Source organism: Aethalodelphis obliquidens, unplaced genomic scaffold, assembly GCF_003676395.1.
Source record: "Aethalodelphis obliquidens isolate GAN/ISIS:26980383/991018 unplaced genomic scaffold, ASM367639v1 scaffold82, whole genome shotgun sequence".
In the NCBI taxonomy this organism is placed as follows: Eukaryota; Metazoa; Chordata; class Mammalia; order Artiodactyla; family Delphinidae; genus Aethalodelphis; species Aethalodelphis obliquidens.
This window is the reverse complement of record NW_020838026.1, coordinates 592150-662196: the sequence shown is the minus strand read 5'-3', so window position 1 is coordinate 662196 and position 70047 is coordinate 592150. Positions and strand designations below refer to the sequence as shown.

The following is a 70047-nucleotide window of genomic DNA, read 5'->3' as shown; positions in this document are numbered from 1 at the left end:
ACTTGGTCTCCTTAGTGCCACGAAATTACAGGATAGTTTATTCTGTCTTTTCCCAGTCCGTGGCCTAGCTCTCCAGCTATGCACAGCCCCAGTCTCAGGAAAACATCTATTGGGAAGAATTTACCATACATTAGGAGTCCCTTGAGTTTCCAATCTGTCACACCAGCTCTGTGTGATCCCTAAAGCTTCCTGATTTCTGTTCTCCCAGTAAAGTTCCTCTGAGGGGGCCAAGACTAAATGTAAGGCTGGACCTGGAATCAATAAATGCCTCCAGAGAAGAAAATCACTGGCAATGGTCAGCTTTCCTCAGAAGGGCTCCATTCTCTCCGGAATTTCAATTCTCTCCTTCATTTTTGCTTACATGATCTCCAAAGTCTTTTAAAATACACTTTTGTAATATATCTGGCTTTTTAAAGTTGGGCTGCTGTCATCCAACCCGGAAGAAAACCTACTCTTATTTTCTCTGCCTTCTTGCTAAGAAAAGCGCACGCACACACACCAACCTTGAAAATACGCCCCCCCCAATCATTGTCTCCTGGTATTCATGCCCTCGTCCAGTCGCCTCCCACTTTGAACATGGCTGGACTCTGTGTACATAAGGTGAGTTTAAAAGACATTGCAGCCTCTGCTTTGGTCTTTCCAACTGCTTGATTTGGGGGACGTTGGAGGACTTCACGTGGAGAGTCACTGGCCTCCACCAGCAGCCAGAATCAACTTACCAGTCACGTTGAAAGCAGATATTCCAGCCCCAGGAAAGGCTTCATGCCTGTAGCCCCAGGCTACAGGGGAGCTTGGCAGCCACTCCATGAGAGACCCTAACCCAGAACCACCCAGGGAAGCTGCTCCCAGATTCCTGATCCACATAGGCGCAGAGAACAGAACGGTGGTCACCAGGGCGGGGGAAGGGAAGTCGTTGTTCGGTTGGTGTGGAATTTCAGTTCTGCAAGATGAGATCTGCTGGATGGCAGAGTTGCAGTGCTGTGTTGTGTGCCCAACAGTGTGTTATAGGGTAGATTTCATGTTAAGTGTTCTTACCACCCAAAAAAGGGACACAAGGAAACTTTTGGAGGTGATGGAGTCACAGGTGTATACGTATGTCCAGACTCTCAAATTGTATACATTAAGTATATTACTGAACACAAGTCCATGTGCCTGACACACAGTGAGGCCAAACAATACCAAACCGTCAGAGTTTGGAGTAGAAAAATGTTTATTACAGGGCCATGCAAGGAGATGGATGGCTCATGCCTTAAAAACCCTGAACTCCCAGAAAGCTTTCAGCAAAGCCCTTTTATACGTAAGATGAGGGACGGGCGTGGTTTGTTGTTGCAAGCTTCTTGGTGTGAGATCCTTTGTTCCTGAGGTCAGGTCATGGTCAGGTAATGATGTTCCCTTAAATCTCCACCAAAACAAATGTTATTCTCGGTTCTGACAAGCAAGGGCAAGGTCCCAAGTCACAGCTTTCACCCTCCAAGGTACAGGTCCTGGCTAAGAGACGGGTGTCCCTGCTCGAGCCAGTTACCCTGTCCGGGAGCATTCGTCCAGCACTCAGTCTGGGTCCTCCCACCAGTGCCCAGGCCCGGCTGAAGAGGCAGATCCTAGCTGATGGTGCACTCAGGACCAGGTCCCCAGACCCTGCCCAGACGTCATCACTGAGGGAGCCAGGCACCCAGGACCCAACTGGCCCTCAGGTTCTGCAGGCCGTCCAAACGGGGGTTGGGGGTGGGGGGCAGGTCCTGCAGACTGCAACCCATGCAGACTTCCACTGCCACTAGGTCGCGGAGGCGGGGATGGGGGAGAGGTTTGCCGCTGCCTCAAGGCCTGGGCCCAGCCTGTGGGCGGCCATGGCAAGGGCTCCGGAGCTCTGCGGGGCACAGGCCCCAGCCTTCTCCCCGGGCTCCAGCTCACACGCCGGCCCCAGGGAGAAGGCCACAACTCGCCTCTTACCGCACTCTCGCAGCCAGGACCACAACCCCGCCAGCCACTGGCCCAGGGGGCCTCTAAACCCAGCACTGTGGTCCCTCGTCATGGTTGCCTGGTAACGGCTGTGCGCTGCCCCGCTGCTATTACAAGTATGTGCACTTTTTTGTACATCAATTATACCTCAGTAAGGTTATTAAAAAAAAGAACTGAGATAATAAATATTTACTGTTGCTTAAAACCATTAAGTTTAGGAGTAATTTGTTATGAAGCAACAGATAAATAATACTAAATGTATATATATGCATTTTTTGCACCTTTTTTCAATTTAATAGTATAGCCTAGAAGTTATTCCATGTGATTTCATAAAGATCTTTCTCATTCCTTTTGTAGTTTATAATACTACATTGTGTGCCTGATTGAATCTGCCTCTTGTGAACGTGCCTTCCAATATTTTGCTAGTGAGATAACACATTAATAACCCTGTGCACGTTTGTTGTCGTCATTGTTGTTGGAGGTGGGGCTTCGGGGTAAATCTGTAGAGGTAGGCTTGCTGCTTCCATGTGTGATGTACGTGTAGTTTTGTCAAATGTTGCTAGATTTCCCTCCATGGGGTTGTACCGTTTTTACTCCCACTGGCAGGATGTGAGCATACCTACTTCACCAGGGCCTCACCAACAGAGTGCTTTACCAAGTTTTTGAACTTTTGCCAACCTGACAGATGAGAAATGGCATCTCTGTGCAGTCTGATTTGCCTTTCTGTAATTATAAGGAAAATTGAGCGTGTATTCATTTGTTCAAGAGCCATTTACATTCTTTGTGAAGTCTTCACGTGTTTTACCCATTTATCTATTGAACACTTAGTTTTTACTTTTATTCTTAAAAGTTCTTTATACATTAGGTATATTAGTCCTCTGTTTATGCTATATGTTGCGAATATTTCCTCCCAGTTTATCATTTTCATTTTGGCCATGCTTTGCATGGCCTTTTTGCCATGTAAAAATTTTCCTAGCTTTCACATCGTCAAATTTATTAATTTTTTAATTGCATCTGGATTTTGAGTCATAGTGAATTATATAGGAATTCATCCATGTTTTCATCTAGTGCTTGTGAGAGTACATGTTTTTACATTTATGTCTCCAATTTGGGGGGAGTTTATTAAGAATATCAGTTTTCCCTGTGCATCAGTTATTGATTGCTCAATAATGCTACATTAAAAAATCAACTATAAAATGTTGTGGCATATAACAGTAAGTGTTTATTCCCTATCCTTCTGGAATCAGTTAGATGTCAGCTAGGTATCTCTCCTGACCTTGGCTAGGCTCACCCACACATCTGGGGATCAGCTGGTCTACCCTGGCTTCCTATATCGGCTGCCTCACACTGGAGCAGTAAGAGCAACGTGGCCCTGCTCCGTGTCCCAGTAGTCTTCCAGCAGCTACCACGGACGTGTTCTCGAAGAAATGGCAGAAGCACAGTAGAGCAAGCCTTAAAGCACAGGCTCACTCAGACTTTTGCCTGTGTAACAGCTGCTGAAATCCCAGTGGCCAAAGTAAGAAACCTGGGCTTCCCTGGTGGCGCAGTGGTTGAGAGTCTGCCTGCCGATGCAGGGGACACGGGTTCGTGCCCTGGTCTGGGAAGATCCCACATGCCGCGGAGCGGCTGGGCCTGTGAGCCGTGGCCGCTGAACCTGCGTGTCCGGAGCCTGTGCTCCACAACGGGAGAGGCCACAACAGTGAGAGGCCTGCGTACCGCAAAAAAAAACAAAGTAAGATACCTGATCAGGTCCAAAGTCAAAGAGGGAAGGCTAAAAAGCTACACAGCAAAGGATTTGAATACAAGAAGGGGTAAAGAATTGAGGGCATCCACTACATCCTGCGGTCTCCTAGATCTAGTTCATCCTAGATCTCTCCTTATCATCTCAGGCTTCTTGAAAGTCTTCATTGCTCACCGTCTCTATTTCCTCATCTCCCCTTCTGCTGTATTTTGGCTTCATCTCTTCACCTTTCCGCTAGAACTCTTTTCAACACGGTTGCCAATGGGCTCTAAATTGACAAATCCAACATGCATTTTTGGTCCCATTTTATGGGACAGAACATGTTAGTTGAGCATTAATCTAAGTCCTGATTCTGCAGGCAGATGTCTGTGCCAGACTCTTCCAACTGCCCCTCAGGAGCATTCTCCACTCTGTTCTCCCTGCTCTCTTCCACTGTGGGTTACATCAGTGTACTCCTGTACTAGTTGGCTTCAGTCTGTGGAATCCTTGTCAGGAGATTGGAGGGAGAAAGGAGAATAAGGTCAATGTATTTGTTCCCTTGGTCCCATACCTGTGGTTATCTGGGGCTGGCTATGTCCTTTGTTACTGCTCCTCTCAAGGTGGCCTGCTCTGTGACTCCTTCTCCTTCCCAGTTATGGTGACCTCTCCTTCTCCTCTTGCCTCCAGGCCTAGGATGGTGTCAGTCAGCCACTAATTGCCCTCGGCGCCTGCACTGCCCCACGTCTCTTCCTACGCCCTCCCACACCTGTGAGATAGTGCCTGTATCAATAAGCCCTCCTCTCATCACCTGTTTCCTGGTGGAACTCTGACTGCCGCAGCGTGGCATCATGCATCACCCCCCTCTCCGTCTCGCCATATCCGTTTACATTTGGGCTTGGGTGGTGCGCCTCCTCACCTAATCACACCCAGTATTTATACTGAGGTAGAGAGGGAGGAAATGGAGGCAGTTCCTGATCCCTTTGAGATTCTAGGAACTGAGGTGTCCTCACAGGAAACAAAGACAAGCACATAAAATAGAAGGAGCTGGCACTTCCCGAATGCAGTGTGTGGCTCTCTCCAGGCTGTGGAGCTCAGCACTAACGTGCATCCTTCCGGCCTACTTGGCAAATAAGATATGGAGTCATTGAAATGTACGCTTTCAGTGAAGAGCTAACATGACTTTCACCCCAGCTCATGAAGACGTGCAGGTGATATTTACATGACCTTTCTGTTATCCTTGACCATACTGACCACTTCCTCCTTATTGAGACTCTCCACCCCCTGGTTCTCCTTCCCTTTCTGACCTATCCTGCTAGGTCTGCTTCTTAGGCCCCCTTTTCTCTGCCTGCCCCTTAAACATTGATGTTTCCCAGGATTCTGTCTTTGGCCCCCTGCTCACCCCTCTCGCCATGTTTGCATAAGGAATCTCAGCCACTTCCATGATCTAACATGAGGCTCCATTTGTTCTTCTTCTGCAACACATTGACTTAGGGGCGTGTTGGAAAAGCCAGGGTCGGGCGAGGAACCTGGTGGATCCCAGGGAGAGCTTGGTATGCAGAGATTCTGAGCCCCAGGGGGTGGGTAATTACAGCCATGGGACTATGCCTAGTCTCTCTGTCCTCCAAGGAGCAGAGGGAGAGCTGAACACGTGAGCTGCGTCTTCTCTTGTCCCAAGCCTAGAAAGATAAGAGATGATCAGGAAGCTGAGAGGTTCATCTTGGTGCCTTGAAAGAGGGTTGGAAACTCCCTGCTCCAATATTGCTTTCACAAGGAGCCAAAAAATGATATTTGCAGATAGGCATGGTCCAGAGACTGTATCACCTATGAATCTATCTGAGAAGAGAACTTGAGGAAAGACTTTACTCTCAAAAAATGTTTTCAAGTCAAAGACTTTAAGATAGAAGATAATGGAAAAGAAACAGTGGTAGGTACTAAACACATACAAATTCTTATATATGTACATAGATACATTCATAGATATCATTTTATATACATATGTAGTCAAATATATTGAAAATGAACATTGAGAATGTGTAATTTAAGAAATAAAAATTCTTAAAATTTATCTATTGCAAGATAAGTTCTAATAATTGCTTAGAATAAATATACTAAGCTATCTCAGCAAAACCTAGATATTAGGTGGGGAGGTAGAAATGTTCAAAGATGTCATTTCAGATCAGGAAAGAGGAAAGTAGGGATGTGAAAATGTTCTCAAGCCTTATCATGTGCGGGGTGTGGGAAGCAGTCAGATAACAGGTGGGGAAGGACATATAGACTTAATAATTAGGAAAAGGAATATAATCATTAATGGAATGGGAAACAATAGTTAATTTAATAAAGGGGTAAAATAGCAATAAATAGCAACTGAAAAATAAATAGCAAACCTGCAAAAATAAGGAAAAGGAAAATCAGGAAACCACAAAGTAAAAAGAATAAAAAATATTAAATAAATTAGAATGCTATATAGTGTAACAGTGGTTACTCAATGTGAATGAACTGAATGTTCCTTGGAAAAACAGACCCTGTTAGACTGAGTTAAGAAACATATTTATAGGGCTTCCCTGCTGGCGCAGTGGTTAAGAATCCACCTGCCAATGCAGAGGACAGGGGTTCGAGCCCTGGTCCGGGAAGATCCCACATCCTGCGGAGCAGCTAAGCCTGTGTACCACAACTACTGAACCTGCGCTCTAGAGCCCACGAGCCACAACTACTGAGCCCGTGCGCCTAGAGCCCATGCTCTACAAGAGAAGCGACTGCAATGAGAAGCCTGCACACCACAACGAAGAGTAGCCCCTGCTCACTGCAACTAGAGAAAGCCACGCACAGCAACGAAGAACCAAAAGCAGCCAAAAATAAATAAATAAATTTATTTTTAAAAAAAGAAACATATTTATAAATATGCTGTTTAGGGAAAAAAAAGCATACTTTAAACAAAGATAAAGGTAAAAGATAAAGGTTGGAGACTTCCAGTGTTGGTAAGAAGGCCAACCAGATAACCTAAAAGCTTCCTGCCTCAAGGTCCTAGAATGCTGGATAAAATAAAACAAGCATACTCTTGAATGCATAGCCGAGTTTATAAGAAAGCATGGGTTATTGTCAGTAACCAAAAAGGGAATTGGAAACCAGAGTCCTAAGCTTGGGCTGATGCCATAGTTGACCTAAATGGGGGTGCCTGTGGAGGGAGGGGGTTGGGGGGAGGGTCCAGACCTGTAAGTAAAGAGCTGAGGTTTTAACACTGAGTGGCAAGCTATGAGTTGTATGCCTGCATAAGGCAGAGTGTTGCCCTGACATGTATGTAAATCCAGGACCCCTGAAAGACCACATCCTCTTGGCAAGGAGGCTCATGTCAATCAATAGCACTTCTCCGGCGATGGGGAACCTGTGAGCCATTAGCTACCAACACTCTAAGAAGCTGGGGATGGATGCACTTGTCCAGTGTAGGGGATCTGGGTGGGACACTAAAGCACCACCTACTGTGCTCCCAAACCTTTAATTGGTGTCCTGGGAGACTTCCACTCAGCAGTCATCAAATTCTGCCATGCTGTCAGAAATTTCCTGCCTCCTAGGCCAGGATTCATCAGTGGTCACTGTCCAACTTTCTCAGCCACTCTGTCCCCACCATTCCACTGAGGCTACCCTCGTCAGCATCATCAGCCACCTACCTCTATGCTGCCCAAACCTAAAGTCACTTCTCTGTACTTATCTGAATTTTCTTCACTCAGTGGCTTTTAGTACCTCTCTTGCGCACCCCTTCTCTTCTCTTTCGACCCTCTTCCTAGGATTCACATGCCACCTCTCTGAGGATGATCCCCCAATCTGTATCTCCAGCCCCAGTCTCCCTCTGGAATTCCAGACTCATATATCCAGTTACCTACTTGGCATCTCAAAAACGTTGTCTAATATCATTTCAGATGTTACAAACTTGACTTGCATCCCCTTTCATATCTCCTCTTCCTTCAGTCTTCTCATTCTCAGTCACCCAGGTAAAAATGTAGGAGTCATTCTTGATTCCTCTACCTCCCTCACCACTCACATCGCCTCTTTCAGCAAGCCTGTCAACTCTTCTTACAAACACGTCCCAAACTTACTTCTCTCCATCTGGACCAGGACCACCCAGGTCTAACATGCCGTCTTCTCCGTGTTGACTACATTAGTGGTCTCTCACCAGCTTCCTGCTTCTGCTGTTACTCTCCTGCTCTTACCACTGGCAGTTAGAGGGATCATGCCTTTTCCCAGTCTAAAAGTCTCCAATGACTTTGCATCACACTAAAATAAAGTCTGACTCCTTGTGCTGCTTTACAAAGCCCTGGCTTACCACTCCAGCCTTATCTTCTTCTCTTTCCCTACACACCCAGCATCCCACTGCTTTTTCTGTTCTTCAGACGTACCGAACTCAGTCCTGCTCTAGGGTCTCTGCATTAACTGCACCCTCTACCTGGATGATCTTCTCTGTAGAACTTTACCTGGCTGGTCTATTGGTATCACCAATGAGACAAGGCTTAAATGTTACTTTGGAGAAGTCTTCCCTAACCACCCAGTTTAAAGCAGCCAACCAGTTGCTCCCTCTGTGTAATGCCCATTACAATGTAATATGGATGGGTTGATTGACTGATTGGTTGGCTGGCTCCCTACACCAGAAAGTAGGCTGTGGGAAAGCAGAGACTCTATCTGCTGGTTCCAGTTCATTCTCCTCCCCTTCAGCCTGTTCCTCCGAGGTGTGAGCCTTTCAAATCTACCGCCTTTCCCCTCTCCTCATTGCTGACATCTCCCATCCTCAAGACTCCCTTTCATTCATTGATGGCTTCAGCCCCTGCCTCAGTCTTCCTCTCCTTCCAGCTCTGCCATCCCTCTCAGTGATGCTTACCTAGGTGATCCAGCCACCAGCCTGGCCTCCTAGCTCTTGGAGCTCCTCATCTTCAGTGAACTTTTCTCTCACCCTGCCTGAGCCATCCACTCCCACAGTCACACTATGGACCTGGTCATTACCAGAAATTCTTCTTCCTTTAAATTATGAACATGTCTTACCAAGACCTCACCACAGGCTCCTATTCTTCAAGTACAGTGGCTCAGCACTGCCCCTCCCCCAAAAAACAGGTGTTAATCAAGACTCCAAACCACTGGACCCATCATCTTATATTTGTGCATATGAGTCTTGTTCTCTTATTTACTTATCAACTTTAGATTCCATGGTTTATTATGGTTACTATTTTATAATCTCCCTAAACTACCGTGTCCCTCTACCTCCATCATACGTTCTGAGAAAATCCACTAGTCTGGTTAAACCCCAATGTATTATCACAAACCTCAGATTGACACAGAAAACAGCCCAGCAATTCTCAAGTAAGCTCATTTACTCTTCATAGTTTTTCCACCACCATGACCCCTCAGACTTTTCCTCTGATAACCTCGTCTCTCACTTCATAGGAAAACAAGTCATCAAAGGAGAATCCCCCCACCAATTCCCATGACATCTGGCATCTTCCTCCTTCCTGTCCCAAACAATAAAATAGCTCAGCTTTGCTCAATGGCTGGTTCATCCGTGTGTGGTCTGGATCCCCTTTACTGTCGTTGTAGCAAGGACCTTGTTACTTTTGTTATCACCTCTCTCTCTTGTCATTAGTTTCTTCCTCTGTTGGTTCATTCCAGCAACATAAAAACGTACTTTATTTTGTTGTTGTTGAAACGTAAAAACATACTTTAATATCTCCCGACATAAAAGTGAGTAAAGCTCACCCTGTGACATCATGTCCTCATTGGTAACCATCCCATTTCTCTGTTCCCCTATGCTACAAGGTGTATTAGCTCTGTCTTTTTTCTGTATTCTGATGCTTTTTTTATTCTGGAGCCTTGACAACCCTGGAGGGACTGCCTCTCCCGAGATTAGCCACTTTCCAGAGAGAGCAGATAACTTGCCCATAAGTGCACTTTTCAAATACAAGCCAACCAATCCAGTGCCTACACCGCAGCCACCTCCTTTATCAAACTCTCACACTCCAGGCCGTCATTCCCCACCCTAACCACCCCAGGGCCAGGTACCAAACAACCAGTGGCAGCCCCTATGCCCTGTTGAAATTACTCAAATCAGCCCATCCTAAGCCTGCCACCCTGCCTCGCCCATTCCTCCCCCTGGAGACCACAATAAAGGCTCCTACCCACAGTCTCCCCCAAGCCCCAGCTCCTGACCACCCTGGTGCTTCCCCATGTGGCCCGTTATGGCATGGGATGTCTCCCTTCCTGGCACTGTAACAAACTGTTTTTTTAATGGCAGTTGTCTCTTGATCTGCTGGCCTGTCCTATATTTTAAAACACCAGGCTTCCAAAAGTGTTGTCTGCAGTGTCTCTAACTGCTCACTTCCCATGCCTCACCTTACTCCAGCCTGGTGTCTATTCCATCATCCCACCGACGCTGCTCTTACCGAGGTTACCAATAACCTCCTCGTCCAGTGATGCCAAATAGGTGTTTTCTGACTAATCATTCATTCTTTCAGTAAGTTTTTAATAAGTCCCTCTTTTGTGATAGGCACTCGGGCCCCAACAGTGAACAGGACAGACAGGGCCTAACCCCCAAGGAGCTTACACACTACTGAGGCAGACACACGATGAGCAAGTGTATCAGAGTGTTAAGGGCACTTAACAGGCGACACTCCTGCTGCCTTCAGATTGGCAACCCAGACAGGACGAACAGGAGCTGTGTGCCTCTCCTTCTCAAGAGGGCCGGTTCCAAGTACACCCTCCCAAGGAGCAGCCTGGTCGGCCCTAGCACCATGCACCAGGCCTCTGCAGCCTGGGGAGGCTCCAGTGCAGAGTGGCTGCCTTGCAAGGAGAGACTGTAAAGGCTCTGGCACATCCTCTCCTCGCTGTGCGGGCTCAGAAAGGGTGTGCTTCCCCTCAGAGCCAAATGAAACAAGGGCTCCAGGACAACCCGTCCCAGCAGGAAAGCGCGTCATCTCGTCATCTCTCTCGTTGGAATGGCCAGTGGCTGAGCCGCAGAGCCTGTGACTCAACCTAGGGCCTAAGGGGGGCCCTGAGGGACTGCCCAGCGCCCCTGACCCCTGACTTTTGAGCCTGTATGCCACCCCGCACCCCGCCGTGTTTCTAAAGGAGGGAACCTGGCAAGACCAACTTCCTCAGAAAGGTTAAATGGTTTGCCCGCGTTCATCAGTTACTAAATGGGGAGCCGACATTGTAAATGCAGATGGTTTAGGGGCTGGGGCTGAGGCATAAGGAGAAGGGCACGGTTTCTCAAGAGCAGAGTGATCCGGAGCTGAGATCTCAGGGTCCACTGTCCCCGGCTGGTGAAGAAACCAAAGCATCTTGAAATCCTTCCTTGACAACATGTTTGTAGACAAAGGGTCTGAGGCCCCTGACCATAGAGGGAAAGGATTCAGTGGAAATAAGGGAAAGGGCCCCAAAAGGGGAGGCTGGGGACACAAAAGGAGCTTTGGCTGGTTTACAGATCTGACCCGGCCACACCCTGTACCATGCCATCCACAAGGTGACAAAGGGTCCCTTCCTGCACCAGGACCAGCCCGGTCTGTCCCGCAACCTAAAAGCAAAGGGTCTGGATCCCTGAAATCAGCGTTCTTGAGGTTTATAAAGTCCATGAAGCTTCCTTGGCACATGGTCTCTCTCACCTTTTTTTGTCACCGTAATTTACCTGAATTCCCATTAATAGGTGTATTGACATTGCTCAGTAGGGCTCCAGAGTCTCATTCCCCTACATGATCTCACTGGGGGACACAGATATCCTGGGACTGGTTTGTGTTAACTGAAAGTTAGCCTAAAGGAAAAAGTACTGGACCAGGACTCAAGACTGAGGCCTCTTCTTGCTTTCTAGGCAACTTCTTGCTGCCTTAAAGCCTTTGTGGAACAAAGAGGAGTATGGAGGGAGGGAGGGAAGGAGGGAGGGAAGAACGGAGGGATGGTATAGGCAGTGGGGGGGGGGGAGGAAAGAAGGGACATTGGTTGGTTGGCTCTAATGGGTCTCACTGCCCACTCCTGTCTCTAAAAAAGAGAGACCACCACCTGTTTTACTTAATCCATAAGGTCACCATGGGCACCAAATGAAATACATGTAAAAGAATGTTCTAAAGTGTGGAGCACTGGGTTAGCATGAAGTTAGGGACAATTTAAAAATAGATTAAAGGCCCTTAAGTAACACAGTTTAACAGAGGAGGGCCTCCTGACCTAAACTATTTATTTCTCCTCACTACTTAATTTTTTTAAAACTTAGCTTTGCCACAGAGCTGACAGATCTAAACAAAAAGGTTCATTTCTGTCCATATTCTCAGCCATCCAGGGGTCTGCCCCGGCTCACAGCCTGGTGCAGAGGAGTTTGAAGCGTTGGCACTTCTGTGTGAAAATGGGAGACCACAAAACACTTTAAGTATCTGCTTTCAAAAATTAAGACCAGAGTATATGAAATACCAAAAAGATTTTCATTAAGGCTCAAAAAGAAAAAGGACCAAGGAAACAGACACTAGGAGAATTGTGACAGTTCATTGAGGCAGAGAAAGCCAGATAGACACTAGGAGGCGCTCTCCCGGCACAGCAGCCCTGGGGCACACAGCTTTTAGGGCATTTATATGGAGACTTTTTACCACGGCAGGTGTTTTTAAATTTGTAGATGGACCTGTTTTTTTTTTTTTCGCTGGTGGGTTGGCTGTTTTTTTCTTCACTTGGAACCATGAGCATAAATAGAAGTATCATATTTTGGTATTTGCCCTCCACCTAAAGACCAGATGAAACTAAAAATAAGCATAGTAGGAGCTGATAGATTACCAGAGTATTGCCGAGACAGAACATAGGAAGAGAGGCTGTTAAGGAAGAGGAGGGGTGCCGGTGCGGTAGGGGAAGGTGAGCTGATCTCGCAGTTGGTCCCACAGATCCACCCCAGGGCCGACAGCCTCTCCGAGTCGGAGGAGGCGCTGCACCGCTGACTTGTACGTGAATGTTGCCGCAGGCCCGTTAGAGCTGGGACCCGCTCAGACAGGTGGAGTCAGGCCCCAAGACTGTCTTCATCACACAACTGAAGTGTCAGCTGTCTTCTCCCTGTTCTTAAAGATGTCAGGCATTGTGAAGTCTGCAAGTTAAAAACTCTATGAGTGGTCCGTTCAGCTTTTGCTCAGGGGCTGACTTCTGTCCTTGAGGGCCCCCCACCAGCACTGATTCAAACTGCGCCCACACCTCCTCCTCACTCCACCTGCCCTTCATCCTGCCCTAGTTTCTTCCCAAAGCTAGGATCACCTTATTCTACAACATGTGATTTTCTTACTGCGATAATTGCTTGCTGTCTGTCTCCCTACCACTAGAATGTAGGCCTAGAAAGGTAGGAGCCTTGCCTACTTGTTCATGATGGATCCCGAGTGACTTGTACAGTGACCCACACATGATCTACCCTCAGTGCACGTCTGCTCAGTGAATGAAGAGTATTTCCTTCACCTCCAGCCTCAAATCCTTTCACAATCACGTTGAGCCATGAGTTTAAAATCTGGGGTCGATTAAGGAGACCAAAAGCCAGAGAGGTGAGATTAGATGTCATCAGAAAGTACCTCCTAGGTATAAATAAAAGTTAGAAAACGAACTTTTTTAGCAAATGTTTATTTATATCAAAATACAAAACATTTCTGAAGCAGAGTAATGTTACATGAGAAGCAGTTAAATCCTAAACTTCTTTAATTTTAACTTGCAACACTCCCGGCATTCCTTCACTGGCTACACATCTTGTCTCCCATTGTGCCCTTTCTTTTCCCTTTGCTTGTTTGCCCATGTCTGTGTTTGCTTGTTTTGCTCTTTAACTCACTATATGAACATGCAGTGTTACTGGCGATGCATTGGTTAGTATCCAGCAAGCCTGGAAATGCCAGCGAGGGGAGCCTGGCACAGTGACCTGAGCCGAGGCTAGCCACAGGTCCTCTCCTGAGTCTGGGGTGTCACTCAGCTTTCAACTGGCAAGAGCCTAAGGCCAAAGGTCACTGTCTGTGGTAGGCAGGGCAGGCTTTATTGCTTAGGCCACAGAGCAGGCGTGGCCAAGGGGCACCTCTGGCCGGGTCTTCTTTGTGGATTGGGAAGAAGGGGTTGGGCAGCCTGAAGGGGTGGCAGCTGGAACAGGCCCAGGACCAGGACGGGAGGCCAGGGGACCCTGCAGGAGGAACCCCTTCTCCAAGAAAGCAAGCTGGAGCTGGGAAGGAGAAAGGTTCCTGCCTGTCCTGTGATTTGGTGGTTGGAGGTGCCTGCCTCTTGGACGGGCCCGTTATAAATGCTTAAACTTTGGAGATTTTGAAGAAAAAGCACCTGGTTGAGAGTGTAGCTATTTCCATAAACCTCCATTCCCCGACAGAGAGGAAAGGGAAGGAGACAGGAAACGGGGGAGGACACCCTACCCCTCTCATTACAACCAGCCCACTCCCAGAGCCAGCCTGGGTCTCCCCTTCAGGCCCCCGGTTGGTGCATTCACTTTGGCATTGTGCACCTGTAGCACACCTACACACATATGCACACACACACCCCAGCCCCCCCACATGCACACACATACACACACACAAATGCCTGGTGTCTTTCCAGAGTCTACTCAGGAAGCAGAATGGTGTCCCATCTTCACCATCATCCTCCGCTCCAAGGGGTCTCCTTGGCCCCCAGGTCCCCAAGACCTGGCCCCAGGCTTGGCACACACTGGCATTCCCAGGCTTTGAGAAGAGGGTGACAGAACAGGGCACTCACCAGAGACAGGTTGTACAGAGTGTAGAATATGTTCATATAAGGCTTTGGTACAGCACCGATTAAATGTTCTTATCGTTTGATTTCTAAGTTGTCTCTTAGAAGAAAAAAAAAGCTTACTGAAAAAATAGTGTTTTTATTTACTTTTGAGTTACATACCTGAAGTTCAAAAAGTAAGCCTCTAGTTGCCATTCAGATTCACACTCAAAGGTGTTCTGTGTGCATCTGTACAATTTGTTGGTTTGTCTTTAATGGTTAACCAAAGTCAGCCAACCAATACCATGAAGTCAGCTGCCCATGATAACTGACTTTTTCCACTGCATACATACAGAAAAGAGAGAGAGAGTGAGAACACAAAAGCCACCCCTACGTCTCCCACCCCAAACCCCTAGGGGAAAAATCAAATAGAGGACAAAATACAGCAAGATTTAAGGAACCAGTTGGACGAAGGAGGTTCAGCCCAGCTGGCCTCTTCAAGAACAGCACCATAAAGCACCCTAGCGCAGTTACGTTGTAGTACTCAACATTCAAGAAATGGAAATGAGGTTTGAAGGATCTTCACGAGAAGACCTGGCATGGATGGGGGCAACCCCCAAAGAAAGCTGAAGAAGGAAAAAGCGTTTGCTATGAGAGCAGGAACTCCCATGACCAAACCGAGAGTCATACCCAGATTCCTCAGAAAAGAACTAATGCAAGAGGTCCCGGGCAGACAGAGGCGCAGGGCTGTTGGGGTGTGGTGAGGTGGCCGCGGGACCCCTCCCCGCCCCCCTCCGTGTCTACAAGCCACTGGGTGAAATGAGGAAAAGAAATCCACACGTTTCCAGGTGCGCAATGGAAGTATCATACCCAGGGTGATAGAGTCTCTCCTGGTGAAAGAGAAAAAGCTGGAGACGAGAGGAACCGGGCATCACTGACATGAAGCCGATAGAGTCCCTTCGGATCAGCGGCTGTGAAAAGGAGGAGCAACTGGTGAGCGCACACCCACCTGCGCCCCTACCTCTGGCCCCGCAGATGACGGTTCGGAAATGAAATCTGAACGAGGCATTAAGACCTCTGGAGACTGATGTATACGACTTGGCAAGGGGGGCTTTAAACTGCTATTCTTCCCTAAACCAGCCATTCCGTCTAAAGTCCCAGCAATCAAGACCCCTGCACACAGCGACCCCTCCCAGGCCCTGGGCATGGCGGCACAGAAGAGACCCCTACGTGCCAACACCGGGGCCAGACCCTCAGGGACAGGGAATGTGCCATGTGGGTTCTCCTGTTCTCCCACCTTCTGCCTTGACGTTGCCCAAAGTGGGTCAGCATGAATACCTACAGCAAAGAGGAGCGGAAGGGCCAGAGGGCAATGGGCAAACCCCGCTTCCCCAAGCTACTACTCGATGACCGAGGAGAAAGGATACGGCCCACGCTGATCCCTGGGTGAGCAACGCCCAGTGCATCTGTCTACTCCAAACCCTGTTCCATAGAGCGGACAGAGGTAGCAAAACTAAAACAACTCTGTAGATGCCCCCACCACCTACCAACAGGGAGAAGCACCAACATTCAGTATCCCTTCCACCACATGGGGACCGAGGAGTACGGCACGAGCACGTGGGCCGGCGCGCGGCTCCAGCCCCCAAAGACCTAACCAGAGCACCCATCCCACCCGCCTGTCTTAGCAACTGAGAGGTTCAAAGACAGAAAACTTTGCTTACTCCACATATAATCAAATCTCAATCCGTTTTGCCCCACCTGCCTTTGTGAAAGGCTGGTTCTTCAGAGAAACTGGAGATCTCGGCTGGGCTATCTATCCTTTCCCCGCCAATGTCTACCGTTTCGCCATCTTTCTGAGACTCAGGGCCAGGATCACAGACCAGGTAGAGATAAACATCACATCCCTTCCAAGCTCTGAAATCTCAAGGTAGGGCTATGTCCCTTGTCTTCACTTTTCTTCCCATAAATGAAGACTCCAATTGGAGGTAGAGGGATGGGATGGGAATGCACAGGTCAGTGACTCCTTGATGCTAAGGACCACATCTAGGCTTTCATATGGAAAGAAGCAAGAGTTTGAGAGTAACCCCAGACCCAGTGGGGTACTAACCCTCTGAGGGGCCTGTGATGCCGAGGTGATTTGTTTCGCTGGTTGCATGGTACCGGAAGTGGGACAGGGTCTGTGGAGAGAGAGGATCGCTCTAAGAGCTAAAAAAAAAAAAAACAGTAATGGAAAGCCCTCTTGGTGTGGAGTTTTTGGCAGGTTGGAAAAGGGTGCAAGCCGGGAAGGGACATAGAATGTGCTGCTTTTCCTCTTGTTCAACCTCCCTGAAAAATCTTACAAGAAACATCTGGCCATATCCTCCTTTGGCCTCCTGAGAAGACTGCAGGAAAGATTAGTTACCTGCCAAGGATGGACACACAGCCAGTGGGACCCAGTATTGGAGCTCCCCTGGTATTGCATGGACAGAGCCCATTTTCCTTCAGTATCCTTGGGAAATGAGAATGTCTTGAGCAGGAATGCAAGGGACTAAGGACAGTGCCTGAGTGAATGCCAGGGCCCCTTAAGTCTACAGTATGGTGGGAGAAGGGTCAGGAGTCAAACTCAAGCTCCACCCCTACCTACTCTTCCCATTAATATCCCAAATGTAAAAAAATGCCCTTCCCATGGCTGAGGTATCTGAATTCCTCTAATGACCAGATTCCACAAGACAAAAGCCCTTGGCTAGCATGACACTCTAGTTGGGGAGGAGGGTTTGGTATTGCATTTTTTTAGTTGACCAGCAGGGTGTGGGCAGAGAGACTGCCTCCACAGGTCTCTCCTGGCTGTCTGCACCATTTGGCCCTGCACCAGCTTCAAACACATCACTCTGAGCTCTTGGCAAGTCGACAAAAAAGCTAGCACCCAGAGACGACTGCTGAGGCTGCAGGGTACGTGGTCCTTGCAGCATATTTGAGGTCTTGAGTTCTCAGCGAGGTATTCTTCAGGGCACACAAAGTTTCTTGCTCAAGTGCCACTGAGTGCCTACTCCCCAGAATCTCCAGTTCTGGGTCAGACTCTACTGATACACTGTTCAGTTCCGGAAGTCCCAGGCCAGGTGCCAGAAGGAGGGTCCAGCGGCCCCATCCTCCCCATTATGCCCCAGGTTCTCCTCCCACTTCTCCTCCTCCACTCAGTGTCCCAGGATTGGACCATTCTGTTTCCAATGCCACCTATTTTCCAATTAAAATAATAACTGGAAAAAGCGTCTATGATGTATTTATACCAGACACTACACCCACACTGGTTCCAAGAACCTGCAGCAAGAATGACCAGGGTGTTCTTCTCCAAGACCAAGCCCATGCCAAAGGCCTCACAGAACTCTCCTGAGATGCCTGCAGGGGTGCTTGCATCAAAGTGCTGCAAACCAGGATAGGTACTGCTGTCAGCCCCCAGGTAACCTCGATGAGGGTACCACCCCCAGCAATATGGGGACGGACTCAGAGTCTTCCCCTCTCCACACTCACTATATTATGCACCTGTGCCAAAGCTTTCAAGCCGCAGTGTCTCCTCCCAGTAACAAGAGACGCTGTGGATCCTGGCTCTCCAGGACTATCAGATCCAGTAGCTTCCCACAACCCTCGGCTCACTTGTCCTCTCTGCGGGAGCACTGTTTGTTTTTTTATTTTTTTAACTTTTACATACACATTTCCATCAGAAAGACCCAAGCAACTCTGAACAGAGAGTGTCTCAAAAGACGAGGCATGGAGGATGGACGGTGAAGGGGGGGCACCAAGGCATGAGCTAGAATCCCAGGTCACCCCAGGTGGTCTTGCCCACACAACTCTAAGCACAAGTACAAAAATAAAGCCAACTATGACTGCATATAGATATATAGACAAGCTAGATAGACAGACTTTATATAGGCTTTCTGTCCATTTATATATGTGTGCCGAGGGCATGAATCCCCGATCCTCTCGCCCGGCTTTAGTCTCTTGCCCTCCCATTTCCCACTCCCCAGATGTCCCACTACCTGAAGCCTCCCAATCATGACTGTTGCATTCTATCCCTGCACCCGCCCCCCCTTAGATAAGCTCCCCTCTCTCCTTGAAATAGAACAAATTATATATATTTATATAATTTTATATACAATCTCCATAAAAAATACACTAGAGGTGGTATATTACTCATTTCACCCTCCTACCAAAGTAGGAGCTGCCTCGCAAAGAAAGAGTCAACCAAAAAGAGGATCTCCTAGGCCTGAGGCTACTCAGGCCAATTAGTGTGTCCCTACAAATCTCTTCTACATATATACACACTCAAATACATACCACAAACACACCACACATACACACCACACCACAAACATACCATACACACCACACACCACACCACATACTACATGCATAGGTACACACACATACACCCCACCCCACACACACCCCCCACCCCCCCCCCCCACACACACACACACACACACCATGCAAACGTCACATACCACATGCATGCGTGCGGGGACTCTCTCTCTCTCTCTCTCTCTCTCTCTCTCTCTCTCTCTCTCTCTCTCACTTCCTGAGCCCAGGAAAGGAACATGGACAAGACAGCTGGCTGGGGCTAGAGACCAGGGAGATAGCCTGGTGACTGCAGAGAGACAGGTGAGACAATCCCACCTCTCTGCCCCAGCCTGGACACTGTCTGTTCACAACAGACCCCTCTTGGTTCGCAGTAGGCAATAGAAATATTCGTTGAGACTGACTGACAATTTCCCTTCCAAAGACTGCAAGATGGCCGTCAGGAGGTCTACTCCCCACACCAGAAACAAGGTCTCTTAGATGCCATAAGCCAAAAAGGACCAAAAAGCCCCTAAGCCCTCATCAACCAATAGGAGGAAAGTCGGCATTTGCCCCTTCCTTCATGCTGGCAGTGTTTGTAAGGCTGAAAATGCAAATCCCCCCTCCCCAGCCCAAACCTTCTCCCCTCTCAGATTCCCTTCCCCACCCAACCACTTCCCCATCATAAACCATGCACAAGGTCAGGATCCCTGGAGCCGTGAAGTGGGATAGGAAGGAAAAGGAAGTAACTGGTGTGTATATGGGGCGGAAGGGAGAGGGTGGCCTGGGTCCTACAATAAAGACGGGGAATCCAGTGCCAGGGAGGGGAGGGATTGGTAGAGCATATTTCTTCAAGCTCCAGAAGAAGAGGCCCAGCAGCCATTCATGTCACCATCAAGTGGGATGGGAAGGACAGATGGCAAAGGACCAGGGACAGGAACTGAGGACTTGTACCACTTCTCCCTAACCCCCCAGTCCAGCTCTCCCAGCCAGTGATCTGAAGCTAATGACTGTTTCATCAGCCTTCTTCGGAAACCCTAACTACCACTGCTGACCCACCACGGAGAAGACTGTCCAAGTGATTTTATTAATGGCTGCTGTTCTACCAGAGTATTTAGCAGTCAAGATGCACCAGCTCTTCTAGAACGTATGGGCAGCCAGCAGTGATGTTTGCACTTATGCCTCACTTTTCCTCATCCTACACAGAAACCCTTGGGGTGTGGGAATGTCTTTGGATAAGAGTCAACCTATTGATTTATTCTTCTAGCTTAAAATGGGTCATAGAAACACTTCTACCCGCTCAGTAACCCAACAAACAAAATATTATACTTGCTCATGAAAAACTTATTTGAAAGCACAGACAGGGGGCCCAGAAATAAAGCACTGGACCAGTGTGGATTCACTGCCAGTCAGAGGGGGTGGTAATGGACACCCCTAACCAAACATCGAGTTGCTAAAGCGCTGACGTCCAATCTGGGCATTGATCCTTGGTTTATCAACTTTTTAAATTCTGCCTCTTGATGTGAAAGGAGGCAGGTTTGGAGACATCAAAGAGGACAGAGGAATGGCTGGTCTGATTTCAGGGTGAACCCTTTCACCCTCCTACGTCCACCAGACTGGTAGCTTTCATCTCACAAAAGAAGAGAGGTGAGGACGAAAGCGGTAGGAACACAGCCACTGTGTAGCTCTGTGATCTGCAGCAGTCTTGCCCCCTCAGGAGGAAAGGTGTAACCCAGCCTCAGTCCCTCCTCTCCACCCCCAGCGACACTGTCTCAGGACGAGTTTCAGATCATGGAAGAGGCCAGCTGCCCTTCTCCTTATGAGAACAGAGGCAAATCCCTAAGAACAGTTCTTCCTTCTCCACTAACACAGAGCTGCTGGTAGCACAGGGACCTCAAGACAAGTCTCCCAGCTTTGGGCCTGAGGAGTCCCCACAAACTGACATCACAGAGAATACATCCATGCTTTTGGGCACTCAGCGTCGTAGGCTGACTCTAGAGGGAGCAAGGACGTCCAGCCAAGAAGCAAGACACCTTCGGGATCCAAAACTCACCCCCAGGCTTCTTTCAATGACTGCATCGCCCCCTGCAAAGGTCTTCACTGCCTCCACCCCACCCCAGGGCAGCCTCTCCTCTTTCTCTTCCTGGGGCCACGCCCAACCTGTACACGGCACCCTGAATAGTAACTAAGTTACCACGTGCCCAGAGAGAAAGGTAAGCTTGATGTCCCTGGCTTTGGTCTTACTGTCACATCCATCCCCGCCTCCCACTCCGGGGCCGACCTGGCTGTCTACTCCCCTTCCGGCCTTACAGACACGCGGCAGAAAGCCGACCTCCTCTCCACACTCCAGCTTTCTAACGCCCTTCCCAAAACACTCCTGGGTCCTCTCCTCAAGGCAACAATGCAGACCCACGGGACTCCAAGCCTCCAGCCTCCCTTTATTTTGAAGATAGAAAGGTAGAACTGAGCCATGGATGCCCGCTTCCCAGAGGGGCTGGGGGACGAACTCAGGGGAGCCCCCAGGAACTCCACCTTCCTGCTGTTCCCCAACAATCCCTGTGATGCCCCCGCCGAAAGCTCTGTCACACGCAAGCAAAGCAAGCCTCGGACTAACCATGAGCTTTTCTTTCCCTGTGTTTCTCTACATAGTAATAAAATGTACTTTATGTACAGTTCCTTCCCCCAGCCCACCCCAATCCACCAAAAGGCTTTTTCTAACAAAATTGGAAGAAACAGCTCCAGCTATGCACACCTTGGCCCCGAATTCTAATCCTGGCGAGTGACAAAGTTGCCCTGATGCTCTGTGAAGTCTGTTTCCTCCCTGAAGCTATCTTGTCAACCTTTAAAAAAAAAAACAAACCCTAGTCAGGAAATTTCACCTGTTAATCCTACCAGGTTTCCTCTGCATGAAAAGGGCAAAGGAAAACAGGTGAAATCAGTTTAACCCCAAATATTTTAGATCTCAAATCAAAAATAAAGACAGTATTGAAAAATATTAATAATGACTCCAGTCCACCCCTGCCTGAGACACGCCCCTGCACACGACCATGGGACATGGGCTCCTCCTCAAAGGGGGCGCAGACCCTGCCCGCCCTGTGGGATGAAGCATCCTTCCCCTGGAGAAAGCGGAGTCTCAGAAGGCCTCTCAGACCCGTGTCTCTGAGGAAAGCTGAGGGAGACAGGCTGGGAGCTCACAGACGAAGTTGACCACCGCGTGCTGGGCGGGGCCCACACTCAACCCCAGCTGGTCAGCCAGCGAATCAAGAGACAGGAAACCCACTTTCCTTATTAAACAGCTTATGGCATCACTTTCCCCTTTCCCCGGGCTCCGAGTCACCTAACCTGAAATAGCTGCAGTCTCCAGGCAAGATGCAGGGCGAAGGGGCAGGTTACTTCTATGCAAGGCTACCAGATCATCCAAGGGGCAGTTTGGAAGACACCTGATCTCCCATGGACTGGAGCGTGAAAGTCAGAGGAAGCTTCAGAGTCGTCACTGCAGTTGTTCAAGGGCAGAGCGCAAAGGACATCTGGTCCTTAGAAATGGCTGCACCCACCATGCAGACATTCACGAGCACACCCTCTCGCACATGCTCACACTCAGCACTTCAGTGTGTGCCTGTGACATCCCTGTCTCCACCTCGTGGACAGAGGGAACTGTATTCTGCCAGTTTCCATCGCAATCCTTACAGGAAGTACTGAACCAGCTCCCCAAGGTGCAGGAAGGCTGCCAGTCTCCATGCACACTGTCACAAGAAGGAAGCCCTCTTGGGAGGAGAAATGAGTCCGAAGCTGTTGAGAGATAGGTCGGCCTTATGTCCTTCCCCAGCTTTGGGGACACCCAGCCCAGCTGCCACCCAGTGGCCAGCAAAAAGCACAGCTCCAACCATTTGGTCTTATCTGCTGAGGTACAGGGCACAGCCAGAGGAAGGAAGGAAGGAAGGAAGAAGTCAGCACCTTTGTCACCACTGGGGATGGCTCACGGGCGGGGCCCTGTATGCCACCGTAAAGCAGCAGAGCCTTCCCCCATCTCCTCTTCTGTTGTAACCTCGGGGCCTACAGTCCCAGCACAGGGCTCAGAAAGGGTGGCCTAGTTCACCCTGAAGACACACAGCCCTGACGTCCCACGTACAGTCCAGCAGGATCTGCTCTGCTCGAGAAACAGCCACCATGAGAGTGCGCACAAAGGCCACAACCGACCCCAGGGCCCAGAGGAGGTGCCCATGTGTCCCCTGTCGGGCACGGTGGCAGAGGTAGTGCTGCCTCAGGAAGGAAGCAGAGTCGCTACTTCGCTGGAGCTGCCGCCCGGAGGGTGGCTTGGACTTGGACTTGGTGCCCAGCGAAGTGCACTGGCCAGATGGCACAGGTTCCACCCGGGGGCTGGGCAGTGGACACGGCAAGGCTACAAGTGCTGCCCCTCCCACTCCTTTCTCCACGATGTGTCGCGTTTGGAAAGAAACTGTGGTTTTTGTGACTTCTGAGGCAGAGCCTCAAGGGTGGAATTGGTCCCCACTCGCTGGGCAAGAGAAGGAAGCACGGGGCGGGTCTGCGTGGCAGCAGATTCACCCCTAGGATGGAAGCTCCCCGGGATGTGCAGCTGCCTGCTCTCGGGCCGCCTCGCCTGGGTCACCGGGCTGAGAGCCACAGAAGTCTCCAGTGCTTTGACTAGGCCAACATCCAAGCAGGCATCTGGGGACAAGGGATGTCCCCAAACCCACCAAGACAGCAGCACCAAGAAGGAAGTACTTGGCGGAACCTGATAGCCCCCTCGATTCTCGGGTGGCCGGAAGAGCAGGCTCCTGCACGAGAGGAGGAGAAGGACGCCAGACGCACCCCAGCCACACTGAGGCCTTCTGCCCTGTCGAGGGCAGCGCCGTTACCTTACTGGAAGAGAGAGATACATCTGTAGTCGCTGTAAGATGACCTCGCAGAAGCTTCTGGGTGCTAAGAGTCTGAGTTAGGACAAGAATTCGGCAGGGAAAGGATGGAGCTTGGCTCCTGCCTCCCACCCCTTCCAGCTTCACTCCCAGGCCTCAGCCAGTTCTATATAAACAGACCTGGGGGAATAGGGGCCTGAGCACCCCCAGAACCCAGAATCTGAGGCCCCCCAGCTTTATCTGATCCCATCCCGTGGGAGCTCAGGTCTGCGGCGGGCTGCACGTGCGAAGCATGGAGAGGAGCGCGGGCGGGCTCCCCACACGTGGCAATTAATCAATCTGGGGAATTAGCTCCCACAAAAGGAAAGGAGGAATCCAATCAGGGCTTTGGAACAGCGCTCCAGAGGGTGCGGAGCCAGGTTGGGATATAAATAGAGCCACGGCGCCTGGTGCTCGGCACAGATGGCTCCAGAGTGGGAGGCCCTCGGCCACAGGGCTCCAAGCCTGGCTGGACCAACGGGCTGACGATGAGCTTGAGTCTGAGCACAGGGCCACCTCCCGGCCCCGCTGCTAAGCAGCTTCTACTTCTGAGCCAAACCATGAAACGAAGAGAGATGCCTGTCTGGCCGTTCACCAGCCACCCTTCTTCACCCAGAACCAAGAAATAAAGGCTATGTTTAGTTCTGTGGTAACTCACTGCTGAACCCCCCAAAGCAGGCAGCAGGAACCATGGCAAGCCCCTACTTCCACTCGGAATGGGAGAAGGTCAAGACAAACGGGGAATTCAGCTGAGAAGGCATGAATCCCACTTCAGAAGGACTCATTCCCGAGATAGAGACACCAGGGCCCCCGCGAGCCCCTCACAAAGCCCACATGCCAGCTGCCCTCTCCCTCCTCCTTCCATTGACCACAGAAGTAAACAGCATTTGCTTCCACGTACATATATATACATAAAGAAACCCACAAACTACACACATACGCATTTGCATCTATATCTATATATATGTAGAGTCTGGAAGATGGCAGGAAGTCCAGCCCTCTTTCAGGACTTGAGAAACTGAACAGAAGCAGACAGCAGTGAGAGCCATTGCTTCCTCTTTTGCACTCCAGAGATATTTGAGGAGGTGGGAAAAATCCATCCAGTGAAGAGGGGAAGGCGGGGGAGGAGGCATAGCTCTCCCTGTCCCCAGTTCACTTCCCGAGCTCTACACACAGCCACGGCGGCCAGTCTGCCCTCAGCCCTCTCTGCTGGACACAAGGCCAGCAGGCCAGGATGCAGAGGAGACACCCGCTCAGGCCAAAGGGAGAACAAGCAGAACCAGGGTCTGAGCAGCCCTGGAAACTAACGACCAGGCCACCCCTCCACTGGCAGGAGAGGACGAAGCCCCGCACACCCATCGCCCGTGCCCACCCTTGCCCCTCGGCCAGCATCCTCGCCCAGGGGACACTTAAGTTGTGGCATCACAGCAAAGTGGCGTGGCCAGGATCATCGTGCTCCACGCTGCTGAGAATCGCCGTCTGGTCTTCCGGAAGCTGGCGGTGGCACAAGTCTGAGAGTCGGGCAAAGGGGTCGGGCCGGGAATGTCTCTTCTTCCTCCGGAGGCAGACAGCTTCGTCGGGCCACAGGACCTGAGAGTTTGGAAGGTTCTGAGCCTGGGAGGCAGAACCATCTGAGGAGGAGCAGGTGCACACACACAAGAAAAGAGAAGACAGTGGTGAAAGGGAGAAGGCAGCCTCACACACCCAGCCGTCCTCTGCAGGGCACGGTGCCCGGCCTCTAGGGTTACACGCCGGAATCACCCAAGTGCAGAGTGTGCAGCAGAGGAACCATGAAGGGCCAGTGCCCGGGGCCACCCCAAGTGCTGTCCTAGTGAGAGCCAGGAAGCAGGACGGCTGTGGCTGTACTTCCTGCAGATTCACAGATCTAGTCAAGCAACATCTCTTTTTCATCTTGTATTTAATATTGAATATATTCAATACCTTTTATCTAATATTTCTTCTATTTATCGATATTAAAGAAATATTCATACGTCTCTTTTAGTGCCTCCTGGATACCAGGCATCATTCTAGGTACTGGGGTTGGGACTCAGCACACTTTCCCCCCCCACCGCCTCCCCCAGGCAGTGATGGACGTCACACAGATTTTATCCATACGCATTAGAGTCAGGTCTGGCTCACCCTGGACTGCCAGGGCCATACGTCTGCCTTATGGTCCTTCTGGGGACACAGAGGTAAAGCCCTTGCATTCTAGAAGATTATACTTCAATGTGGCAATGGGGAAGAAGAGACAAACTATAAAGACTTAAAAACTACAGATATAAAACCGTCAGATACTGCAAGTGCTACCAAGGAAGATAAAATAGGATCACTAGACGGCAAATGAACAAGGCACTGCTTCTACTCTGAAGGAGTAACCCCGAGGCGCGTCTTGAATTATGAACCTTCCACAGACCTGGGGAAGAAGTGTTCCCATGGTGTGAAAGCCCCAGGCTGAGAGCAAACGTGACCTGTTGACCGAAGGAAGGACATCACGGTAACTCAGAGCGAGCAGAGTCGGTGAGGCAGGAAGGGTGGGCAGAAGTCTGTTCTGATTGCAGGGGGAAGGGAAGCTTCTGGAGGGTTTTAATCAGAAGCGTGTGTGTACGTGTGCATGCGTGTATGTGTGTGCACACTCCCGGGACTTTCTAAAAATCACTCTGGTCGCTGTGTGCTGAATACACTGCAGGAGCCAGGACGGAGGCAGGAGGGCCAGAGAGGAGGCCACTGCTCTGGGCAAGGTGAGAGATGGGAATGACTCGTAATCTAGCTTTAGCATTTGAGACAGAAAAAAGTGGTCAGATTCAGGATGTGTTTTAAAAGTTAAGTCAACAGACCTTACCAGATGGACTGGATGTAAGACATGAAAGGAAGAGGGTCAAGGATGAAGTACCCTGAGCAACTGGGCAGGTAGGAGTGCCTTTTATGAAACTGGGAAAGAACCGAGAAGCACATCTAGATAATCAGTAACTCTATTTTGGACACGGTAAAGGCTTACAGGACATCCAGCTGCATGTGGAGCAGGCATCTGGAAATATGAGACTTGAGCTCATGGACAAGATCTGGGCTAAATACGGGGGGCATCTGCGAGTTGTGGACATATGACAGGAAACAGGACCACTGCAAGCAGAACAACAGAGAATATAGGCATCTCGTGGGACTTTTTTGCAAAAAAAAAAAATAATAATAATAGATAAATGATAGGTAGGTAGGTAGGTAGATGGGTCTTAACCTGAAATGGGCTTAAATGGGTTGAAAATTCAGCTTTGGGCTCTAATTTCTCTCCCAAAACCTAAAAAATTCATTTTCTTTCTCTCCACCTCAGTATTCCGACCTATAAACTAACAGGATAATAGTACCACCTGAAGGCTAAGTGAGAACTAAGTGCTCACTGCCTCCCAAAGATTCAAGGGCCTCTGTGTGTCACTCTTCCATAACCCAGCCTCTGCAGAAAGCTGCACTCTGGTAGATAAGGAAGACTGGCAAGGAAGCTGTGCAGTGGTCTTCCTGGACGGCCTGTCACAGCACTTCTAAAACACTGGTAAAAAGAGAGCACGTGATAAATACTTTCTAAGTCTGAAAAACGGCTGAATTATTTTTGCACTATATTAGAAGCTACCTATCGCTGCTGGATAAACATCACACATTTCAGTAGTGGTGTCCTTTTCATGAAATACGGCAATTTCCCTCTATCTCATGGAGGAAAGTCTGGCCAGCCCGCAGAGGCTGAGTCCATGCCACGTGACCCCTTAACACTGAGTAGGACCCCAGAATTTCATGTCCAACCAGAGGCCTGAAATGATAAAGAGGAGATATTTAAGGAGATAGGGATATGTCCAAGGCATATGACAGAATGAGAAAGAAAAGTACTATTTATGTGGTTAAAAAATACAGGGGACTTCCCTGGTGGCGCAGTAGTTGAGAATCCGCCTGCCAATGCAGGGGACACGGGTTCGATCCCTGGTCCGGGAAGATCCCACATGCCGCAGAGCAACTAAGCCTGTTCACCACAACTACTGAGCCTGCGCTCTAGAGCCTGGGAGCCACAACTACTAAGCCTGTGCGCCACAACTACTGAAGCCCGCACACCTAGAGCCTGTGCTCCACAACGAAAAGCCACCACGATGAGAAGCCCGCGCACCGCAATGAAGAGTAGCCCCTGCTCGCCGCAACTAGAGAAAGCCCGCGCACAGCAACAAAGACCCAACGCAGCCAAAAAAAAAAAAAAAATACACTGAAACAATGCCATGTTTTCTAAAGGCATATGCACAGAAGGGTTCTGAACACACATACCCCCAAGAAGGATGGTTCCCAGGTTGGATGAAACAGAACTGGGAGGATGATCTGAGACTTTTAACCTTACTTTTCTCATTTTTTGATATGAAAATTCTATTTGTGTATTCCTTGACAATTAGTATTAAAGAGAAGCAAAGAACGAGATAAGCTGGAGGAGTCGATTGTGCAGAGAACCCAGGGCTGGGATCCTGAGCCAGACAAGCCCGTAGTGGCAGGTCAGGGTGGGAAGAGAGGAGCAGGGTGCTTCTCGACATTTACCGGATCGTTTCTTTGACTTCGAGGAGCCCTTGGATGACTTTTTGGGCTTCTTTATCCGTTGGTATTTCAGAGCCTCCAGCCTCTCAGGTACAGCAGCATTCCCAGGAGCAGGTGGATGTGTCCTGGAAGGGACAATTGGAGAGGCACAGGTCAGCTCCCGGACGAGAGAGCTTTGGAAGAGGAGCTGGAAGAAAGCCAAGTAGCTGACCCAGAGGAGACAGAGCACAGCTCTACGGAGCCCCAGGTGCCCGTGACCAGCTCCTTGACACCTGCCTTCCTGCTGCTCCTGGAAGAGAGAACCCAAATGGAGAGCTCCAGCAGTGGGAGGCCTGCTGCAGGTGGACACCAATCTGTAGAGCCATCAGATGGCCTAGGAAAGGGAGAGACAGGCTTTAATGGCGAACCCATCACACGGCACTCAAGCTGGGGCAAGGAAGTCGGAGAAGGAGGCAGGTGGGATGTCTGAAGTTTGTGGATCATCACAGTCAAGACCTTGAAATGAAAAGTAAAGGGGCAGATTAAAGGACCGGAAGAACAACCCCACCCCACTGACTGTCCTCCTCCGGGAAAGACAGGGCCGGGCCAGATGGGAACCCAATGCCCAGTGAAATCATCTCCTCCATCGCCAAGATTCAGGCAGAACCCCGGCAGCCAACAGCAACTAACAGTTTTCGTCCACCAACATTTCAGCAGCAGACTGGGCTCAGGCTTCATCAGTCATGTGAGAGAACAGAAGAGGATGGAAGTGGATTGTGACGATGAGAGTGTCCAAATCAGGCAGGCTTGCAAAGCCCTTGATATCCGCAGCAGGTATCCGGTGGATCCATATTTTAAGATTCGACAGAAAAACCAAGGTTATGGGAGAGGAGACCACCTACGTCAGCGTCTCCTTCTGCCCTGGTTGTTGAGTGGGTGTAGCCGTTTGCCTAACAGAGCAACTGCATGGTTAGGACAAAGGCAACAACTTAACTGGAGCCTGTGCTGCCCAGGTGACAAAGGGGCCCAAAGAGAGCTGAGAGGATGGACTGTCTGTGACAGTCTGCACTTACTGGAGAGAACTGTTCAAGGATCATAAAAGAAGAAAATCTAGAAGACATGGATCAATGCCATTTCTTCTCAAAGTAAGCCAAACTCGGACCCTGAGGAGTAAGGGGGGGAAGAGGGAGACAGGTCGCTCTTTCTTTCCCTCCAGTGCTGGCATTAGCACGCCATCAGGGAAGCAGGGACACTCCAGGACCCTGGTGGATGGGGGCGAGTCACACCTCCCTCTTCTACCTCCCTCACAATCAGTGGTGGGTAAATGCTGACAGGAAGGAGTAGACAGCCAAACCTGTGAGGGGAAAAAAAGCCCCCAGTGGTGAGCAAGCAATCTAAGGTTTAAAAAAAAAAAGAGGGGTGGGAAGACTACAGCCGCGTCTCCCCAACATCAGATATCTCTGCAGGGATGAGAAAAAAAAGCATACAGACTAACTGTAGATAAGCCTCTGGTTCCTGGGGTTTCTTGCGCTAACTGACAGTGAAGCAACCTACATCTTCTTTGATGGATGCCATCATTCCAGCATCCTTTAGTAGATACAGCATGGAGAAGCTCCTCCCAAGTTCAGGTCAGAGACATTAATTTTCAACAGCCCCCTAAGAGCACAGAACTAAGAACCCAGCTACATGCACACACGGTCTCAGAGAGAAGGAGTCCAGCTCACCAGTGGAGGTCGGGTCTTCACCCCGAAGACCTGCCTGCCAACTCCCCCTTCCTTCCTCTTTCACAAACCCCACAGCCTACCCATGGAGACCCTGCACAGCAGCAATAGTAAGGAAACTTGGGAGGCAGACAAAGGTTGGAGATGGCCAGGGCACAAGGGAGCATGACTTCCCAGAGCTGATGCAACGTCCTCACCCCCCGCTCATCCTGGACTAAGGCTTCTTCGTGCTGCCTAAAAGGAAAAAGACATGAATCCACAGCTCAGTTCATCTGCCTCCTGGTCCTGGCCAGAGTCTTCCAAAAGGCCATACAGATGAATGGTGTACAGTCTGAGGAGGTGCATGGCAAGCAAGTGGACCCAGGGTCCAGTAAGCAAACAGTGCAATTCAGGGTGACCCTCTGGGCATGAGAGAAATGGGTACAGGGTGCCCCCGAAAACTCCTAGGGATGCTCCAAGCCAGCTGAAACTTCCAGGGACAACATTATTATTACAAGCAACATATCACTACTATTACCGCTTTGATCATACAGCATTTACTTACCACTTACCATGCCAGGCACTGATCTATGTTCCCTGCAATAATTTTTCTTAACCCTTACAACATCCCTAAGAGGCAAATACTGTATTGACCCCACTTTTCAGATGGAGAAACTGAAGTTAGTTTAGAGAGGTTAGGCAGTCTATTTTATAATCCAGTTATCATGGGGTAAGAGCCAGGACTCTCAACATCAGATAAACTGCGTGTCCAGCTTCTTCCTAAGGGAAGCAGGTGCAGAAGCTGCATGGAAGGAAAACACTGCTTTCGCGTGCACCTGAGCAATCAGCCTGCCCTGCACGCGCTCGCTGCCATGGTCACTGACATCCTCTGCTTCGGCGGCAGAGCCAGAGAAGGCAGACCAGGGAGGGGGAAGGCTGGCTGAAGTGATACCCTCAGGCAATGATTCCCGAGCAGCAACAATCCACTGAGTGGGGGAAGCCAATTTTCCCCTGTGAAGCAGCCAAGCTCCAGCTCTTCCAAGGCACCTGCTGTCCACCTGTTTTCGCGTTTGGCTTGGTGCTCAGGCTCAGATGCACGACAGGAGAAGGCTCCCCAAGGCACTGGAACACTCTCCCGGTACAGGAGGCAAAAAATAAAAGCAAGGGTCTGGAAGGACGGGAGGTACAGGGGAGGGGGCAAAATGGGTCTTTATATTCAGCTAATTATGTAGAAAAGTCACATGAAATGTGTCCCAGCACACATCAAACCACCTTCCTTCTCTGGGAAGGGGGAAGGGGGGGCCATGTCCCCTATCAACACCAAGCCCCCCAGGGGACTTTCAGGTAATGGACTTTTGATGCCGATGACGTTCAGACAGTAGGAGGCTGGGTGAAGCAGCTGCATCCCATCCCTGGAACAAGGGCAGCAGGTAGTCCAGGGCTGGCCAGTGGGGTGCCCTCCAGGGAGGCGAGGCCGGAGTTCTCTTTCCAGTCAGCCCCAGTTCTTCCAGAACACTCAAGAATTCAGCAAACTTGGACCCCATTCCCCAGAAAGTGCGAGCATTACTATTACTGGAAGGTGAAGGCCTGAAATTAAAGCCCAGGGGCTTCTCCGGACCGTGTTCCCCATGAACCCCAGTTCTCTGTCCCACAGGTGTTTCTTTGTGGTTCACCCCTACCAAAGACAGCCTGAAACTCACCTTAACACTCTCTTTTTCTCTCTCTCACCTGTTACAAAATCCAAATCACAACCAGATAGCCCCAGAGGCCTTAGTGCATATCTCTATGCTCACCCAGAGCAGGGGAAGAAAGACACAGCCAGGTTCAAAAAGGCAAACCACAGGGCAGGACAGTCGAAATCCTCCGGACTTTTCCTGCCCTCCTGCCCCAAGAGCTGGCCGTTACCCCGGCGGCTGCCGTGCCCGGTGACAGAGCAGTGATGAAGGAGCACTTCCTTCCTCTCCTGAGCGGACACTCTGCCGTCTGACTACAGGACTGGGGTGGAGACCGAGGACACCCACTCACATCCACGGTGTAGCCAGGACATGGGTGAACCCACCCTCTGCCACAGCACAGCCAGCCAGGAGTCTGGAGATCAGTGCCCACCACTGCGTCCACAGACAGCCCCCCTCTGGTGGGGCAAGTGTGTGGCCTCCGAACTCGGCAGAGGCTTTTACCAACGGGACCTCCTCCCCACAGTTCACCCAGTACAAGGGGCCCCAGCACGCTCCCAACCCACCTGCCTCGTGGAGGCCAAGGTCAGTATGAACAGGAAAGGGGATCAGAGGGGAGGCAAGAACAGGGCCGCTACTGGTGTCAGACAGGGAACGGAGAGCCCCATCCACAAAGGGACAGGTCTGAGAAGGGAGCTGGGAGGAGGAGGAAAGGGGAGAGGAGGCGGGGCGGGGCGGGAGGGGAACAGGGGAGAGCGAAGGAAGTGGGAACAGAGCAAGGACACACGTGGACGAGACGAGTCACACCACCTCCAACGAGACCCAGCGGGGACACATGCAAAGGCAGTGTGAGGGTGGCGCCCGAGAAGGAGCCTGGCTCCTGCAAGGGCCCAGCAGCCTCCACCCAGAGCTCTCGGCAGGCAGCACGGTGAGGGCCTGACTCGCCAAGGCTGGAGAGCTGGCCGGGCCAGGCGGAAACCACCCTGCATCGCACCCCTGGTTTCCTGGTTTACCACAGCAGTGAGAGGGCACCCAGCCCCCAGGTCTGGCAGGTGGGGACACCGGGGAGGGGGTCACGAACCAGAACGGGGCCCAGGCCCAGGCACTTTCCCGGAGTGGAGTGAGAGCTGGGCCTGGAGTCATCACTCCTCTGGGAGCAGCAGGGGGGTCACAACTGGGGGCAGGGAGGAGAGCAGGAAGGTGAAGGGCGGTCCCATCACTGTCACCCCATTGGCCGCTCCTAACTACACTGTCCCTGGTCTCCCCGAGCTCATGGCTGCGGCGTGGCACCCGGCCAGCCTCACACAATCCCGCGACCTCTGGCTGCAGACACTCTCGTGGCACGGCCGTCCTCTTTACGGGAGGCCATCCTTACGCCCAGAGGAGACCGAAGGTCCTGAGTCAGGACCGTTAGCCCTCCTGCCGTCTCCAGGTGGGGAAGGGATGCAGAGACTTCAACCCAGGAAGCCAGAAGCGCCCAGAGGAGGCTCCCTCTCCCATCTGAGTGCCTGGTGCCTGCGTTTGCTTGTTGCCACAAGCACGGGACTGGCGTCACGGCAAAAGGAAGATCTTGTCAGCGGCCATGAGACTGAGCAGGCCTCAGGGGACCACAAAAACCCCTCAGAGAGACTTGGCACCCCTCTGCTGTCAAGCTCCCGAGACCTCCACCTGGAAGGAGTCGCCCACATGGAGAGCAGAGCTGCCTTCTGCCCCGGGGGCCTGTCCTCTCCTCCGGCGGAGCTCCTCCAAGACCCCTTCCCGGAGCTGTGGCCCAGGGACATCAGGAGTGGCTACTGCAGGGGCCTTGAGAGCAACGTGAGCCCGCAGGCGAGGTCCACGCCTCAGTCCTGTGACAGCCAACAGGCTGCAGAGCAGGCTCAGGAGTGGTGACCTGCCCCTGCCCTCAGAGGACGACAGGTGGCCTGGCCCTGAGAAAGACCCGGCTGGTGAGGAAAGGAGCAGGGCCGTAGCCCAGCCGCATGCTCCTGGGAGGACCGAGCATCGGCAGGATCCCGAGAGGACAGTGAGGGAGCGGCCACCCCAGGGGGAGATCTGCACCCGGGGGGCTGAGGGAGGAAGGGGGTCTCTACGCCTGCTACTGGGGAAACCGGGCAGAAAGGGGCCGGTGCTCCGAGACACCACGTGCCCGGCCAGGTTTCCAAGGTGCAGAGGTGCAAAGCGCTCGTAGGCATTCTAGGCCCCTGAGGGTGCATGCAGGGCCCCAAGGGCTTCTGTGGGAAGCTCTGGGCAGCAGGATGGCGAGGTGTCTGAGTGCAAAAACTGCAGGGAGGCTCTGGGAGGGGCTCAGAAGCTGCAGCGAGGCAGTGCGAGCGAGGCCCGGCAGCTGTGGCAGCAGCAGGGCGTGGGGACCCAGAAGCCACGGGCCATCGGGGCGGAGGCTGCCGCCCCACAGAGGGGTGAGGGCTGTGGTCTGGATTCCCCTATGGAGGAAGCGCTGGCCCTGCGGAAGCCCGTCCGCTGGTCCGCCCCCTGCCCACCCACCCAGCCGGAGCTCCCTTACCTATTGAGCTGAAGAGAGGCTTGTCTCGACAACACTGCCCAGATAGCTGAGATCAATCAGAAACAAAGCGGTTATCAACATGGGTGCGGGGAACCACCCACGCACACCCAGAGGGAAGGGGAGGAGCACGGGGACCAGAGAACCGACAAGCGAGGCCAGAGAATGGGGTGAGCAGTAAGGAGAGAGACAGAGACCCAGACGGCACGATGGGACGAAGCAGATGAGGGCTGCACAAAGCACAGACGACAGGGCACAGCCCCCCGCATCTCCTGCACAGACAGCACGCAGCTCTCCTCCACCTCCCGAGCTGCTCCCCACCTGAGCCGGGGTGGGAGGTGAGGCTTGTGCTTCCAGGTACCAGAGTGGGGGGGAGGGAAGGGGGCAAGGGAAGGGCGCTGGGCTCCCTCCTCTCGACCTCCTCCCGTCTGCCTACCACCAGGCCAGCCTCCTCTGGACTCTGCTCCCCTGCACAGGCGGCCACATCAAAAAGAGACCAAAGGACGGAACCGGGGCAGGGGTCAGGAGGGATGGGGGACTACAGACGGTGCAGACTCTTCCCAGCAAGTCGGGCCAACCCAAAGAGGATGGAGAAGGAAGAGAGACGGACAGAAGGACGGACTTGGGGAGGAAGTAGTGGGAGGAGGAGGGAGGAGAGCAGAAGAAAGACCAGAGAGAAAGAACACGGGCAGGCGTCCAGGCTGACTGGTACCTGGCACACCAGCTGCTACAGTTTACAGTGGGCTCCCCCAGGCCGGCTGATCGCAGGGGCTTGTCTGTCTGTCTGTCTGTCTGCAGCTCCCTGCGAGGCACACAGGTTGGGGTGGGGCGTGTGGCTCGGGCACACGGTTCAGAGGCCTGAGGTTTTGCTCCCAGCCTCCAGGACGCAGCCTCCAGGGAGGCTGGGGGGCCAGGTGGGGGCGGGAGGCGGCACTCACTAGGCTGCTAAGGGCAGGAGGGTGGGGACAGGAGCCTGGTGGTCCAGGGAAGTCAGGCCCCAGGGTCCTGCTTTCGAGGAGGAGAGGCCGAGGAAGAAAAGGAGGCTGGATACAAGGTCTCCGGGCCAACCCTGGAACCGCCCAAAGCCAGGCTCATGGGGACGTGGTGGGCTCTCCACTCCAGAAGGCCCCGGGGGACCACTCATGGGGACACACCACACATCCCCTGGCCACGTCCTCTCCCCCGGCCCCCGGATGGCCTCCTGAGAGCTCTGGGCTGGATGAGGAAGACCCCTCATGCCCCTGGCAGGGTACCTGGGCAGGTAAGCCACACACCCCCCAGTGACCACTCCCTGCCGCTGCCAAGACCAGCGCTCCTCTCCCGAAGGGATGCTGCAGCGTGTCCCGACAAGCCCTGTCAGTCGGTGGATGGAAGGGCGAGGGCAGGGGAGGAAAGGGGAGGAAGATGACCAGGCGGCGGTGGGCAGGAGAGACGGCTCACACTCACCCTGCGGTAGGTAATGGTGGCGGGGGCGGCTCCGGTCTGAGCAGCTCCTCCCCCACCCTCCGAGGGGAAGGCGTCTGTCCAAACACATCCAAGTGGTCCACAGGCCCTGCGGGGCCCGGCGGAGGGGAGGGGTAGCCCGTGGCCAGAGTGGTGAAGCCCACGGTGGGCCGGTAGCTGGGGCTGCCGCTGCGGCTGCTCTGGGACGGGGAGCCCGTGGACGGCGTGGACTTGCGCGAGAAGCTGACGGCAGCCGGCGGCTGCAGGGCGGTCTCCGACACCTCGGCCGGCTGCAGGAGGCCGGGGCGCGGCCGGGCCCGCGCGGCGAGCTCGGGGGAGCTGGTGCGCGAGCCGAGGGGGCTCTGGGTCAGAGGCGAGAGCCGGGAGGGCTGTAGCACCACTTGATGTAAACTGGGCTCGGCGCGCCTGGCCTGCCGGGGGCTGGGCCGGGGCCGGGGCTGAGGCTCATACCACGGGGTGTCCAGGCCCAGCGCGCTGGGGCCGCCGTGCGCCCCCGGCTCGGCCGGCTCGGGGTAAGGCAACACGGGTATGCCCATGCCTTGGCTGGTGTGTCTCAGCTGCCCTTGGCTCACCAGAGGTTGCACAGGCCTGTCCTGCCACTTGGCGGCGGGGGGCACTGGGGCAGGGCCTCTGCTCGGCGCCTTGCCAGCCCAGCCCTTGGGCGCCTCCAAAGACAGGATGCCCGGGTAGGCTGCGGGCACCGGCAGGGAGGCGGGCGGCAGTCCTCGGGGGAGGCCGGCTGCAGGCTGCAGACTCTCAGCCACATCACACGGGTGCAGCTGGTGGGGGAACACCACGGCCGGGGTCTCCAGTCCCCCAAAGGGGAACTCCGGCCGGCCCCAGGGCTCTGGGGAGCGCCCGCCGGTGGGCGTCTGAGTCAAGGGCAGCGTGCTGTTGGAAGCATTCTCTCCGTTCTCCTCGGGGATGGCGGGGTGGCCGAAAGGCCCCTCGGTGTGCAGAGGTGGCGAGGACATGACAGAGCTCAGGGGGCTGCCCACCTCCGGCATGTAGAAGGGCGGCGGCTCCACCTCCCCAGGGCTGCTGCTGCTGAGGTACCCGTAATACTGGCCATGGTGGAAGGGCCGGGGAGCGGGTGGCCTGGCTTGGCCAGTGGCCTGGAGCCGGCCCTCCAGGCCGCCAGGGCCCTCCAGGCTGCGGGGCTGGAACCGAGGGCTGTATGCTGGTGGTGGCAGGTAAGACTCCTGGCTGGATGACAGAGGGGTCAGCTGGGACTTGAGGGCGGCCACAGACGCGGGCACCAGCGGGTCTTCATTCTCCTCGTCCGACTGGCGGAACTCAGGGTACATGTCGGTCTCCTCCGCAAAGGGGAAGCCCTCAATGCGCCGAGCCTTCGCAGAGGGTTCCACCTCGGAGGGGTCCATCACAAAGCGGCCGTCGGGGCCCCTGCTGATGAGCTCGATGGGCGTGGTGGCCTCCGCCTCGGCCTCCGCCTTGGCCACGCTGTACTTCTTGCTGCTGATGGCCCTCTTGGTCTTCTTGTACAAGGACAGCTCCTTCTCCCGCACGGGGCTCAGCATCCTCTTGGCCGCCGGCTGGGCCTGGTCGTCGGAGGACTCGGACGGGGCGCGGAGTGTGCGGATGCTCTCGGGGCTGACCTTGCCGGAGGACAAGCTGGGGACAGGGAGAGAGCAGGAGGCGTGAGGAAGCTCAGAGGACACTACTGCTTTCCGTTCTCCCTGCAAAGTACCACACGCGCCTAGGAGGACGCCAGTGAGGAGGAGGAATGCTGGCGGGTGGCGTGTGCCGGCGTGAAATACTCTGGCCGACCCTCAACTCTCAACTGTCCAGGCGTGCGCTGTCCACTTTCCAAATGGACACCTCGTTTCCGCGTTTATTCTGCCTGCTCCTATGTTTGCTACCTCTCTCCAGTCACACCTGCAACTTCACTCCCAGGTTGCTCAAGGAATGCAAGCTCATTTTAAGAGTAACTTAAACAAGGCATATTAAGAAGATACATCTGTTAGGATGGAAAAAAAATCAAAGAAATGAACAGCTCATCTACCATTTTGGGTCATCTACACTACTGCTCCCCCATTAGTGCGGACAACTTAAAATTACCGTGCAGATCAATTAAGGGAAAACAGCTTAGAAACGCTGTCATGGGGCGGAGCGAGCCCTCCACCCTCCACCCCAGATGGCCGTACCCTGTCTCTCTGGGGCTAGACCACTTACGGAGACTCCAGGCTCTTCCTGCAGTGCGTGATGGAGAGTGGAGGGTCTGGAGGGAGAAAGAGGGGAGCCCGCTGAGGCCTGACGCCACACAGCCCTCCCCAGCTGTCAGCAGGGCCCAGACCAAAGCCCCGCAGGGAAGCAGCACCCTAGCACCTGGCACGTCTGGGTCCAGGATCACGTGCCCCCACCGGGTCTTGCCTCCACCCTCGTTTCGGTCCCAGCCGACTCTCCCACCATCAGAGCAGGTCCCATCGGCAGCTCTGCCCACGAGGTCCCAGTTTCCCTGTTTTCAAGGCGACACCTACCTTTCTTGCGCTTGAGCTTCCGCTTGCGCTGCCTGTTGACAAAGCAGGCGGCCAGGGTGCTGAACAGGATGGCCGCAGCCAGGAAGCATATGGTGGCCACGATTCCAGCCAGTACCGGCCGAGCCAGGCCATCTTCGGTCAGGTCCGGCTGCGGGAAGATGTCTGGGGGGATAGGGGGAGAGCACGGGTTAGACCCTCCCTCCCTAGGGCCCCAGGTGGTTCCCCACCTGTGTAGGACAGACATCACTAAGGCTCCGCCCTAGAAATGAAGAGGTGGCGTGGCGGGAAGACGGAGAAGAGGGCGCTTACAGAGCCAAGGAATCGCTACCTTGCTTGTGGAGAGGAAACACCATCTGTTATCTCTTCCCTGTGGGACGCCAGCTCTGTGATGGTCTGCGCTGGCCCAGCACCTTACCAGCCACCCTCACCTATCAGCACACTCTACACGGAACCCGTGACTAGCTGACTGGACACTGCAGGGGCCTAAGCGTCACGCGGGCATCGTGACTCCCACCAACCTCTCTATAGGACCAGGGCCCAGAGGGTGAAACTCTGCAGCAGCAGGGCTGTTGCTGCAGAACGCAGGTGCCCCTTTCTAACCATCACGGTGCAGGCGGGCAACTTCTGCAGGGGGTCAGCGTGTCCTGGGCACCACAGGCACGTGCTGGCACGGATCGGGGCATCAAACAACGTCCTTGTTCTACAGGCAGAAGTGAGCCTCACTTGGTGCCCAGGTCCGCAGAGCTCAGAGTGACAGCCGAGACTGGACCAGTCCACTGCGTTACGTGTCACCTGACAGTTGTGTTAATAAGTGCTGCTCTACAGGCTCATCAAAGGGGAAGCCTATGTATCTTGATACATTTGGCCAGAATCCATTGCCATGTCGAGGACAGCGAGGGATTAAAACAATCCAGATCGTGCCGACTGGTTGAGTAGAAAGAGGGCTCAGCCTCTGGAAGTGGGAGGCTTCGAGACAGGGAACGCCGAGGGAGCTGCATCCTTGATTACCACGGGAACCTCCCGACTGCCGGGAACGAGACATAAAGCCACCGAATGCAGAACAGTTCGTGAGAGGCACCCCCAAACCCTCAAGTCCTCTCTTCTAGCTTGGCTGCAGCTCTCTTCCCTGGAGGGAAGCCAAGACAGAAGTACGCTCGTCTCTGCTGCTACAGCAGGCACCTCCGTGTAGAGCAAAACAGCCCCACAGTGCCTAGTACACGCGACAGAAGTCACAGCCGCTCCCCACCGGCTTTCTCGCCCGCCCACCCCCTGCCCTCCCCGCTGCCCCCATATCTCCACCAGGCCCGAGCACGAGCTTCTCGGCCCAGCTCTTGCCCACTGCCTCCGAGGGTCTCTGCGAGCGCTGCCCGAGGACGTGAGCCACTGCTGGATCACTAAGCAAAAACCTCTTCCCAGACCAAGGGAACCACTTCTGGGAGAGGGGCCTGCTACATGTGAGGGAGTGGAGCTGGAGAAAGATGTATAGAAATGGGACCAGAGCCAAGAGAAAGAAAGATAAATGGAGAAAATGCTGGGGAGTTGGCTTTATTTAGCCTGAAAATATCTACGGAGAGGAAGGAATGGAGGAAAACAACACCAAACAGCAATTTTCCAAATGAAACACCCTAATTATGAAGCCATCTTAACGAGAGGCGTCAGTAAGTACTGCTGACCTGTTTCTGTCTCTTTGCTCCAATTCGCCCCCCACCCCCAAGAGGATGACACCAGAGGAACAGAAATGTTATAGCAAAAGGGCTTAAGTCCTTTTCAACTATTCTAACAAGAACCTTAACTAGATTTCTCTCTGTGGTTACCTTATAGAAACGGTCATGAACGCAGCTCTTTACACGGAGAAATCCTACCCACCTGGCAGGCTTCAGCCGGCGCTTTCGCTCTACTTCCAGCTCAACCTCTTCCCATAAGAGCTGTTCCACAGACGCCGCCCCTCCCCCAAGTACCTGTGCTGGAGACGCCGGCGATGTTGCTGGGCTCGCTGATCAGATCCTGCATGACAGCCAGGACCCGGAACTCGTACCACGTGTCCTACAGCCCCAGGGAGGACACCCCGTCGTCAGCCAAGCGACCTGGACCTGCGACAGCCGCCCATCCTCCCCCCACCCCAGCTCTGCGACTCGGGAGTATCTGCCGATTTCCGTGGGATGAATACTCCCACCGTGGCCGATTTCAAGCTACCAACGTGAGGTCACTGAAAGCAGAGTTGGGCAGAGATGCCACATGGGCTCTCAGGAGTGCAGGGAAGGGAGAGGGAACATAGGTGGGACGGGGGGCCCCTGAGAAATACGCTGCTGCCTCTCCAACTAGAGAGACCTCCCGGGTTAAGGGGAGTCAGCTGGAAAAAAGCACCGTCTTCTCCAGGGGCTCGGAATTGTTAACGAAGGGACCCTACTCTGGGCAAGTGGAAGACAACCCTTCTGGGAAGCCTCTGCCCACGTCAGACTCCTGCAGGGAGCTGGGCCCCCAGCCCACCCTGGCTCGTGTCGGCACCTGGAGACCCCTCAAGCGACAACGGCACTCCCGGCGGCCACAGGGCAGGCCCTGAACCTGCCGACCTCAGCTGCAGTGATCTGAGGATCCCAAACCTGGCAGGAGACCCGCGAGCACAGGGGTGCAGGTGTGGGACGGTACACAGCGGCCCACACACACCTGAGCTGGGTCACTCAAAGCTTCCAGTGATTCTAGGAAGAGTCACGTCACTTCCGGAATTGAGAAAAGCAGCAGGGAAAACGCTAGGCACCTCACCTGGGACAGGTCCCTAGCAAAGAAGTCCCCATCAGTGCCAGGTATGGCGTCATCCAGCGTCTCCCAGCGCTCTCCGACGCGGAACTCCAGGATGTAGCGGTCGATGGGGAAGCTGTGGTTGGCAGGTGGGAGCCAGGACAGGAGCACACCCTGCTGGGTCCGGTTGGCTGTGAGGCACCTCGGTGGGGTAACCAGCACCAGGGGTTCTGGAGTTGTGACAGGGAATGCTGCGGGGGAGGGAGAGGTGATGGCGGGGTTGCCGAGGCCGCTGCAACCCCTCTACCCACACGTCCCTGTGGGGGCAGTGACCCCAGGGCGATGAGGGCCACATCCCCAGGGTGCAGGCATCAATTCAGGACACGTGTCCCATGAAGAGCCCTCGTGACCCAAGGGAAGGGGGCAGGGTGGGTGGGCCCGAGCCTCCTGACTCCATTTCCAGAGCACTTCTGACGACACACACAAGGGCATCAGGTCCCGTGAAAGGAAAAGAGTCAGGAACTTCAGGGAAGAAGGCAATGTAATTATCTTTTGAATAAGACAGTATCTTTGAAAAGATACTATAGGGACTTCCCTGGCGGTCCAGTGGTTAAGACTTCGCTTTCCAATGCAGGGGGTGTGGGTTCGATCCCTGGTCAGGAAGCTAAGATCCCACATACCTCAGGGCCAAAAAACCAAAACATAAAAAACATAAGTGGGCTTCCCCGGTGGCGCAGTGGCTGGGAGTCCGCCTGCTGATGCAGGGGACGCGGGTTCGTTCCCCGGTCCGGGAAGATCCCACATGCCGCGGAGCAGCTGGGCCCGTGAGCCATGGCCGCTGAGCCTGCGCATCCGGAGCCTGTGCTCCGCAGCAGGAGAGGCCACAGCAGTGAGAGGCCCGCGTACCGCAAAAAAAAAAAAACAGAAGCAATAGTGTAACAAATTCAACAAAGACTTTAAAAATGGTCCACATCAAATATATCTTAAAAAAGAAAAAAAGATACTACAAAACGTATCTTTCATTCTCTTCCAAGGAAGAAGGAACATCTTCCCTCAGCACTGCTCACTCCATCCATTCCCCTCTGGCCCAGGTGGAAAAACAGGCCCCAGGGCACAGGGCTTCGGGAGGGGGGGGGTGGTGAGCCTCGGCAAGAAAGAACGTGGGACAAGGCTGGCGTGGGGCCACCTGGTCACAGCCAACCTCTCTGGCCGCAGACAGGGGCCAAATGCAACAGCAGGCGGGCAGGGTGAGCCGCTGGGTCAGGGAGGAAGAGGTGGCCCTACGCCTGCCACCAGACGAGGCCGGGGGCCAGAGGAAGGGAGCAGCGGGAGTGCAAAAGGAGGAGGAAGGACCCCCACCACCCCGGGAGGCCACAGAAAGACGCAAACATGGGGCCAGTAAGGAACGATGGAACGGAAGCTCTTCCATCCATCTGAGGACACGTCAGTGCAGCCCACAGCGCTCAGACGGGGCACGAGGCACCCTGGCCTGGACAGACCCCGTGGGACGGTAGGATAGACCCTTACTGGGAGGTCAGTGTTGGTTGTATAAGGCACTTAGCAAGGCGCCCGCATACAATGGGCAGGAAATGTCTGCTCTCCATCCCAGCCCCTCCAGGAGCATCCCGGCCCGGCCTCACCTAAAGTGTTCACAGTGACCACCTCACTGAAGGCGCTGGTGCCCAGCTTGTTCTGGGCCAGGACACTGAACTGGTATGCTGTCTCGGGCTCCAGGGCATCCACCAGCAGCCAGCTGGGTCCTGGAGGCACAGGCAGGGACAGCCAGTCGTGGGGCCCAAACCGTGCCCGCTTCATCCTGCCCGAGAGAGAGAGGATCGGGGACGAGGGCGCGGGGTGGGTTACACTGGAGACTTGAGAGGGCACACAGGTGCTGGAGTTGGGGGCGCTGCCCCAGCCTCCCCAGCTTAGAGGTCAGGAGCAGGTCACAACCCCCCAGCTGTGGCTGTGCCGGTCCCCATGAAGCCAGGTCCCCAGCCACTACTGGTGCCTATTCTCTGAAAAGGGACCCTTGGCGTTACTGATGCTCGAGATACTGGTCAAATTACCAATTGCATTCTGGGAGAATCTCACCCTGGTCAGAGCCCTAAGAGTGGCGCAGCCCTGGGAGTGAGGACGCTGGGAACAAGGCAGGTACCAAAGTGGGAAAGTGGGGATGAGCAGGACCAGGGGGAGGCCGGGTGCCCTTGGCCACCCGGCCTCCCGGGGACAGCCAAAGTGGGACCTGCGTGACCCCGAGGGCAAAATCTGTCCGAGTGGGCTTGAGTCACTGAGGAGGAGCTGGGCGCAGGACAGAAATAATCAGTGCTTCCCCACAGTGGGGACCAGGACCCACCCCTACGGCTTCTGGGTTAGAGGTCACCAAGGAAGGCCGCGCTGTGGCTACAAAACACTGGAACCAGGGGGAGGGTCGACCCTTGCTCTGCAGCCCACTTGACTCCCTGCAAGCCATGAAGCCGGCGCCCAGGCGCAGCGCCCGGCGCCACCACAGGGAGGACACATCGTCCCGTGGGATTGGCCGCGCAGTCCCTCAGCAGCCTGAGGACCCCCGTGGAGGCCAGGCCCCTGCAGGCTAAGGGCTCACGGCTCACAGCTCAAGCCTCTGCCCGGGAATCGGAGCGGAGGCAGCCAAGAGCACAGCAGAGAGAAACCAGCGCTGGAAGGAGGCCTCCCCAGCCCCGTGACCGCCCTTCCCCCGCCGGCACCACAGCAGGCAGCAGAGTGACAAAGCGAAGCAGAGCCACAGCAGCGAGGGAACCAGTCCACGCCCAGACCTTCAGCTCGGGCCTCCCCAAAGGCGGCCACACGCCCTGCCCTGGCCACGCAGCCGCCTGGCAGCGTCCCGCCTGCCCTGGGGAACAGGTGGGCATGGGAGGGGGCTCCGCTTCAACTCCGAGCCCCCCAAGCTCACCACCTAGGTCCAGTGGGCATCCAGAGCTCAGAACACCTAGGTAATCAGAGGCTGGGGAGCAGGCCAGGTCCCTCTGACTCCCTGCTGCTGAGAAGTATACGGAGGGCTCTCCCTGAATCTCCAGGCGCCCCTGACCCAACCTGGTGAGCCTGGCTGGGGCTACACACCCAGATGAGACAGGTCTGGAAAGGAGGAGGTGAGGGCTCACCCTCCCGACTCGAGGATGTCACCCATGATGCAGGTGGCCAGTGTGTGGCTCAGGAGAGGGATGTGGGGAGAGAAAATCCTGAGGGGAGGGGTGGACCTCGGCTGAGGCCTCTCCTCCCAGCTTTTCTACACCTCCTGTCCTCAGCCTGCTTCATGCATTATTAAGATGTCTGTCTGCCCCAAGGTTTGGGAAAGATCTCAAATCTCTGCACTTCGCTGAGTGAACGTATAACCAGGTACAAAGACGACAGACACACGGTCCTAGGGAGAAAATGCACATGTGCAGAAAAGGCCAGGAAGGTGAGCGCCACTTCACACTGGGTTTCTGGAACCACTGGTGCAGGGTCAGAATAAAAGATCTATGCTTGTGGCTGGCTGTCTTACGATGCCCTTGAACATCCGACTCTCTTCCAGGCTCCAGAGAATAGAGCAAGCTGGAGGAGCAAGCCAAGGACAGGGAGGGGCCGCGAGATCAGCTGAGGACGTGCAGCACAGGGTGACGGACCATCCAGGCCCCAGCCCCGCCGTCATCCCAGACACCCCACCCCCCTGGAGCCTGGTCACCGGGCAACACACCCCACCATCCGGAGGGAGGTAGGGCAGGTGGAGAGCCACACCCTTCTCATAACCTGCCCCCTGACCCCAGGGACTGATGAGGGGTGGGGGTGGGGGGATAAGCAGAGAGCAAGGCATGCGGGGGTGACTCACAGAGGTCCGTACCAAACAGAGAATGTCTGCTCAAATCCTCCATCGTAGCCTGGCTCCCAGGACACGTTGGCAGTTGTCATGGAGACCTGGACCCGGACACTGCCCGGGGCATGGGGGCTGGTGCCTGCAGGCCAAGCGGACACCTCAGGCGGGAGGAACTGAGCCCGCGGAGCCGGGCTGGCTGTGACCTCGTGCACCTGGCAAAAGCGGTGCCCCGGGGGAGACATCGGGACAAGGACGCTCCGAGGAGCTGCGCCCAGCCCTGCTGGGTCATGGGGCTGGAGGAGGAAAACCGTCCCGCGGGCAGGCTCGTCCTTCCAGCAGGAGATCCGTGAGCATCAGGAATAACGGCCGGAGGGAAACCAGCCCCTGGTCATCAGCCCCGAGAAGGCCCGCACTCCTCTGGAGAGCATCAAGTGCAGCCGACGGCCACAGGTGAAGCCCAAAGGCCCCCGTTGCACACGGCTCTCTGGCCTGAGACCCAAACACCAACGTGAGAGCCGCCCACCAGCCCGGCACGGCAGTCAACACCTCCGGCAGGAGCTCGAGCCCTGGGCCTACCACTCAGTGCAGTGACGCCAGGCAGGGCGTCCCCCCCAGACCAGCCTCGGTCTCAATGAGCGAGCGTGGGGGGAACACCAGCTCCCACCTCACACACGTGTGTGACGAGGCACCCCTAGGTGCTGAGCCTAAAGCTGGTGGTAAATGCTCAAAAAGCACTGGCTGTTGTCACGACTGTGGCTGTCTGTCCCCAGAGGGGCAGGGAAAACATGCAGGCAGAGGAAGTGGGCACACGTGCCCGGAGCCCCAGGTCAGGGGACCCCTGTGCCAGGCCCAGCCCGGACCTGGGGGCAGACAGCCCCACACCCAGAGCCCGGCCCGCCTTCCCACGGCCCATACCGACGACAGTCAGGTGGGTGCTGGCAGTGATGCTGGTGACCACATTGGTGGCGCTGCACTCCCACTGCCCGTGGTCCTCCTTACTCAGGGCGCGGAACTGCAGGCTCCCGCCGGGCAGGGCGCTGTGCTTGCTTCTGCTGGGCTTCCCTACCTTGGCCAAACACGGGGGCGGGGAGGAGGGCGGGAGGAGGGGCAGGGAAGAAGAGAAGCCACCAACACTCAGGGGTCCAGGAAGGACAGGGGCGGCACCGGGCCCCAGCCCGCAGCCCTCCCTGCCCGCCCCCCACCCCGCGCCAGGAGTCACCGTCACTACTCGGCCCCCCCCCCGTGGGAACAGCGCCGTTCCCAGGCCGTGCCCCTCCGCGCTCCCCAGGAGCCCCGGAGCCCAGAGGTACCTTCCTCCACGTGATGACAGGGAAGGGGTCCCCGGCGGCGGCGCAGGGGATGACCAGCTCCCGGCCGGCCTCTTGCCTGTACTCCCAGCCTGGTAGCACCGTAAAGTACGGGGGGTCCTAGGAGAGCACGGCGAGGCCGTGACGTCAGGCATTTCAGGCGCCCAGTGCCCGCACGGAGGCGGCCCGCAGCCCCAGCCTCACCTTCAGGACGAGCCTCGCGGGGGAGGACTGGCCCATGGTCCCCAGGGTGTTGTAAGGCACACAGGTGTAAGTGCCAAGAGCCTCCTCTGTGGCCTCCTCGATTCGGATGGAGCCGTCCTCCATCAGGGTCCAGCCCAGGTTCTGCTGGGGCACAGACAGTGCAGGGGAGCTGGCGTCAGGAGCCGGCGCTCGGCCCAGGCCCCTCAGCTGGACCTCAGCTGCTCCTCCGTGTGCAGGCTGGGGGGGGGGGGGGGGGCGTCTCGCGATGCGAGAACAGCCAGGCCCTGCTGGACTCGGCCCACGGGAAACAGCTCTTTGCTCTCCCCAAATCCTGGGGGGAGGGGAGGGGCCCTGGCAGGAACCAGATCCCCAGAGGTAGCACCTCAGGGCCGGGGGCCTCCCGCGACCGGCACACGGCCCTCCGGCACCTTCTCAACCTGCAGGGGGCGGCCGTCCTTGTTCCACTTGACCACGGTGGCCGGTGGCTCTGCGTCCACAGGGCAGCGGATGTAGCCATGAATTCCCACAGGCACATAGATCACGGGGGGCATGTTGAGGACGCGGGCTGGGTCTGCAGGGCCGCGGGTGTGGGGAGGGAAGCAGAGGTGAGAAGGCAGGCGGGGGCGGGGGGCAAGCCACCCCGCAGCCCAGGGCCCCCCACTCGGCGCAGTGCCAGGTGTCGGCCCAGCGGGGGCCACGAGATGGCAAAGCCCACTCCCCGGGCTGACCGCCCAGAGGCCACAGCAACCGTCCTATCTGTGCAGCCCTGCATTCTTAAGAACACCCGTCTGAATGCACGGAGGCACCGCTGCTCCTGCCGGCCTGCAGCTCCCCCCACACACTTCCGCCCGGAAACGCAATAGCCGCCGGGACGCATAAGATAGCAGCATCCCTCCCGAGTGTCTGCGGGACCCCAAGCCCTTCCTCGCCCCACGTCCTCTGCGGACGGGGACCAGGGGCGGAACCACAAGGCTGCTTTTCTGCCCTGCCTCGGTTTCCCATCTGTGCAGGTGGGGTGCAGAGTCAGCCACGGAGCTGCTGGAAGTTTCTCAGGACAGCAGGAGCAGCAGCTCTGTGACGTGGGTGAGCCGCCCGCCCCCCCCCCCGCCAGGCTCCCGGGCTCCCACGAGGGCCATGGAGGAGAAGGACCCAGAACTGCCCGGGAGGCAGTGAGGATGAATGGGCGGCTCTGTTAGCGTCTGGAGCCCTTCAGAGAAGAGCATTGCATAAATACCAGGCCGAAGTATATATTTAGACATGGCTTCCTACTTTCGTATGGTAGATTTTTTTTTTCTCCTCCAAGGTTTTCAAAGGGTTTATGAATGAGAAATACTCTGAACACTGCTTTTTAGCAGAAATAAAGATCCTTGTCTCACCCACCTGAAAATCTCACCCAACAGGTTCTCTTTGAAGGCAGGAAAGAGGTAAAAAACGACAAGTGGGAGTGGGTGATGGTGCCAGAGGGAGACAGAGAAACGCTTCCCTCAGCAGACACGGCCACAGCCTGGAGGACGGAAGCCTTGGTCCTGGTGGATCATCGTCCTTTGGAGACCACCCCTGCCGGCCCTCTCCCTCCGCCACTGCCCCCTCCATGCCCGGGTGACACAGGCAGAGAGGTTCTGCTCCGCAAGGAGCCTGCCCCGCCCTTGGCACCTTCACAGCCTGGGCACACAGTAAGTAACTTGTCAGAGCTTTTTCTCTCCTGGGTAGGACAGGCCTGGGGTTCTGAGTCACACAGCTTTCCTTAGGCCTCACAGCTCTTAAGAACTCGGGACGCATAAGACAGCAGCTGAAAGTCGTCCTCGGCTGTGGACAGCGGAGAGGAGGCCTCTGCCCGCACCAGCAGCATCACCACGTGAGGGTGTGAGGTCGGGACTCGGGGGGCCCACTGCCAGGCCCATGCTCAGCCCGCCTCCCAGGGTCACCAGCTGTTCTAATGTCCTCAGCTCAGATGCCACCTCTGGGCCACGCCTCTCCAGATGGTCATACTCTCGCCCGCCCCTCCGTGTTGTGGGAGGGAGTGGTTCTTGCACACGAGCCCTTGTGTGATGGATAGCCTGTCACCTACCACGTCAAGAGGGGCCTTTATTGTCAAAGTGACGGAGCCATCCTCCAATCAGGAGGAAGAGATTAGCCCTCGGCACTCATCCTCTCCCCCACTCGAGACCAGCAAGCTGAATGACGCTGCACAAAAGCCCTCGGTCGTTCCGGCCCAAGAGCAGCCCCTTCCCCTGGGTCTCGGGCAGCCCTGGAAGGCGCAGCAGGGAAGCCACCAGGGGCCCACTGCTGGGGAAGCGGATTAGTCACCCCAGAGAGGATCTGTCCCCCTTGCCCACCCAGCAGGGGAGCAGAGAGCGGCAGGAGAGCTGCCCCACTGGGTCTGAGCCACATGGCCCTCAGATACTAAGAAAAAAAACACCTCATTCAAGGTGCGGACAGAGGAGCTGGCCAGCGCCGGCACGAGGACGGCGTCCAGAAGGCCTGCCTGTCCCTGAGCCCAACCGGGGCGAGGCTGACGGAATGGATTAGTGGACACGGGCGGCCGTGCAGCCCGGAGAAGAGCCTGGCGGGGGCTCGATTCACCTCCGCTGGCCAGCCCGGGTCAGGCCTCCTCCCGCGCTGTCCCGTCCCCACGTCGGCCCCTCCTCCACCCACACTGCCTCCACGCAGCCCTCCAGCCCCCCATGTGGCCAGCGTGGCCTGAGCCTGCCCCACTCACACTGCACGGTCAGGTACGCCGAGGCCGAGGGCGAGCGTCCCAGGCTGTTGCTGGGGACGCAGGTATACTTCCCCGCGTCCTCAGGCTTCACCCGGAAGATAATCAGGGTCCCGTCGATCAGGATCCGCACCCTCAGCTTCAGATCACTGCAGGGACACAGAACACAGGACACAATAGCGGGGGGTGCTGGGGGCGGGGGGCAGGCGTCTTCCATTCAACACTGGGACGACATGCCAGCGAGTCCTCCGCACGGCTGAGGAGGGGGACAGGCGCCGTCTGCACACACACTGGCCTTAGCATGAGGGACACATGGACCGGATGCCCCCAACCCCTGCCAGCTCCCAGAGCCCAAGGGCAGCCCCTGCTCGGAAGCTTCACCCCGAGGGTGCCTGGCTAGGCCCCAAGGGAAGGGCAGGCACTCACTTCTGGAAGTAGACATTCTCGTCCTGCCAGTACCAGGTGTAGGTAAGGTTGCCGGGATAGGCCTCTGCCCGGCAGGTGAGCAGAGCATCCTGGGATATGTTGACAGTGATGTTCTCAGGAGGGGAGACGATGAAGGGAGGTCCTGTAGGGACAGGAACAAGCATGACTTCTCCCGGCGGGGGGGTTGGGGGGGGGACCACAGCGCTGGGCTTCCAGGAGGCTCCGACCCTCAGGAAGGGGCACCCCAAGCCCTGGGAGGGACAGCGGGGAAGGCACTGGTCCAGGAGCTGGCAGCGCAGCCAAGCAGTTGTCATGGAGACGCATCCAGCTGCTGCCTGTGCTCAGGTTCTTCCTCTCCCTGCAAGTCCCAGGGATGCAAGGGGTCCAGAGGTGTGGCCGTATGCTCCCAGCCTGCTGTAGACACCCGCCCCACGCACAGCCCCGCTGTAAACCTGGCTTCCGAACAGCCAGTTAACCCCTACACAGGCACACACACACGCGCGCCCGCACACGTGCACACTCACATACACACACGCACACGGCCCTCCCTGCCCCTCCTTCTCTGCAGTGGAGCCCAGGGCAGCACATGTGCAGCAAGGAGAAAGGAACCGCCTAGCCTCTGGAGGAGTAAGAGGCTTCCGGCTGACCAGATAAGGGTGGCGGGCGGGTTGGGGCAGGGGAGGAGAGGGGTGGAGCTCTAGCAGCCCCGGCAGTGCGAGCCTTCCAGACAGGCCCGAGTCGCAGAAGCAGCGCACAGCCGCCACCCGACCCCTCGAGCAGGACGGAGGCTGCCCCCTCTGGGGGCTTCGAGGCCCCAGGCAAGGCAGACCGGCATCTCAGGTGCTGACCCCACAGACGCCAGCCCCACCAAATGCCCTCCGTGTTATTTAACCCTCTGGGGTTGGACGGAACTCCTATCTTTATTTACTGATGCCATCGTCAGAGGGTGGAGGCCTGAGAGAGGGCTCCTCCCCCGGGGAAGGAGGAGGCCCAGTGGGATGCCCTCCAGACATTCAGAGAAAGCAGAAACCCACTCGGCATGGTGCCTCCCGCCACCTCACGGGAGGGCCGCCGCAGGCCACCAAGGAGCCCCACGATATGGAGAGGAGCTCCCACCACCCCCAGCTGAGCCACCCACACCCTGGAAAGAACCCCCCAAGCTCAGTGGGGCCGGAACTCCCTGCCAGAGGCCCAGGGCATAGAGGCCAGATCGCTCTCACCTTGGACGAGCAGGTGGGTGGTGTGGATGGCCTCCCCCTGGATGCTGTACGCGCGACAGGTGTAGGCACCTCTGTCCTCCCGACTGACCGAAGTCACCGTCAGGCTGCCGTCACTCACCTGTGGCCGAGGAGAGATGGGCTCAGCTCCCAGCCCTGGGCCCGCCAACCCCATCCCAGGTGGAAGCGGCCTGGGGCCCATGCACCTGGGGACACGGAAGCAGGCTTCTCCCTCCGAGGACACGGGTGCCAGCCGCTCCGCCTGCCGCCTCCAGCCCCACCTGCGCCTCCGCAAGTGTGAACTGTCACGGGGACGGAGGCGCAGGGCAAGGAGGAGTGGGTGCAGCGGCCGCGGCAGACCCACACTCACCTGGTACTTGCCGCTGGCACCTAGCAGCATCCCCTCCTTCAGCCAGGTGACGATGGGCTTCGGGTTCCCAAAAGCTGTGCAGGTCATGGTGATGCTGCTGCCCTCCTTGGCCTCGATGTACTGGGGGGGGGTTTCTGTAAAGGTGGGAGGAGCTGCAAGAGACCCAAGGCGCGGGGTGGGGTCAGCCAGCGGCCCTGCACACAGCGAGGGCCCTGCGCTGGGCCACCCCACGAGGCCGGCGCCCTCCAGGAAATCGGAGGTGACACAGGTGGCAGGCCCTGCCTTGTGCGGGGGGACCTGGAACTCAGCATGGCTGGATCCCATGTCTAAACTTCCCCCATTGCACACACCTAACTCCCAATAAAGGACTGTCTGTCCAGCACCCACAGGGAGGCCCCCATGCTCAGCACCAGGGATGCGGCAATGAATGAGGCACCCGTCACCCCACGATCGTCCAGACGCCCCTCCTTCTGTAACCCCAGCCCAGCCAGGCCCACGGTTCTGGGACATTTGCCGTCTGAGCCCTGTCAGGCCTAGCACGGATCTCAAGCCAGGTGACAAAGACTCGCCCAGGCTCTGCAGCGACGATCCCCCACCAGGCAGACGGCCCGGTCCACGGGCTGCTCGCTCCTGAATTCTCTAAGACTGTGCCAGACTGTCCCCCAGCACCTGCCTCGGAGTTCTGACTAAAATCCCAGCCGGTACGAATAACACACTCTGTCTCACCTGTCTGAGCTGCCTATAGAAGCCACCTGATCAACCCCAACCCCCTGGACGATCATGCGGGGTCTTCTGAAGTGGGGGGCACTGCTGACACCAGCCTAGGGTCCACAGCACCGGGCTCAAGGCTCCAAGTTCAAATCCAGCTGCCACTCGCTCTGTAAGCCTGGGCTCAGCCGCTCTGGGCTCTACCTAAACCCCACCCTCAAGACCAGTGGCAGGAATTAGCGAGGTAAAGTCCGTGAAAGGAGCTGGTAAGACGTACACATGTGAAATGGTGGTCATTCTGTCGTCACTGTCATCGCTGTCGGCCGCCCAGGGCTCCTGAGGCCCCGACGGGAAGCTGTGAGGGGGGTCTCCTCGGAGGCTGCCCTGCCCCAGGCCCAGGACACGCCGGGGGTCGCGGCCACCCACCACCTGCCACCAGCCTCACCTCCCGTTGCACACCCCTCAACTCTGCTCCGACACAACAGCCTTCCCGTCTTCCTACACGTGCCAAGGACTTCCGTTCCTGGGGGCTCTGCGTCGGCCACCCCCCCTCCTGGGCTGGACCCACATCTCACCCTTTCGGCGCCTGCTCGCCTTTGCTAAAATGCCACCTCTGCCTCACCTGGTCAGCCGGGCTAGGAAGGCACCTGCTGCATTCCTGTCTCCTCAAGACTGTTTAAAGCACTTACGACCAAGTCTCCTGAGAGCAGAGATTTCCAAGAATCCCACTACGTGCCCAGCTTTTAGCGCAGTTCCTGGCACGCAGTAGGGTCTCGACAAACATTGGTTGAACAGACGGATGAATGCAATGAAGGAGCCACACACCTGCACACATGCGCGCGCACACACACACAGCAGAGCAACACAAACGCAAACGCAAAACTGAAGACAAGACCATGGCGAGACGGCTTTCTTCGACGATCTCCCCACCCCTCCGCTGAGCGTGGCCGCACAGGGGGCACAGGAGTGAGGACTGGGTGACCAGAAAGCAGGCTTCGTCACTCACGACACATCCTTGAGAAAGTCCATCCTCACCCAACGTCTAATACACCCAAAGTGATGGTAAAACTCATTCCAAGTCCTTGCAGAGGGAACCTGGCATCCGAACCCCAGGCCCCTCCTGGCCTGGCCGCGCGCTCACCCCAGCAGAGCCCTCCCGCCACGCCTGCCCTTGAACTCCAGCTCACACAGCCATGGCCTCTGTTACCTCTGCGTCACACTTAAAGAAAAGATAATATGATAAATTACATCCTGAAGTGACAAATTAATTACTAATTACATAATTACTTTACTGTTTAGGTGCTAATCAGGAAAGCACTTGGAACAATTTCGAGTTTTCCGGATTATTTACTGGATCAGGTGTGAGCTTACCAGCTGCACTTCTAGGCTTAATTCTTCTCTACAAATGCCCTATAATTAATCGTGCAGGTTAGAAATGGGCTGGCCTCTCCTCCAAGCAATTCGTCGACCTAAAGCAAGGTTTCACTCTGGCTTTCCAGGTATTTTATATGCAATAAAGAAACAACTGGGCTTGTTTCCTCCCAACTGGTCTTCGAGAAAACACAGAAGGAGAATAAGACAATCTGTGATTCTAATTTTTCACTTTTCAAAGGTGATCCCAGTCAGAAATGCCTGACATTAAATATTCTAGTTCGGAAGCAACGGAATGTTGGTGCTCCAAACTCTTTCCTTCGATAATGGAAGTATTTACACGGGAAGGAACCTCAGAATGCAGGAGGAAGAAAGGGTGAAATCGCTCACGTTGGGAGGTGCCTGTGGTGTCCACCCTTGGAGAGGGAGGCCCCTGGTGAGGGGAAGCATCCAATGATGAGCCCCAGTGCTAAAGGCTGACCCTTCCGGATGAACAACCTGCCACGTTGCCTAAGTGCGCCGGCTCTCCTTCCTCTGGGCCTCCAGGCATGCTGTTCCCTCTGCCCTGGAACACCCTTCCCGCCTCCTGCCCCCGCACCTGGCAGACTCCTCCTCCCCGAAGGGTCTCTGCCGAGGGCTCACTGCCTCAGAGAAGCCCTCCATCCCTCACGCTCCCAAAGCCCATACTGCAATCCTCTCTGGACCTGACTGCCTCGTGACGTGTCCTTCAGAGCTGGGTCTGGGTCACGCCCACTGCGTTTCCCCACAGCCGGCCAAGTGGATGTTCAGAAATGTGTGTTGAATGGGTGATTGTGGGTGTATTCCCAAGGGCTCTCCGACCACCACAGGCCACCTCTCCCAACCTGAGGCGCCTCCTGTGCTACCCGACTTCATCTTTTTCTCCCCTAAGGAGGAGGATAACCAGCATTCTGCACACGATGACCCTGCGCAGCCAACCTTCCAGGCGCGGTGCCAGACGTCTTCACCCACAGCGTTCCCCTTAACCTTCACAACAGCCCTACAAACAGGCTTTGTTCTTGGAAACACAAAAGGGAAGCCCAGAGAAATGATACGGGTGCCAGGGATCAGACAGCTAACACGGTGGATCCGTGAAATAAGCTGAGTCTCATCGGGCCGCGTTCCATGCCGGTCCATCCGAGCAATGAGGAATTCCCAGCCACGAACTCCGCCTGGTGCAGACGGAGCCCGAGCTCTAACAGGACACACGACTCTAACAGGAGGAAGCTCTGCGTCCCGGCTCGCAGTGTCTGCGCATGCCTGCTTCTCTGCTCGCTGGACCGGACCCAGCAGTGATGTGAGGGGAGGAGGTGAGGCTGCAGGAGGCGTCGGCCCGCCTCGGGAAAGGGCAGAAGCAAGCAAGCAGCGTGGGGCTCTTGGCTCGGTGCTCATCAGTGACGCTGTCAGCAGCAGGTTTACCTTCCTAATTATGTTCTGCTTGGGCTAATATTAAGCCGTTTTCATTCTGGGCACACACAACAGCTGGCATCGAAAAGGGATGACTCAAAAACTCGCGGGTGGTGGGGACAGCCCAACCAAGATTCAAAATAAGCCTCCAATCGGTCTCTGGGGACTGACCAGCAGGTGCGCCTGCATCCAGGGGCTCAGGCAGCCTGGACCACTGACCCAGGGCCACCGTCCCTAACTTCGCTTTCCAAAGACCAGTGCTCTGGCTAAAACACTCTGTTCTTCCAGGGCCCTGGATGGGTTTTCAAGGCGGAAGGAGCACAGCCTGACCCGACCCCACAAGGCAGGGACCCTCGAGGCTCAGAGAAACTTGCAACCCAGGCAAGCGCCCATTGCTCTCTCCAGACCGTGGCACCCAGGATCACAGACATCACACCCAGAAAGACGCAAGCAGTGGGGGGCGTGTCCAAAGCACACCTGTTGACACCTCAATAACCAGTGCAGCGTCTGCAACACGCGGTGGCTGAACACGTCGGCTCATAAACTGAAGCAAGAGTAACTGTATGGTCAGAAAAACAAATCAAAGGGCTTTCCTGGTGGCGCAGTGGTTGAGCGTCCGCCTGCCGATGCAGGGGACACAGGTTCGTGCCCCGGTCCGGGAGGATCCCACATGCCACAGAGCGGCTGGGCCCGTGAGCCGTGGCCGCTGAACCTGTGTGCCCGGAGCCTGTGCTCCACAACGGGAGAGGCCACAACAGTGAGAGGCCCACGTACCACAAAAAAAAAAAAAAAAAATCAAAGCAAAAACCCTGCTCCCCTCCACCATGGGGACCACTTCTTCCACTTTCTGCCGGTTCCGGCGCCCCCTGGCTCCTCCGGAATGTCCCCTCCCAAGCGAGGGCTCCCAAGGGCACAGGGGACCCTCGGTCCGGGGAAACCCCGGCCCCTGGGAAGCACGGCACAGCACGAGGGCGGTAAGTACCCGCGGGCATCAGAAGGTACCCTCCGGACCGGGACCAGCAGGATCCCCGCCCGGCCCTGGGTGCGCTCTGCTGCTGCGGATCACCCAGCGTGGAGACTGGCGCCCAATGGTTACTGAGGCGAACGGTCTAAAGGAGGAGGCTGTAACGGGGAGGTGCCCGGAGAGAGCCTTCCTGCGGCTGCTCCCAAGTCCGCCCCGCAGATCCTTAACCCTACCAGTTTCGGGTGCTGGTTTCCACCTCCCTGCGCTGGGCTCTGACGACCCCGCCCGCGGCAAACGCCCTGGTACCGGGAGCTGCCAGGCCTCTGTGCCCATGGCCCCCAGGGGCTCCAGGACGAGCGAGGGGGCCTGAGGCCCCCAGCCCGGGAGCGCCGGAAGGAGACGCACGCGCACGCACGCACGCTCACACGCCTGCGTGCACAGTCACGCAAGCACGCACCACGCACGTCTGCCCGCTCACTCGCACGCACGCACACTCTCATGCCTGCACACAGGCACGCGCACGCACAGGCCCACGCACGCACCGTGGATGGTGAGATGCACCCAGCTGCCGTTGTGGAAGGTGTCGTACTGCTGGTCCAGCAGGAGCACCTTGCACTCGTACCAGCCCTGGTCCTCGGCGCGCACCTGCTCCAGCCGCAGGGATGCCTTGTCATGGAGGCTCGCGCGGCCTGTGGAGAGGGGACAAAGTGGGTCAGGGGCGCGCAGAGCACCCTTGTGACCCCAGCCCGCCGCCGGGCAGGCCCAGAGCAGGGCGGCCCCGAGAGCCCCAGCCTCGCTGCCCGCCAGCTGCACCGAGAAAGCCTCAGTTCCCTGCAACTTCCCATTCTCTTGGAGCCAAGGAAAGGCAGAAGGGATACGGAGCTGGTGGGAAGGGGGCCAGAGAGCCCAGAAGAAGAGGAGAGGGACCCCGCCCCAGCAGGTCCCCGTGGCTGCCACGCCCAGCACCCTGTCTGCCCAGCACTCCTGTGGTGGGCAGAGAAGAGGCCGCTGGGGACAGGGTGCCAGCGTCCCCTCCTAGTCCTGTCGCGGAGGCCAGAGAGCAGAGCGTTCATCCAGCCAGAGCCCAGGTTCCGAGCGTGGCCGCAGGGCCTGTAGCCCAAGAATGAGGAGTGGCTGGCAGGCGAGCAAAGACCCGAGCCGCCCTCCCTAACTCCATTCCCTTCCCCAGAGCAGCCCTCGGGGTCCCCCCTCCGCTCACTCTCCACTCAGGCCCACTCCTCGCCCCAGTGTCACGACCTCCTGTGCTTTCCTCCTTGTCTCCTCGGTAGTGGCAATCTGCCTACAAACCAGACAGTCAAAACCAACCAGGGCCGAAGAGACACAGACACAGGAGGAGGAAGAGGGAGAGAGAAAAATAGAAGCTGAGAAAAATGCAATGCAGACCTCAGAAATCAGAGGTAAAGATAAAAGCTGTGTCCCACCAGTTTCCTCTCTTCCTTTAGACCCCAACACACGTGCATGAGTACACACACTCAGACATGCATGCACACACACAAGCCCACGTGCAACCCTCGCACAGGCACACACGCCCCTCACTCACACCGCCCCACGCCCTCCTCCCTGGCAGGCAGGCCCTGACAGTGACTCAGTGAGGCCACCACTGGCAGGAGTAATTGCAGAGCAAGACAGCACTGGGGCCAGGAGGAGGGAGAAGGGAGGCCGGAGGACGAGGCACCAAGTGCAGCAGGCGCCCAGACACTTCCCCACACTCAGGACTGGATGAGGCCCCAACTTCAGAGCCAGAGGGAGGGAGTGGGCAAAGCCAGACAGAGCAAACCCCGCGGCCGCCATGGCTCTGACGCAGCTGCTCCTGCCGAGCCAGCCGCCCTCCCGCCGGCCTCCTCTCCCACACATCAGGCTCCTGGGCTCCCTTCTCCTCCTCTGGCCTTGGCCCCTGCGGCCCAGCGGGGCTGTGCAGGAAGCTCTGTGTCTGCCCCACCTCCATGTCCCTCTCCTCACGCCACTTAATTAAAACCTACCAGAGTGCAAAGGATGGGAGGACAGAGACAGCGACTGGAAAACAGAGATAAGAGGCCCGTCGGAAAAGACAAGAGGCCACGAGACACAGGCAGGAGGGACGGTGCGGGGGCCCTGGAGCCAGGCGGGAAGGCCTTACCTGCATACTCAGGGTCCACATGGGGCGGGTAGTAGCCAAACTTGATGAAGATGGGGATGGGCACCCCGAACTTGAACCACTCGACGACATAGGGCGGGGGCTGCCCCGTCACCGGGTGGACCACGTCGCATCGCAGGACCACGCTCTCGCCGGCCCTCGCGGTCACGAACTCGGGCTCCTCTCGCAGGCCGTGGGCACCTATCCGGACAGCCACACGGGGACACAGGGAAGGAGGTGAAAGGAGATCCTGCCCTGCCAACCCCAAAGAGCGGAGCCCGACCGCGCCCTCCCCCATGACACCCGCGCCAGCTCTGAGGAGCGTGGCCACTGAGAAGGTGGAGGGGCCTCGGCCCCTCTGTGGACACCGTGGCCCGGGCGCTGCAGCGGGTGAACATGGGACGTCTTCCTGCACCAGGATAATTCCCAATGGAGCCTGGCAGGGGCTGCAGAGGCAGCCGTCCTCCCACGCCCCGCCCCCAGCTCAGCCTGATGTTCACAGCGCGAAACAAGAGTGCTCCATGCAGGAGCGGGGAATCCCTAACAGGCTGCGCAGAGGCTGCTCGTGGCATCAGCAGACGGAAAACCCCGGGGGCCGGAGCTGGCCTTTCTGCCCCTCCTCCCTCGGTCCGCCGCGTGCCGCAGAGGAGGGAGCGGGAGGGGCCTCCAGCCCTCCAGTTTCCACGCCCCAAGTCTATCAGGCTGCGAAGCCCCAGACATCACCGTTAATACCGCAGGAGACTAGGGACGCAGGAGGGGGACCCTTGGGCTGCTAACCTCAGCCAGCTAAGGGGAACATCCCCACCTCCGGCAGAGGACGAGGCGCACGGCTGGATAGGGCTCGGCCACCCTCCCGAAAGGGACTGGAAGGGACGGAAGATGAGGCGGGAGAGGCTCCCCAGCGGCCCCACCCCCAGCCCAGCCGCAGAGAGAAGCGGTTAACCCAGGCTCCGCCCCGAGGCCTGCAACCCCACCTCCAGCCCAAAGGCACCTTGTCCAGCTCCCTTCCAAAGTGAAAGAGGCCCCTCCCGCTGCCTTCCCTCCAGTACCCACACTACCCCCCAGACCCCAGCCCTTCCACCCCGCCCCTCCCCTCCAGTCCCGGCTGGACCCCTGCAGGCAGCACCAGGGACAGCGGCTGCTCCGCGGAGGCTCCCAGCCCGGGACGCCCAGGAGAGCAGCCCCCGTCCTCCGCGTGCCTCTGGGCCTGATTCTGACCACCCCTTCCACCCCTGGGGGCTCCGGCCCCGCACCTCTCGTCCGTCTCTCCTTCGTGTCTCTGTGTCTTTCTGACTCTCTGTTCGGCTCCGGATCCTCCTGCAACGTCTGTCTCGCTGTGTCTCTGTCATTTCTCTCTAGCTCCCCGTTGCATGGGTGATTCTGTCTACCTGCCTGTCTCTCCCCACCTCCCCGTTTATATGTCTCTATCAGCGCGTGTGTGTGTTGGGGGAACGTGTGGGGTTCCGTTCGCCTGTGCCGGGGAAGGGGTTTTGCTTTTCCACTGCCCGGTCTCCGTGGTGAGCTCTGCCTCCACCTCTCTGGGTCTGTGTCTCTGTCTGTCTCTCCTTTTCTCCCTCCCGCTCCAGCTCCCTCTCCTCCTGCAAATTGCGGAAGAAGGAGGAGGCAACCCTTCCAGAAGCTGATTGGCTACCGGTGACATCACTGTTTTCTAGAGAAAGAGCTAAGATCACAGAGTATTTTTGGAGCAGAGCAGACTGTTGCCCTCACCTGCCTGAGGCCCCAGCCGGTTTTCCAACCCTCCCAGCCCTGCTTTAGGCTAAGTTTGAATTCCAGCCCCTCAGGGAAAGCGCAGCAGGCACCCCCACCACACCCCAGGGGCACCAGGTGGGGACAGAGCCCAGCGCAGCACCCGGGCACAGAGGCTGCTCCTGGACCCTGCAGGGATGGGCAAGGAGCAGGCCACCTGAGCAAGCAGGGAAAGCAGCGCGTGTGCGCGCGTGTGTGTGCGCGTGTGTACGTGTGTGCATGCACGTGTGAGTGTGTAGGCTTTGGAGGAGAAGAGAGGCAATACAGGAACCAGGGTAAGAGGAGGGGGCTCCTCCCAGGGGCCGTCACCTGGGGGGCAGAGGCCTCCACAGAAGGGGCTCCTTCCCAGGCTCTGGCCCCAGCGCCTGGGGCAGGGGGCAGGGTCGCTTGCCCCCCTCTCACAGCGAAGGCTCTGGAGGCTCTGGCGGGGTGAGGGTCTGCACCTGGGCTGCCTCATTCTCACTGCATAGCAGCGAGGCAGCCTCTTCCACACCAGCCCCCGCCAGCCTGGACTCAGGGCTACGCACCCACCCCACCAAGGCCCACTCGGGCCTCAGCCCCGCCTCCACGGTTCTTCCCGAGGACCCTTCCACCAGCGGCCGGCAGCTGGGAGAGGACACGGTGAGGCCAGCAGTCCAGAGACAGGAGCAAAGCCAAAAGAGACCCGCTTCCCAGGAAGAAGGCCGGGGCGGGGCGTGGTGGGGGGAGGCCCTGCCCCAGCTCCCACGCTCAGACCAGCCCTCCTGGCTTTCTGAGTCCTAAAATATTTATCAGCTTCCCTCATCTCCTCAACACACACCCACACACACACACACATACACACACACACAGCGTGTGCTCTCACTCCATCACCCACGAGCACTTCCCCCTCAGCCTGAGCCTTTCTGAGCCAAGCATGTCTAATAAAACACTTTCTCCAGAAAAGCTCACTGCAAAAAAAAAGTAAACATTGCTGGCAGCAGAGACCGAAGAGGGGCTTGACGGAGGAGAGAGATGACCTCAACCCTAGGAGGACACGACCCAAGTCGAAGAGTGAAAGAGAGTCCAGGGGCAAGAATGGAGACAGATGGTAGGGTGCGAACAGACAGAGACAGAGAGAGACAAACAGACAGAGAGATCTCAGAGGCACATAGGACTCAGCCTGGGACACAGAGACACAGGCCTTCAGAGGACCCAGAGCCAGGAGGGGGCAGAAGGGAGGCCGTTAGTCCAGGAGCAGCAGGCTGCTCACGGTGGCTGGCTCAGAGGGGAGCAGGAAGGAGGGGGCAGGGGAAGACAGGGATGGGTGGTGACCTGAGTGGGAGGGCTGCAGCAGGGGAGGCCCCAGACCCCTCCCCAGCACAGAAGCCTGCAGCAGCGGAGGGACAAGGCCGCAAGCCTCAAAGGGACGCTGGCGTCTGCAGGGTGAGCACCGCAGGGGTGGGAGGTGTCCTGGATGCCACACACCCCTTTCAGAGAAGGCAGGGCACAGCTGTACCCGGAGGAGCAGAGCAAATTTGCATCTTGGGGACACACCCTGGTGGGCAGAGAGGGCAAAGGAGGACGCAGTGCCCCTGCGGTCTGGCTGACCTTTCCGAAAGCCCACTGGGGACAAACCTCCTGCTCTCTGGGCCAGATGGTGCCCGGCGGGTAGCCGGGTCCAGGGCTGCCACTGGCTCCCCCGTGAGCACAGGACCACGGGGCATCCAGGGCCTGACGCCCCCACCCCCCAAGCTGGGGCTCTTCCACAGGCGGGGCTGGGGGAGGAGAGGTGCCAGGACCGGAAGGTCTGATGGCGGGAGAGCCGGCCACCAGGCAAACCCGGCTTCCTCTAGGCCGCTCCTACACACCAGGCCCGTGCTGGGTCGCAGCGCTGGCTGACAGGCGTACTACCATCTCCATTTCACAGATGAGCAGGCTGGGGGCCCCCTGGCTGGCTCAGCCGCCCGCCGGGCAGCAGGTTGGAGCAGGTTCCAGCTGCCGTGTCTACCCTTGGCCAGGCCACAGGCCCAGGGACCAAGGACGAAGGCCCCTCCCACGCCGACCCAAGAAGCAGCCCCCTCCCCTCCGCTGAGTCAGGCCAGCCCCTCCACACCGCACACTCTGGACAGGTTCTCACAGCCAGAGCTCTGCAGCCCTGGACCCAAGCAGGACGGCGGGGTGCGCCTGGGTCAGAAGACAGCTGCTGGAACTGGGCTGAGCCCCCTCCACCTGGGACCCGGGAGCTCGGGCTGGGTGTGGCGGCGGCGCCAGCCTCCTCCTCTGTGAGTACAAGTCCTCAGGGAGCCTCCCCTCCCCCGCCCACCCCAACCCCCAACCCCGTCCCCCTCCCCCTCGGGCACCAGGCTCCCAAACCACAGGCCTGTTGTCTAATAATACCAGCGCCAGCCACCACCTCCATCTGCCAGCCTAAAAATAATCCCTGCTGAGTCCAAAAAAGGCACAGCCCCCAACAGTCCCCCAGTCCCTCCTCCCTGACACGCCAGGGGGTTCCAGGAGATTCCAGGGAGCTTGTGATCGGGCTCCCCCGGAACAGCACCCACCCCCTACCCGGGGGGCGGAGAGCCAGAGGCTTGCACGAGGAAAGCTGAGGACAGACATACCACCCAAAGCCAAGTGTGATGCGGAGGAACGGCCGTGTCCACGTCAGGCCGCACCCTGGTTGTCCTTCCCAGGAGGCAGGTGGGCCGGAGGGCACCGGGACAGCCTGCCTCCGGCCAGGACCTCCACCCCCGCCTGGGCAGATCCTCCTTCTGCGGTCTCCCCAGTGCTGACCTCACGGCCCTTCGGCCCCCACTCCCCATCAAACTCTCAGGGCCCAAGTCAAAGGTCGGTTGAGCCCAGCCTGGCCCTGGCTGGGAACCTTTCCATTTTCTCTCGAGGCCCTGGGGGAGGGGCAGGATCTGCAGGCCCCCTCCTCCGTGGGCGCCTCTCCACCCTGACCCTCCTGGCCCAGGCAGCCCGACAGCAACGACGCTGTTAGCAGCCTCAATTTGCTCTGGGCTAGATTGTATTTCCAAGAGCCTTTCCCCAGGAGCCACTGGCAGGAAGCAGTCAGCAATCCAACCTCCGCTCTGCTCCTGCAGCGGCTCCTCCATGGACAGACCCAGCGACACCCACCCTGCCCACCTGCCGGGCGGGTACAGGCCTGGTCCAAGTGCCCGTGAGCCGGGAGAGCCCTCGGGTAAGGCGCCAGGTGGTCACGAGTAAGCGGGGGATCGAAGCCCGTGTCTGCTCGTAGTGAAGCGTCAGCACTCCCTACTCAGAAGCCAGAAAACAGGACAGCGGCTGCCCTCATGTAGTGTGTGCAAGTTACCTGCCACAGCTGGTGGCCGGGCCTGGACCAGGAGGGAGCTCAGGGGCGGGGCGGGGTAGAGGGTCGGCCAGAGAGCAGCACCCAGTCCCCTCCCTTCCAGGAGGACAGGCAGGCTGGCTGAGACCTCGCTCACAGCCTGGCCCACGAGGAACTGCTCTCCAAAACCTTCATGGAGCCCCCGACTCTGTTCACCAGTCTTCTGCTTATTCACGCAAGAGAGAACAGAAAAGCAGGAAGATTCCTAAGAAAAATAGGTCAGCTGCCTCGGGCAGGCTGGGCTCTCCCCTATGGGCAGGGCCAGGCTACAAGCTGCCTCTGCGCCCGGCTCCCCAGGGACCCAGCCCCTTCTCCACTCAAGAGTCTGGGCTACTGGGCAGCCGAGACCAGAGCCCACCTTACAAGACAGACCCGTCTTCTGCATCCCTGGGGCTCTGCCCGTGTGTGTTCCCACTGAGGCTTTCTCTCGGGGAGTTCAGGCATCCTTCGACCAGCCCCTGGGCTGAGCCTCCAACTTTGGGGGCTTCTGCGCTGCCCAGACTCAGGTGTGGAGCAGGGGGCAGGGAAAGTCAGGCGTCTGCTCCAAGTCTAGCCTTACTGCCACCCACGGCCACCAACACTCAGATGGGAGTGATGCCCCACCTCGTTCCTAGAGACTCTGGGTTGCCTGTCTGCTGCATTCACGTGCACGTGCAAACACACAGCTGCACACACTGCATGCACACACGCACACACACACACACGCGCGCGCGCGTGTGTGCAGTCACCTCCAGCAGCTTGCACCAGTGACAGCTCTTTCCACAATTCAGATCCACTCTCACACAAGCTGCTTTACCCATCCTCGGGCGCAGACAGGAGACAGCTGCTCCCCGAGACCCGAGCCCAGCCTGAGGAGGCATGGGACGTGCAGGGGGGCAGGAAGCCTTTCAGAGAGGAGAGAGTTCGTCCCTCTCGGGCCTCACCCCCTCGCGCCCAGGTCCGCCCTCACTCCCTCAGCGCAGCAAGGCTGTGGCAGCCAGGCCCGAGGAAGGGAGATCTGAGGGAGGAGAGCACAGGGCCAGGAGCCAGGACAGAGGGCAGCCAAAGCAAGGCTGGAGTTCAGCACCTCCCGGCCAGGCAGCATCTGCTCCTTAGGTAACCAGATCCCAGCTTTCTGTCTCAGAGCCTCAAACCTGAAACCACCAGCCCTGGGACCCGGCAGCTCCAGGTCCAGCACACGCCGATCTTGGGGCCAGCAGCTGAAAGCTGATTCTTCACACACCCTGCTCGGCTTCTCCTGAGCGCAGCCTGCCAGACACACCCCTGCCTCTAGCGTGTGTGCTGGGGACGCACACACATGCCACTTGGCCACTTCCCGAGCCAAGTCCTGCTCAGCTGAGAGGCTGCCCGTGGGTCTTGCTAGCAGCCTCCAGGCCTAAACTTCCTCCCTCCCACCTTGGCTGCCAAAGGGAGGGAGGAGGGTCACGGCCAGGCCAAGAGTACAGGGCACTGGTCCAGCTACCAGCAGGATCTGAGTCAGAACCCACTTTCTTTGGGGACACTAGTCATGCAGGATTTGTAGTCAACAGGAGGAGGCAGCCTTGGTGGTAAAGGCCCGGGTCCTCCCCCCAGGCTTGTTCAGCAAACGTCTGGGATGCAGACTCCAATAGCCATCTTCCAGGCTCTTCTGCACACCCTCCCCAAGCTCTCCACTGCCCCCCGGACACACGTGACTCATCCCTCCCTCTGTCCCAACCCTTTCGCCCCTCTGCTGGAGCAGCCCTGCTCAGCCCAACCCTAAGGCTGGCACCGCTGAGTCCCTCCCCTCAGGAATCTCCCGGAAGTCACCTCTGCCAGTCGGAGAACAGCTGAGCTCACACAGCAGCATCTGAATGCTGGCAGTGTGCAGGCAGCAGCCTCACAGGCCTGTCTCCTGCCCCCGGAGGCTGTGCGTGACGAGCTGCTTGCCTCCTGGGCTCCCTGCATCCTTCCCACAAGGCTCTGGCCACTGACAAAACTCCAGTTTTACAGATCTTTCAAAGGATTTCCGAGCAGCCCTCCACATCTCCCCGGGGCGAGGTCCACCTGGGAAACCAAACTTGGTTCCCGACAGAGGCAGCACCTGAACTTTACCCCAAGGCATTCCCAGCTCCCAATGCCCTGAATGGCTCAAAGGAAAGAAATTGAGAGGGGGGCCTGGAAGCCCCAGACAATGAAACCATCATCATCATCGTTTACTTACTTTCTTACTTACTAAAGAACGCTAATGTTCACAAAAACCCTACAAGCTCAGGCTGTTAACCCCCAATGAGGCAAGTGACAATCAGAGAAGCGAAGCAACGTGTCCAAGGTCACAGGCCAGCAAGTGGCCGAGCCAGACTTGACTCCAGGTCCTGTGACTAGACCTAGGTCCTTCACCACCACACGCAGAGCCCCTTTGGTTAAAAAGACCCCGAAGACCCACAGGGGTGGCAGGCAGGGGTTCATGTCCAGCCACCGCAGACAGAAGGCAAAAGCTTCATAACCAACAACCTTCAATGCTGGTAAGTCCTTCCTTCTGTCTAGCCGCCTTGTGTGCTGCTGTAATAAAGCCCATTTTCCTTTATTCTGTGCTTAAACTTGTAAAAAGTCCATCCGCCTCCCCTGAAGTCTCAGGCTTGGAGGCTATTTCAGAGCCTCCCTTTGGAGTTTCTTTTTTATTCAAAGATCCCAGCACATCCTTTTGTGCTTTCAGCCACAGTCCCATAGCAGGAACATACCAAAAACTGGAGGGGAGGAAGCTGCGGGCATCGGAAGACTACAAGGGAATGAGGGGGTGAGGCTGAGGCTGGAGACGGGTTCTCAAGCGCAGTTCGAACGACCTCACACCCCACTCCACAAGCTTCTGCGGTCACTCTGGCCTCAGTTTCCCCACCTGACAAAGGGAGAGTTTTAAAACCATCCAGGTCACACACCATTTAACAAAATCACCCTTCCCTTCGCCCTCCTCTGTATTCACACACTCCCAAACAGCACGGAGACCTATTCCATTCCAGAAACTTTCCCAAATCACTTCCCCTCCCCCTACACAGCCCCAGACACGGTGACGAGAGGACCCTCCTGCGCGAGCGCGGCCGGACGCGGGGTATCCCGCTGCGGGTCCTCCTGCGGCCGCCCACTCCCGGCGGTTCTCCCCGGAAGCCATCCCTCCCGGCCCTAGGAACCTGTCCGCAGCCGGGTCGTGTCTGCGCGCTGAGCACCGTGAGCTCAGAGACCCGGCACTTTCAGGCTCCGCTCCTACTTCCATACAAGGGCCGAGAGCCGGGGTGTCACACAGAGGTGGGCAGGTGGCTCTGCCGTCTCCAGAGCACAAGCCCGCGCGCTCACGTGCGCATCACCCAACGCGCGGGCTTCCCTCTGGCCTCTTCCCAGCTCAGACCGGAAAAACGGACAGAGGAAAATCTCCCTCCGCCCGGAGACGCGGCAGTGGGGACCCCCTTCCGCCGCCCTCGCCCCCGGCCAGCTGTGCCCGGCTGCGGCGCGCTCCCGGGGAACTTTTGCCCGGCCAGTCTCAGGTGCGGCGGAGCGGGGCGCGGGCAGGTTCAGCCGAAGGCAGCCGCTCCTCGCAGCCGGCGAGGAACCCCGCGCAGAACCAACTCTTCTCCTCTCGCGGGGCTCCGTGCGCCCCGCCCTGCGAGGGGACCCGACCTCCAGCTGCCAAGACGTGTGGTCCGGAAAGACGCCAGCCGGAGCCAAGCCCCACAGCGGCTCTCCCGCGGAGCGGTGGCGCTGCGCGGGGTCCAGCGTGCCGCAGCCGCCCGAGGACCCGCAAACTCCCCGGCGGCAGAGTTCAGAAAGCCGCCGCCTCCCCAGCGCTCTGGGCGGCGGCTGCGCCCGCGAAGGGCACCGGGCGCGGCACCCGCTGTGAAGCCCTGGTGCCAAGGGTGGCGAAGTGGACCGAAGCCCGAGGCGTCCTCTCCCGAGCGCCGGCAGCCCGGGCTCAGGCCCTTCCCGCCGGCCGCGGCCTTGGCCCCCGCCCTCCCCGCGGTGCTCGGAGCGCGCCCGCCGGGAGGGCGCGGGCTCGGCAGGAGGACGGGGCCGAGAGCGCCGGGAGGCTCAGGGGAGGGACACTGCACTTCAACTCACCTTGAGCCGCAAGACCTCGGGCGCTGATCACACTTGCTATCAAAGTGGCCACATACCAAATCATAGTACTACCGCGCGCCAGCCAGGAGCCTCATCCTATCGCAAAGTGCCCCGCGCCGCCTACGCCCCGTGCCGGTGCTCCCGCGGCTCCTGCGGCTCTTGCAGACCGGGCGGCCCGCTCCCCATCCCTCCGCGGCTCCGCTCGGCTCGGCGCGTAGCCTCCCGCCCGGCGCAGCGGCACCTGCACTAGAGCCCGAGCGGAGCGCAGCCAGCGCCGAGGAGAAGCCCGGCCGCACCGCCCCAGGCCCGCCCCCGCCGTCCGCCCATTGGGCACGGCTCGCAAACCCGGAGCCCGATTGGCTGGGACACCTGCCCGTCGCGGCGAGGGGGGCGAGCCCATTCAAGGTGCGTTGACGTGTGGCCAGCCCAGAGCCGCAGAATCATGCGCATTGCCGGGGAGAAGGCGCTACCGCGTCTCCGCTTGGTTCTGCTCCCTGCTCCTGCTGCCTGGCAAGTTTCTGGGGGAGGGAATGTGGCTGCCGGGCCGGCTAACGGGACCCTGGAGTCTCGGGTACCCTGCAGGTCTGAGGGGTCGGCGCCCCCGCCCACCTAGTGAACCCAGCATCCGGTTTCCATCCAGCAAAAAGGCGTCCCGGGAGGACGGTGCTGATTCAGTGATGGGGAAACCCGGGAACGGCAGCCTGGGGAAGCTGGGAACGTCCTTCGCCGGATATCTTTTCAAAGGGGTCACGCGCTACCGCCACCAACCCCCTCCCTTCCACACACGGCCACTCTTTTCTCCCCAACGTACCCCCTCCCACCCAAACGTGAGATTACATTAAGCTCCATCCAGCCCGAAGGCAGGGGGATGACTAAAATGACCTCTAAAAGTCGCTAAGATTTGGGGTGATTCATTGGCTCAGCTGCGGGAGAGTCACGGGCCCCGTCGGGAACACACGTGTGCACACTGCCACCCCCAGTGCGGGTCATAGTTGCTCATCACCACGAAATCTCGACTTTGAGCAGTTAAAGTGTTTGTTCTTCTCCTAAAAAGGCTGTCTCCTCAAGCACAAGGTTCCTCCCCCCTCCCCACCCTCCTGGGAGCCTGGCCCCATCAGCAGCATGAAACCAAATGGATTTGGGGAGCAGTGTAGGGGTCTGGGATGGAGGGACCCAGGGAAAGTGGATTTCTTATTCCTTCAGTAGAGGACAGGGAGGAAACTGGAAGGTGTTCATGTTTCCCAATCTCATCCCCTCCCCCAGTGCAGTTGTATTTGCAGAAGAAATAAACGAGTGTCATGGAAACATCTACTACAAACAATCCCCTGACACGGGCGTTCTGAGGCTGAAGTGAAGATGCCTGTTCTTTCAAGGAGTGAGAGCAGTGGTGAGAGGGGCACAGCTCCCCAGGATGGGCTGCTGCCACAGAGGGGAGACAGAGGGGCAGCAAAGGGGAGCTCACTGGCTCTAGGACATGGAGCTCAAAGAAAAACAAACAAAAACAAAACAAGAGGGAAACTTGCTTCTAAGAAAACACACACACACACACACACACACACACACACACGCACACACAGACCATGCATCAAAAGTGGCCTGAATACTGGGGAAACAGCCTTCCCTGGAAGGTGAACCCTCTTAGCTCACCGCCAGCCAGGAGATGGAAAGCTGGGACCCCCTCCCCAGCAGAGCAGCAAACACACTGGTAAAGTGTAGCATTTGGATATAACCTGGAGAACCAGAATCCTGCCCTGCCCAACTTCTCCAGTCATGAGACATAACTCTGGTGATGCAGGGACAGTTCTCCCTGAGCCATCACTTTAGGGTCTCTTTCTCTGCCAAGATGCCTTTCTTGGGGATGTGAAATGAGTTGGAAGCTCTGGTCCCCCACTGAAGGGCTGATTCCCAGCCAGCGTGTCCAGGAGCTAGAGCTCTGCCCTCAACGTATACACGTGACCAGGGTCCTAGGGCTATGAGCCTTAAGGGATCCCTTTGCAGAACTAACGATAACAGGATTCTCTTTCTAAAGCCCCTAAGCAGCTAGCTTGCCTAAAGAGAAATGCTGGGTCCCCCAGGGCCACCCCAGTCCCTAGCCCTTTGTAGGCATAAACACAGCAGAGGAGTGGGAAACATTCTTCTAGGGGCCTGAAGGGTAAGGAAAGGGGTGGAGCCACTCTCACCATCATCTTGACTGTATTTGCTTGGTCATTGATTTTGTCCTACTCAGCATGGTAGTTTCTGCTAGGGAACTAAAACTGTCTGTCAGATTGAAAGGAAAAAAATAACATAAAGAGCTTAAGAGTGTGAGTTTGGCTGGGAAGCGTTTCAAAAGATCTGAAAAGGGGACTAAATTTCTTCTGGATAAATCTACCAGAAATGCAGCAGAACAGGGGAGAGAAGGCAGAGAGAAAAGGGAGGAAAGTTGAGATTCAAAGGGAAAAGTTAGTGTCATCCTCAGACATGTCTCAGTTTGGTTTCATATCAACTCAAAAGAGATGTACAATGTCAGGTCCCAGTGAGGAACGAGACAATTAAGTCCTTCCCTCTTGGCATGTGGCTAATCTCGGGACCCAAGAAGGATGGGACACGTCCAGTAATGGACTCAAGGTGAACATGGACCCCAGCATCGAAGACGGACATGAGGGAAGGATGTAAGCCACTCCTGGGAGCAGCTCCTGGGTGTAGCTGGTTAGTCACCAGTGTCTCTAATAATGCAGGTGTGTACATCAGGTAAGGGAGTAGATGTCAGCCCTCCTACATTTTGGAAATACAAAATGCTAGTCTTATCAGTTCCTCCATGTAAAACCATCTAGCTACCTACCCACACATCCCCCTGGAGCCCTGAAGGACAGGTGTCTGCGGAAGCTTCAAATCTAGAAGAGGAGGGGGTACTCACTCCCCCTTCACATCCACTGAGCACATAGGACTCAAAACCAGTTGTTCACTCACTGTCATCCCCCCTTCCTCAGTGGTCCCAGACCTCTTTGTAGAATCTAGGTGAGGACAGCCGTCAGAACAGTTGCTTGTGAGGAAGAGAGGCATCTCCAAGTCCAAGTAATTTACCCCAATGAGCACCAGAAAGGGTGTTTAGTGTTTCTATAGTCAGGAACTGTATCGGTTGTCTTGCCATATTAAAAAAAAAAAAAAAGCCATCCCAAAATGTAGCGACTTAAAGCAACAAGAGTCACTTATTTGCTCACCAATCTGCAATTTGGGCAGGGCATGGTGGGGACAGCTCTTCTCTGCTTCGTACAACATCTGACCAACCGGGGGAGGGGAGCTGAGCGCTGCAGGCGGCTCACTCACGTGGACAGCAAGTGGTGCTGGCTGGCAGCCAAGGCTGCAGGCAAAGAACTGCAGTTATTCTCCAGGTGGGCTTCTCCGCGGGATGCTTGGGCTTCCTTACAGCATGGTGGCCGGGTTCCAAGAGCCGGCATCCCAGTAGAACCAGGCAGAAGATAGACTTCCCTTTATGTCCTAGCCCTGGAAGACGCATAGCACCACTTCC

At 56.5% G+C, this 70047-nt stretch overlaps 1 protein-coding gene across 2 annotated transcripts; it reads right to left on the bottom strand.

The window, feature by feature from the left end:
* Window positions 1–24475: 24475 nt before the first annotated feature.
* Window positions 24476–59785, bottom strand: IGSF9B (immunoglobulin superfamily member 9B). Of its 2 annotated transcripts, none has more exons than XM_027092896.1 (19): window positions 57380–59785; window positions 55785–55931; window positions 50775–50926; window positions 50408–50525; window positions 49188–49329; window positions 48765–48910; window positions 46474–46616; window positions 46046–46189; window positions 45845–45961; window positions 45450–45600; window positions 44550–44673; window positions 42346–42521; window positions 40730–40956; window positions 39928–40012; window positions 37970–38131; window positions 37665–37710; window positions 35454–37103; window positions 28141–28262; window positions 24476–25220 (listed from the first exon to the last, which is right to left on the bottom strand). In XM_027092896.1, exons 1-19 carry the CDS (start codon window positions 57672–57674, stop codon window positions 25012–25014), a joined length of 4356 nt encoding a protein of 1451 aa, XP_026948697.1. In that variant the 5' UTR covers window positions 57675–59785; the 3' UTR covers window positions 24476–25011. The 2 variants fall into 2 exon arrangements, with proteins under 2 accessions (XP_026948697.1, XP_026948698.1); XM_027092897.1 differs by having other exon boundaries at window positions 44562–44673; window positions 46046–46186.
* Between the last annotated feature and the right edge of the window lie 10262 nt (window positions 59786–70047).

Excerpts from the sequence above, each read along its gene's own strand:
- IGSF9B (XM_027092896.1), bottom strand. The coding sequence starts at position 57,674 with ATGGGGGAGGGCGCGGTCGGGCTCCGCTCTTTGGGGTTGGCAGGGCAG. Across the intron at positions 45,601-45,844 it reads CTGTCATCACGTGGAGGAAG|GTAGGGAAGCCCAGCAGAAG; the intron begins GTACCTCTGGGC and ends TGTTTGGCCAAG. Across the intron at positions 37,104-37,664 it reads AGGAAGAGCCTGGAGTCTCC|CTTGTCCTCCGGCAAGGTCA; the intron begins GTAAGTGGTCTA and ends CCCTGTCCCCAG.